The sequence below is a fragment of the Biomphalaria glabrata genome, chromosome 18 (genome assembly GCF_947242115.1).
Source record: "Biomphalaria glabrata chromosome 18, xgBioGlab47.1, whole genome shotgun sequence".
Classification (NCBI taxonomy): domain Eukaryota; kingdom Metazoa; phylum Mollusca; class Gastropoda; family Planorbidae; genus Biomphalaria; species Biomphalaria glabrata.
The window spans coordinates 21,933,229-22,005,317 of record NC_074728.1 but is presented as its reverse complement, the minus strand read 5'-3'; the positions used below and the strand labels follow the sequence as shown (position 1 = coordinate 22,005,317).

Here is a 72,089-nt window from a genome sequence, read left to right as displayed (position 1 = left end):
TTTCCAGCATTGGTTTCCTAGGTAGAGGTTTCTGTAAGTCTTGCCAAAATATCTTGCAAAAGATTTCCATCAGATTTCTAGCATCTGGCAAGGGATTTCTGTAAATCTGTGTTCTTTCTTCCTCTCGAATGCATCAGCTGAAAATAAAAAAGGGATAGTATGCAGACTAACAGACAAAAAAAGTTGTTCTAGATTATTAATATCTTATAAATTTAATTTGAAAAACTACTTGCCAAAATATATAGCAAGGAATTTCCAGCATTGGTCTCCATGGTAGAGGTTTCTGTAAGTCTTGCCAAAATTTCTTGCAAAAGATTTCCATCAGATTTCTAGCATCTGGCAAGGGATTTCTGTAAATCTGTGTTCTTTCTTCCACACGAATGCATCAGCGGAAAATAAAAAAGGGACAGTATGCAGACTAACAGGAACAAAAGGTTGTTCTAGATTATTAATATCTTATAAATTTAATTTGAAAAACTACTTGCCAAAATATATAGCAAAGGATTTCCAGCATTGCTCTAATGTAGAGGTTTCTGTTAAGTCTTGCCAAAATTTCTTGCAAGGGATTTCCATCAGATTTCTAGCATCTGGCAAGGGATTTCTGTAAATCTGTGTTCTTTCTTCCACACGAATGCATCAGCTGAAAATAAAAAAGGTACAGTATGCAGAGTAACAGGAACAAAAAGTTGTTCTAGATTATTAATATCTTATAAATTTAATTTGAAAAACTACTTGCCAAAATATATAGCAAGGGATTTCCAGCATTGGTTTCCTAGGTAGAGGTTTCTGTAAGTCTTGCCAAAATATCTTGCAAAAGATTTCCATCAGATTTCTAGCATCTGGCAAGGGATTTCTGTAAATCTGTGTTCTTTCTTCCACACGAATGCATCAGCTGAAAATAAAAAAGGTACAGTATGCAGAGTAACAGGAACAAAAAGTTGTTCTAGATTATTAATATCTTATAAATTTAATTTGAAAAACTACTTGCCAAAATATATAGCAAGGGATTTCCAGCATTGGTTTCCTAGGTAGAGGTTTCTGTAAGTCTTGCCAAAATATCTTGCAAAAGATTTCCATCAGATTTCTAGCATCTGGCAAGGGATTTCTGTAAATCTGTGTTCTTTCTTCCACACAAATGCATCAGCTGAAAATAAAAAAGGTACAGTATGCAGAATAACAGGAACAAAAAGTTGTTATAGTTTATTAATATCTTATAAATTGAATTTGAAAAACTACTTGCCAAAATATATAGCAAGATATTTCCAGCATTGGTCTCCAAGGTAGAGGTTTCTGTAAGTCTTGCCAAAATTTCTTGCAAAAGATTTCCATCAGATTTCTAGCATCTGGCAAGGGATTTCTGTAAATCTGTGTTCTTTCTTCCTCTCGAATGCATCAGCTGAAAATAAAAAAGGGATAGTATGCAGACTAACAGACAAAAAAAGTTGTTCTAGATTATTAATATCTTATAAATTTAATTTGAAAAACTACTTGCCAAAATATATAGCAAGGAATTTCCAGCATTGGTCTCCATGGTAGAGGTTTCTGTAAGTCTTGCCAAAATTTCTTGCAAAAGATTTCCATCAGATTTCTAGCATCTGGCAAGGGATTTCTGTAAATCTGTGTTCTTTCTTCCACACGAATGCATCAGCGGAAAATAAAAAAGGGACAGTATGCAGACTAACAGGAACAAAAGGTTGTTCTAGATTATTAATATCTTATAAATTTAATTTGAAAAACTACTTGCCAAAATATATAGCAAAGGATTTCCAGCATTGCTCTAATGTAGAGGTTTCTGTTAAGTCTTGCCAAAATTTCTTGCAAGGGATTTCCATCAGATTTCTAGCATCTGGCAAGGGATTTCTGTAAATCTGTGTTCTTTCTTCCACACGAATGCATCAGCTGAAAATAAAAAAGGTACAGTATGCAGAGTAACAGGAACAAAAAGTTGTTCTAGATTATTAATATCTTATAAATTTAATTTGAAAAACTACTTGCCAAAATATATAGCAAGGGATTTCCAGCATTGGTTTCCTAGGTAGAGGTTTCTGTAAGTCTTGCCAAAATATCTTGCAAAAGATTTCCATCAGATTTCTAGCATCTGGCAAGGGATTTCTGTAAATCTGTGTTCTTTCTTCCACACGAATGCATCAGCTGAAAATAAAAAAGGTACAGTATGCAGAGTAACAGGAACAAAAAGTTGTTCTAGATTATTAATATCTTATAAATTTAATTTGAAAAACTACTTGCCAAAATATATAGCAAGGGATTTCCAGCATTGGTTTCCTAGGTAGAGGTTTCTGTAAGTCTTGCCAAAATATCTTGCAAAAGATTTCCATCAGATTTCTAGCATCTGGCAAGGGATTTCTGTAAATCTGTGTTCTTTCTTCCACACAAATGCATCAGCTGAAAATAAAAAAGGTACAGTATGCAGAATAACAGGAACAAAAAGTTGTTATAGTTTATTAATATCTTATAAATTGAATTTGAAAAACTACTTGCCAAAATATATAGCAAGATATTTCCAGCATTGGTCTCCAAGGTAGAGGTTTCTGTAAGTCTTGCCAAAATTTCTTGCAAAAGATTTCCATCAGATTTCTAGCATCTGGCAAGGGATTTCTGTAAATCTGTGTTCTTTCTTCCTCTCGAATGCATCAGCTGAAAATAAAAAAGGGATAGTATGCAGACTAACAGACAAAAAAAGTTGTTCTAGATTATTAATATCTTATAAATTTAATTTGAAAAACTACTTGCCAAAATATATAGCAAGGAATTTCCAGCATTGGTCTCCATGGTAGAGGTTTCTGTAAGTCTTGCCAAAATTTCTTGCAAAAGATTTCCATCAGATTTCTAGCATCTGGCAAGGGATTTCTGTAAATCTGTGTTCTTTCTTCCACACGAATGCATCAGCGGAAAATAAAAAAGGGACAGTATGCAGACTAACAGGAACAAAAGGTTGTTCTAGATTATTAATATCTTATAAATTTAATTTGAAAAACTACTTGCCAAAATATATAGCAAAGGATTTCCAGCATTGCTCTAATGTAGAGGTTTCTGTTAAGTCTTGCCAAAATTTCTTGCAAGGGATTTCCATCATCAGATTTCTAGCATCTGGCAAGGGATTTCTGTAAATCTTGTGTTCTTTCTTCCATGCATCAGCTGAAAATAAAAAAGGGACAGTTATTCTAGATTAATATTATATAATTATTAAACTAATCCAAGCAACATTAGAAAATATTATTCAAGTTTTAGAATATGTAATTTAATTTAAAAAACTACTTTTGCATACATTCTCTAACATTCCACATAATGTTAACAACTGAGAAAGAAAATTAGCTTAATGTGGATTTACATCAGAATTTTTCAGTTTATAAAGTTGACTGTTATTGACTTTCAACGTCAATTGCTAAAAATAACCCAGAAAATCTTGCTGTTTACCTGCTAAATCTAATTCCTACGACAAAGATATTTTAATTAAGTTTTTTGTCTCTCAGCTTTAATTTCTGAAATAAGATAAAGTAAGAAATAATCATTGTATTTGTCCAAACAAATGGACTTACTTTGACTACAATTGTCCACCTCAGCATTACTACTAAAACAATAGTTGCCAACTAAAAAAACCAGAACACCAAACATATTGACACATACGCACAGATTGAGGTATATACAATGTTACAGTAATGTAACAAAATTAAGCTATTTTAAGTTATCTAATAATTTTGAAAAAATTACTTGCCAAAAATATCTAGTATGTGAATTCTACACCTACTCTATAGCTTCTGCACTTGATTCCAGAGACACCTAAGTATACAAAAGCTGTTTTAAAAAAAAAATACGTTATTCATTTAAAATCAGACTTGCCAATAGTACTTTCTATATATGCTGCATCTCTCTAACTTAGATTTTCACTGATTCCCATACACTTTTCAAAGGCAACTTCAAAGTTGTACATCAACTGAAAAAAAAATACAAGAAAACTGCGCAGTATGCAAAGCAACAAAATATTTATACTTTTATATATATTTTTTTATTTAAAAAAAAATCCTGTTTGCTGCACCTGTACATTAAAGCAGGAGTTGATAGAGGCATTCCTATTAATTCCAAGAACATTTCTAATTAACATCAATATTTGATATGCTTAACATTTGGTATACATTAAAAAGTATTAATGATAGCATTTGAAAACTAAGACTATAATACTATGTATAAATAGAAAAGAAAGTGAAATAAGTTGATATAGGTGTTGCAAACAATTGTAGTACATATAAATAAGTAACCATCAAGTGCTTCAAGCATCTAATGTTTGTATAAATATATAAAGAATACAATATAAATAAAGGTAATGTGTAATAAATTAAAGAGGCAATAAAGTCAATAGAAGAACCAAGTACGAGTTAATTTTGGCTTTGTGACACATCACAGTAAATGTATATTTCATTGCATTTGGTTATAAAGGAAACATCATGCAATAAATTTATATGCAAATAAACAATGCATTAAATAAGAGAAATTAAGTAAGAGTTTATATTTGATATGTTTCAACCACCTAATAATTCATATGCATTAGAATTTCAACCATCTAATATTTGATATGTAATTTAATATTTGATATGCTTAGTGGCCTGAAAATAATTACAAAAGAAATAATGCAATAAAAAGATCAAATATGGGTTGTTAGTAGCTTTCCTATTTTAGGAACATTTTAATTAACATTTGGTATACATTAAAAAGTATTAATGATAGCATATGATTACTAAGACTATAATACTATGTATAAATAGAAAAGAAAGTGAACTAAGTTTAGGAACATTTTTAATTAACATTTGGTATACATTAAAAAGTATAATGATAGCATTTGATTACTAAGACTATAATACTATGTATAAAAAGAAAAGAAAGTGAACTAAGTTGATATAGGTGTTGCAAACAATTGTAGTACATATAAATAAGTAACCATCAAGTGCTCCAAGCACCTAATGTTTGTATATAATTGATGTGTTTCAACCATCTAGTATTTCAAACATGCTTCAACCACCTAATATTTTATATGTGTTAGAATTTCAACCATTTAATATTTGATATGCTTGGTGGCCTGAAAATAATTACAAAAGAAATAATGCAATAAAAAGATCAAATAGGAGTTGTTAGTAGCTTTCCTATTTTAGGAACATTTTTAATTAACATTTGGTATACATTAAAAAGTATTAATGATAGCATTTGACTACTAAGACTATAATAGTATTTAATAATAGAAAAGAAAGTGAACTAAGTTGATATAGGTGTTGCAAATAATTGTAGTACATATAAATAAGTAACCATAAAGTGCTTCAAGCACCTAATTTTTGTATAAATATATAAATAATACAATATGAATAAAGGTAATGTGTAATAAATTAAAGAGGCAATAAAGTAGATAGAAGAACCAAGTACGAGTTAATTTTGGCTTTGTGACACATCACAGTAAATGTAAATATTTCATTGCATTTGGTTATAAAGGAAACATCATGCAATAAATTTATATGCAGATAAACAATGCATTAAATAAGAGAAATTAAGTAAGAGTGTATATTTGATGTGTTTCAATTTCAACCATCTAATATTTGATATGTGTTAGAATTCCAACCATTTAATATTTGATATGCTAGGTGACCTGAAAATAACAATTACAAAAGAAATAATGCAATAAAAAGATCAAAGTAGGAGTTGTTAGTGGCTTTCCTATTTTAGGAACATTTTTAATTAACATTTGGTATACATTAAAAAGTATTAATGATAGCATCTGACTACTAAGACTATAATACTATGTATAAATAGAAATGAAAGTGAACTAAGTTGATATAGGTGTTGCAAACAATTGTAGTACATATAAATAAGTAACCATCAAGTGCTTCAAGCACCTAATGTTTGTATAAATATAAAAAGGTATTTTGTAATTTAATAAAGTAAAAAAAAAAAAAGCAAAGTAAATAGAAGAACCAAGTACGAGTTAATTTTGGCTTTGTGACACATCACAGTAAATGTATATTTCATTGCATTTGGTTATAAAGGAAACATCATGCAATAAATTTATATGCAAATAAACAATGCATTAAATAAGAGAAATTAAGTAAGAGTGTATATTTGATGTGTTTCAATTTCAACCATCTAATATTTGATATGTGTTAGAATTCCAACCATTTAATATTTGATATGCTAGGTGACCTGAAAATAACAATTACAAAAGAAATAATGCAATAAAAAGATCAAAGTAGGAGTTGTTAGTGGCTTTCCTATTTTAGGAACATTTTTAATTAACATTTGGTATACATTAAAAAGTATTAATGATAGCATCTGACTACTAAGACTATAATACTATGTATAAATAGAAATGAAAGTGAACTAAGTTGATATAGGTGTTGCAAACAATTGTAGTACATATAAATAAGTAACCATCAAGTGCTTCAAGCACCTAATGTTTGTATACATATAAAAAGGTATTTTGTAATTTAATAAAGTAAAAAAAAAAAGCAAAGTAAATAGAAGAACCAAGTACGAGTTAATTTTGGCTTTGTGACACATCACAGTAAATGTATATTTCATTGCATTTGGTTATAAAGGAAACATCATGCAATAAATTTATATGCAAATAAACAATGCATTAAATAAGAGAAATTAAGTAAGAGTGTATATTTGATGTGTTTCAATTTCAACCATCTAATATTTGATATGTGTTAGAATTCCAACCATTTAATATTTGATATGCTAGGTGACCTGAAAATAACAATTACAAAAGAAATAATGCAATAAAAAGATCAAAGTAGGAGTTGTTAGTGGCTTTCCTATTTTAGGAACATTTTTAATTAACATTTGGTATACATTAAAAAGTATTAATGATAGCATTTGACAACTAAGACTAAAATACTATGTATAAATAGAAAAGAAAGTGAACTAAGTTGATATAGGTGTTGCAAACAATTGTAGTACATATAAATAAGTAACCATCAAGTGCTTCAAGCACCTAATGTTTGTATACATATAAAAAGGTATTTTGTAATTTAATAAAGTAAAAAAAAAAAAGCAAAGTAAATAGAAGAACCAAGTACGAGTTAATTTTGGCTTTGTGACACATCACAGTAAATGTATATTTCATTGCATTTGGTTATAAAGGAAACATCATGCAATAAATTTATATGCAAATAAACAATGCATTAAATAAGAGAAATTAAGTAAGAGTGTATATTTGATGTGTTTCAACCATCTAGTATTTCAAACACGCTTCAACCACCTAATATTTCATATGTGTTAGAATTTCAACCATCTAATATTTGATATGTCTTACAATTTCAACCATTTAATATTTGATATGCTTAGTGGCCTGAAAATAATTACAAAAGAAATATTGCAATAAAAAGATCAAAGTAGGAGTTAGTAGCTTTCCTATTTTAGGAACATTTTTAATTAACATTTGCTATACATTAAAAAGTATTAATGATAGCATTTGACAACTAAGACTAAAATACTATGTATAAATAGAAAAGAAAGTGAACTAAGTTGATATAGGTGTTGCAAACAATTGTAGTACATATAAATAAGTAACCATCAAGTGCTTCAAGCACCTAATGTTTGTATAAATATAAAAAGGTATTTTGTAATTTAATAAAGTAAAAAAAAAAAAGCAAAGTAAATAGAAGAACCAAGTACGAGTTAATTTTGGCTTTGTGACACATCACAGTAAATGTATATTTCATTGCATTTGGTTATAAAGGAAACATCATGCAATAAATTTATATGCAAATAAACAATGCATTAAATAAGAGAAATTAAGTAAGAGTGTATATTTCATGTGTTTCAACCATCTAGTATTTCAAACACAATTCAACCACCTAATATTTTATATGTGTTAGAATTTCAACCATCTAATATTTGATATGTAATTTAATATTTGATATGCTAGGTGACCTGAAAATAACAATTACAAAAGAAATAATGCAATAAAAAGATCAAAGTAGGAGTTGTTAGTGGCTTTCCTATTTTAGGAACATTTTTAATTAACATTTGGTATACATTAAAAAGTATTAATGATAGCATTTGACAACTAAGACTAAAATACTATGTATAAATAGAAAAGAAAGTGAACTAAGTTGATATAGGTGTTGCAAACAATTGTAGTACATATAAATAAGTAACCATCAAGTGCTTCAAGCACCTAATGTTTGTATACATATAAAAAGGTATTTTGTAATTTAATAAAGTAAAAAAAAAAAAGCAAAGTAAATAGAAGAACCAAGTACGAGTTAATTTTGGCTTTGTGACACATCACAGTAAATGTATATTTCATTGCATTTGGTTATAAAGGAAACATCATGCAATAAATTTATATGCAAATAAACAATGCATTAAATAAGAGAAATTAAGTAAGAGTGTATATTTGATGTGTTTCAACCATCTAGTATTTCAAACACGCTTCAACCACCTAATATTTCATATGTGTTAGAATTTCAACCATCTAATATTTGATATGTCTTACAATTTCAACCATTTAATATTTGATATGCTTAGTGGCCTGAAAATAATTACAAAAGAAATATTGCAATAAAAAGATCAAAGTAGGAGTTAGTAGCTTTCCTATTTTAGGAACATTTTTAATTAACATTTGCTATACATTAAAAAGTATTAATGATAGCATTTGACAACTAAGACTAAAATACTATGTATAAATAGAAAAGAAAGTGAACTAAGTTGATATAGGTGTTGCAAACAATTGTAGTACATATAAATAAGTAACCATCAAGTGCTTCAAGCACCTAATGTTTGTATACATATAAAAAGGTATTTTGTAATTTAATAAAGTAAAAAAAAAAAAGCAAAGTAAATAGAAGAACCAAGTACGAGTTAATTTTGGCTTTGTGACACATCACAGTAAATGTATATTTCATTGCATTTGGTTATAAAGGAAACATCATGCAATAAATTTATATGCAAATAAACAATGCATTAAATAAGAGAAATTAAGTAAGAGTGTATATTTGATGTGTTTCAACCATCTAGTATTTCAAACACGCTTCAACCACCTAATATTTCATATGTGTTAGAATTTCAACCATCTAATATTTGATATGTCTTACAATTTCAACCATTTAATATTTGATATGCTTAGTGGCCTGAAAATAATTACAAAAGAAATATTGCAATAAAAAGATCAAAGTAGGAGTTAGTAGCTTTCCTATTTTAGGAACATTTTTAATTAACATTTGCTATACATTAAAAAGTATTAATGATAGCATTTGACAACTAAGACTAAAATACTATGTATAAATAGAAAAGAAAGTGAACTAAGTTGATATAGGTGTTGCAAACAATTGTAGTACATATAAATAAGTAACCATCAAGTGCTTCAAGCACCTAATGTTTGTATAAATATAAAAAGGTATTTTGTAATTTAATAAAGTAAAAAAAAAAAAGCAAAGTAAATAGAAGAACCAAGTACGAGTTAATTTTGGCTTTGTGACACATCACAGTAAATGTATATTTCATTGCATTTGGTTATAAAGGAAACATCATGCAATAAATTTATATGCAAATAAACAATGCATTAAATAAGAGAAATTAAGTAAGAGTGTATATTTCATGTGTTTCAACCATCTAGTATTTCAAACACAATTCAACCACCTAATATTTTATATGTGTTAGAATTTCAACCATCTAATATTTGATATGTAATTTAATATTTGATATGCTTAGTGGCCTGAAAATAACAATTAAAAAGAAATAATGCAATAAAAAGATCAAATAGGAGTTGTTAGTAGCTTTCCTATTTTAGGAACATTTTTAATTAACATTTGGTATACATTAAAAAGTATTAATGCTAGCATATGATTATTAAGACAATAATACTAGCATTTGATTACTAAGACTAAAATACTATGTATAAATAGAAAAGAAAGTGAAATAAGTTGATATAGGTGTTGCAAACAATTGTAGTACATATAAATAAGTAACCATCAAGTGCTTCAAGCACCTAATGTTTGTATATATTTGATGTGTTTCAACCATCTAGTATTTCAAACACGCTTCAACCACCTAATATTTTATGTGTTAGAATTTCAACCATTTAATATTTGATATGCTTGGTGGCCTGAAAATAATTACAAAAGAAATAATGCAATAAAAAGATCAAATAGGAGTTGTTAGTAGCTTTCCTATTTTAGGAACATTTTTAATTAACATTTGGTATACATTAAAAAGTATTAATGATAGCATTTGACTACTAAGACTAAAATACTATGTATAAAAGAAAAGAAAGTGAACTAAGTTGATATAGCTGTTGCAAACAATTGTAGTACATATAAATAAGTAACCATCAAGTGCTTCAAGCACCTAATGTTTGTATATAAATATATAAAGAATAAAATATAACTAAAGGTAACGTGTAATAAAGTAAAGAGGCAATAAAGTTGATAGAGGAACCAAGCATGAGTTAAATGTCTATATTTCATGTGTATTTGTCTAAAACATCTCTAGAATTAGCTTTAAATGACCTTTAAAGCAAAATATGCATTGTCATAAGAATTAATATGAACAATCCATTGTAGGTGTTTAAAGCATCCAATATAAAACTTTTTGGTATAAATGTTAAAAGGCATTGATAAAAAGCAATTAATTACAAAGGAAAAAATGCAATAACAAGGAGATAAATGAAAACCCAAGACAAGTATGAAGTAAGAGTTAATCTGAGAACACAGACAAAATTTAAAAAATAAACAAAAATGCATTGCAATAGAGAAATGTTTAAATCTGCCCTAAAAGGATCAAATTGAATGTTAGTTTATGTACATACATCATTTCATTGTTTTTGAATGAAATGTTGAATTTCACTGAAACACACACACACATGTGCCAATGCCCAAGTGTGCATCTAAAAGTTAAACTTAGTTAAAGTTGTGAAATTGCATTCTAAGTTAAAAATTACATTTAGGCTAATTTTAAATTTGTAATTGTTACTTATTGTGTACTTACACTAGTCACTACTGTCAATACTCCTCAGCTTACAGAGCACATTCATTCATTGATCGGGACATTGATCGTTTTATTACTTTTTTTATGTCTACTAGCTAGATCTAGTACAAGTTCATGTGTCTGTCAGTGTAGTATTCCAACTCAGACACAAGGGAAGATCTTAGCGAGCTTCGAGGAACTTGGCCTTGACTTGTGACAAATGATCCTATGATTACTACGAACCTAAAGAATGTAAAGCAATATTCATTATATTCAATATCGAATATGTTTTTTATGCTGCATATATCATGATATATGATTAAATGCCATTATCATCATTATGAATTATGATTAATGTAAAATAAACTAGAAACCTGTTTCTGCGTATCTAGATCTAGATTCTAGTCTCGTAATCTAAATACCCCAACGTTTATAACTAGATCTGCATTTTCTATTTGTGTACAAAAATGAAAGAATAGATCTAGATTCTAGTAGATCTAGACATAGACTAGATCCTGACCTCAACTACTTTCAAAATAATCGCTTTGCACGGACTTTTCAATTATGTAGACAAGAGTTATGGAACTTTAATTTCCTTCCTACGCTATTTTTTCACTTCTCAAATTTGCTTTGCGACTTTCATTTATTTTAATTTTTCATAGATACAGAAGGACATATAGACCTAGGTATAGAATGAAAATCTATTAGTTGAATTTTAATTTAAAACTCTAATCCATTCGATGAAAATGTCTACTAGTATACTTAACTTTTACTTTATTATAAATTCTATTTCTAGCTTAAAAGGGAGATTTATTCAATTAATTAATTAATCAGTTATGAATGAATAATAATAAATAAGTAGACTTACCTCATTGATAAAGATAATCATAATGTCTACATTCGATTCTTAATAAGCATAGGGTTAGCTTTACGTATGTCTGAAATTTTTTCTTTATCTTGACTTCTAATATTTTACGACACAGTTTTTTGTTTAAAAAAAAATGCCTCGATGCAAAGAGCTCTAGCGCTGTGGGACCGTGAAAATGTAATAAGTTCGCGCGCACGAGAATTTTGAGATCACGTGACCTGTTGTAAGATCTGCTCACTTTGGCTATTTATATTGACATTATAATCAAAAAGATGTCTAGTAGTGTCAGTGTATCAGTACACATCAACATAGGCCTACACACTTACACACATTGGCGTATTTAATTTAAAGAAAGAAAGAAAATTAAAAAAAAAAAAACTAAAAATAAGTTGAAAGATGAAATAAAGAATGAACAACCGCCTATCGCTGTTGTCAGTCTGTTGCACACATTATTATTATTTTTATTATAGCTTTTATATAGCGCTACTTTCATGCTTATAGCATGCTCAGAGCGCTTTTGGTCCAATTTCATTTGTGGACCAGTGGAGGGGGCGGGGGTATCTAGGAGTTGGTTTTCCTTGCTGCCTTTAGGCGATCAGTAGTCGGGTGTAGAACCTCGAGCCCCCTTCTAGGTAGCCAAGCCAAGCTAAGTTCAAGCGCACTTGGCCTCTCGATCACGCTTCCCACATTAGACGACACACTACCGTAGGCCAATGGCGAAGCAAGCTATGTGCGGGTGTTGCGGGCCGCACGGGCCATCAGATGGTGGGAGCATCAAACTGAGGACACACTTTCTTAGTAAAACTACACATTGTAATTGTTTGAAATCTCTTAAAGTAACACACATTTACCCTTTTTTTTTTAAGCCTTGCATATTGTAACTTCATTGTTCAATGCACTGGTTATGAACAAGTTTATGATTGTGGTTTTTTAAATTTTAATTAGTATTAGTCCAATCTATATAGTGGACCAGTGGAGGGAGGGGTCTCTGGGAGAAGATTTTCCAACCACTCAGAAAACACAACAATGTTAGAGTTGGGATTTGAACTCAAGTCCCCTTGTAATGTGGCAAAGGCGTAGCCAAGCGGTTTTAGCCTCTCAGTCAGGGGTGGACTGGGTGTTGAAATCGGCCCGGGCATTTCTATACAATCCGCCCCACAATTTCTATATCATATGATAGGCATAAAATTCTAGGTCTACCTATCTTCAAGCTCATTTTATAAGTTCGATACTGTATTGATATGCATGCATACAGCGAACTATATAGTTATATTAGTTATTTTAGAAATAGGGCCTATAGGCCTTATGTTGCTTCTTAATCGCTAAGTATGTAGGCCCTAAGAGGATGAAGCCTACTGACTACGAATGAAGGTTATTTCGGGAAATGTGATAAATTAAAATAGAATTACACTGTAGTCTGTGAAAGATTTTTTTTTTAAACACGACGCTGAGAGGGCGTTTTTATAAGAGAATATTATAAAACCTTTAACAATTTGATATGTGCCATTGTGGCATCGATGCGGCCATTTCGGTGGCCCTACCGGTCCATATGGGTACCGGCCCACCGGGCGTTTGCCCATATAGCCAATCCGCCCCTCCTCTCAGTCACACATCACTTGCTTGGAGGGAACCTGAAGTTTGTCTGTGACTAGCAACGCTAATGACAAAAGGCTCGAGATTTAAATAAGCAAGAGGAGAAAATGTGGAGATATTATCTGTAGAGAATCTTAGACATCGTACGTTTATATACTGTTGTTTAAGTGTAGCAAACACGCGAAAGTTGTTCCAAACTTACTTTGATGAAAAAAAAACACTTTCGATCAACGATTACGAATTTACGACTCACTGATTTGGCGGTTTCGTCTATTGAACAAGACCTATTGGAAAAATCTGATTTCGATAAAATTATTGATAGTTTTTGTTGTTTTGTTTTTTTTGAAGGGCATCATGAGAAATTGCAGCACAGGACATCAGATACCCTACGTACGGCATTGCCGAAGGCCTAACATAATATTGCAACAATGTCACAATCTTCAATTATGTTCAGATCCAGTAGATTTAACTCTTTCTCTCCTAACTGACGATACCAGCGTTGATTCCACCAGAATGTGGTAAATAATTACGGAGAGAAAGAGTTAATGAGTTGATGGAAACGTTGTAAAGTTTAACACACACACACACACACACATGCTTTTTCTTTTTTTTTTTTACACACTCACTTATTAATGCTCGTAGATATAGCTCTAGATCTAATCTAGATTTTTTTTAGTCAAAACATAGTTAATGGCAAATAGATTATTTTCCTTTTTTTTTTCCAGTTATTAATGCCTCGAGTTTATAAAAGGAAAACTGACAAAGGTAAAGTGCCAGTCAATCATGAGAGATGCTGTAACTGCTGTTGAGTAGGGTATGACAGTTCGACAAGTTGGGAAAAAAAGTTAGCATTGCCCGATCAACATTGATTAACAATATTAAAAAAGGTTAAAGTTAACCAAACTAGATTGTGTCCTAACTATCAATACAGCCTGATATTTACTGCAGAACAGGAAAATTCTTTGGCACCTGGCTAGATGCTCAAATATGTTTTATGGCCTTACAAACAAAAATGTTCGTGTCCTTCTAGTTTTGTTTAATCTCTAAGAATGAAGATCATGCAAATCCGAATACAATAGATATACAATGAAAATATACATGTTTTCAAGTTACGTGTAGTTACTTCCTTCGGCCAATCTAAATGTATTTATGTCTATGCCTTTAACACTACAAATAATATGATATTTTTTTAATTGAAACAAGGTGTTGTTTTGTAAAGTAATTATAAGAAGTAAAGTTTATTTTTCAACCCTAAACTACACTGCCTCTTTATTTACAGTATATATAGGTGTGTATCATTGTGTATATTAAAAAGAAAGTTAAAAAAAAAGCACTTGATTGTTTCCATGGATACCCGTTATCCGTGTATGGAAGCCGTAAATTACATTGTTTAATTTTAATGTAACATAAATTTATTTACATTTGTAAACTTATACAATGTTTTAGATCTAGATTAGGTATTTATGGATAGCTGCATACATTTATCATTTTATGTACCTAGTTGAAGTTCTTAATATTGTTACTAGACTGAGACTCTATTAGAGTCTAGATCTAGAGTGTCAGTGAGTCTAGACTAGAGTACTCTATATAGACTGTCACCTTATAGACTATCTATAGAGTATAATGTATAGACTAATAGACTCTACGTCTAGACTAGTGTCTAGTAGTGACTACACTATATTTGACATGGTAACCATTATGTCTAATGAATTAGTGAATGTTAAAATTTTAAAATATTTAAACATTTGATATTGATATGTAATATGTTATTTTTATTTATATGTTTATTTTAATATAAGGCTGTAGTAGTAAACATATTACGGTGAAAAATATATATTTATTTTTTAGCATGAAAATGCCAAGCCTCAGACATGTAATAACAATGGGCAAAGTTATACTGCAACCTGTTCTGACCATGAAAAATATGATGTGGTAGCTCTAATAGAGGTATAATTTCTAATATAAAATGTGACATTTTGACTGATAATGCTTGTTATTATAGGTAAGATTGTATATAGTATTTTATGATTTTGGGTTTATTTTTATACTAATTGAAATAACTAAAAATTACATATAAGACTTATAACTATTCTGTATTATTTTGTAAGTCGTTTAAAATGGTTATATATTTCAGCATCATAACTATTCCAATACCAGCCCAAGAAATCTCAAGCATAAGCTTGATTGTGCTGAAGATAATGTTTTAACTCTGAGTAACAATTGAAAAAATTTAAGTGACTTATTAATACATATTATAAAGCCAGAGTTAATACTTTGAAAAAGGAATTGAAAGAAAAACATTTACTATCAAAGAAACCTAAAAAAAGAATTGAAATATATAAAGGTAAATATTTGCCTTTTATTTATGTTGTTTTTATATTGTATATATTTTATTTTGTTTTTTAAAATATAAACATAATCAAATTAACTAGAAATTTATATTAGATAATTTATATAGAAAGAAAAAATTTCACTTCAGTTTATCTATTTCATAGAATTTAATTTCTATTGCATTATTCTATACTGTTTCAGAACTTCCACTGCACTTGTTATCCAAACCAGAAGGAAGCATACAGTACAGTGATGAACAAATTTCCTTTGCCTTAACGCTGCACTATTATGGTCCTAAGGTTTATGAGTACCTGGCAACAAAATTTCATCTTCCCTCATCCAGAACATTAAGGAGGTAAATATGTTGGGCATGTAATGAATTGTATATCAGTAACCCATCATTTTAGCCAAAATATCTTGATCTATAATGTATGGATATCATTCTGCATTTACATCCATCCACTATAAGATATAATACATTGTATAATTTTACAATTATTTTTAATTTAAAACAGTGCTAAATTTTGATGTCTATATAAATGTACTTTTCCTATTTCCTCAGGAGATTATCAAAGGTAGATGTCTCTCCCGGAATCAACAGATGCATGGTTCAAGCATTGAAACAGTTGGTTCAAGATAAGCCAGAAATATATACCAATGTGGCTTGCATGATAGATGCAATGGCAATTAGGAAAATGCAATGGCAATTAGGAAACAAATGTGTTATGATGCACATAAGAAAAAAATGACAGGATTTGTCAATCTTGGTCAGCAAAATGATACAGAGGAAATGGAAGCAACAGAAGCCCTTGTTTTTGTCTCATAGTTGGTTTGAAGGGCAATTGGAAAGCTTCCATAGCCTATTATTTTACTTATAGCATCAGTGCAATAACACAAAAACAAATATTGTTAGACATACTTTCTGAACTGCACAATGTTGGAATGAAAGTTTCGAGCTTGACTTTGGATTGCCATCCTGTAAATTTCTTAACATGTGAGCTTTTGGGGTGTAAACTGAAAAAAATTTGATTCCCTTGAGACAGCTTTTACTGATCCATCTTCTGGAAATAAAACCAACATATTTTTTTATCCATGCCATATGATAAAGTTAATAAGAAATCTATTAGCCATGTCAGATAACATTATTTCTAATGAAGGAGTTATTAGTTGGAGACACATTGTCAATTTAAATACTCTACAAGACAATTGGGATCTAACTATTGCCAACAAACTGACTTCAAGGCATACACTGTTCAAAAATCAAAAAAATGAAAGTAGCACTAGCTGTACAAGTGATAAGTGCTTCTGTACCTGATGCCTTGCTATATTTACATGAATCTGGCCAAACTGTGGAAGAACAAGACTTTTCTGAAGTGCTGCCAACTGTTAAATTTATAAGAGCAGGACCAATAATAAAAATAATTTCATTATGATTTAAGTTGTCTATTAACTTAGTCTTCTTAGTGTACAAATACTAAATGTATATAGCTAAAGTTGATATAATTTGAAAAAATTATTTTTGATGTATAATAAGATTATCTTATCTATTTGGCTGGGTATTTGAACTTATTTATGATATACTTTGTAATATATTTAATGTTGTTTTTAGAAAACTAGAATGGTATTCATGATATCATAAAATGGCATTCATGATTTCTAAGTTTCAATTATAACTAACTTATAAATATTAGGTAACAAACTATGTGTTAATATAACTATTAATTTTTTTTTTTTTTTATTTAGACCATAGACTTACTTTTTCACCTATAAATGTCATTAATTGGCCAGATAAGCTCCATTTTCTAGAAGTTACAAAAACATATTTAATGTCCTTAAAAACTTATGGTCGCTTTCTTTACCAAACCAAAAAGTAAATATTTATTGGAAACATAAGATAAAATTTTATTTGTTTAACATATTTTTTAAATTATCACTTATTAATTTGAAATTTTTACTTTTTCTGTTTCTTTTAAAATTCTATCTTTTTTTTTTTCTTCAGACACACTGCAATAATTGTTTTTTTGATAAATATTGAAAGTGTAATTTGCCTAGTGCCACAAATTCTGATGGTTCAGCAATTTTTACTGACACACAAATTTTGCTGAGACCATCTGGAACTATTATTCAATGCAATTAGAAGAGCTGGTAAGTTAAATGAAAATACAAATTAACACTTTATTTTCTCTAAATTTTCATTGTTGCCACATACAGTAGTTTTAATTTGGATTTCATAGATTGCAATTATATCATATGTATTATGTTGTCTTGAATTATAAAAAAAACAAAACATTTTATTTTTTAAAGTGGCTGGAATACTAACCCAATGTTAGGCAATTTGAATCTACACTCAAGAAACTCATGGTTCGATGTGGTGTTCAACCTGGAAAGACAGGCAATGTTTCTTTATTGGACAGTTTAGAACTCACAATTCCACCTTTGGCAAATTCATCAGACATTGTTATGGAGGAAGATGTGTTTACTAATGACCAATTATTTCAATCTGAACATGAGAACAAGTTTACTAATGACCAATCATTTCTATCTGAACATGATTATTGTTCTCATTTGAATGTAAATCATAAATACACAATAGAGCAAATTGTTTGTAATATAGCCGGATGGATTGTTAGAAAAGCCATGCCTGTAATTGATTTCTCATTATGTAGAGAATCATTAGTGTGTGTTGACAAGCCTAGAAATTTTTGTTTTAATTATCATTTGTTAAATTTGAAAAATAAAGGTGGGCTAATCATTCCATCAAATGGTACTGTAACATTACTACTATCTGCTGAGAGAGCTATTAGACAATGGAATGGGTTGCCTGAATCAGCCAGAAAAACCAACGACTTAGCAGAGTTTAAGTTATTGATTAACATGCATGACTTAAATGACACATGAAATGCTCTAGATGTAACATCTGGCTATCACTATTACAAACTTCTTGATTTTCTCCGACTAATATCAGGTACCCATTATAGCTGGGTGGACTCAATCACATCCCAAATATCTTTCTTAACCAGGATTTGAACTCAGGACTCCTGATTCAAATTCCAAGCACTTTATCACTCAGCTACTGCACCTCTTTTTTATGATGGAAAGAACAAACATTATTTAAGACATTTTATGTGTGTCTTATAAAATAATTGTTTTAATTGCCTATTCTTCATTATGGGAGATAATTTCAATATAAAGACTAAAGCATTTGAATAGTTGATAATGTTAATTTATGCTCACAAAAGGCATGGAAGTGACAGAGAGAGTGTGTGCGAGTTAATACAATGGTGATCAAGTTTGTTGTATTGTATTAAAAAATAGTTAAATTACTTTTAGGTACCAGTAGTATGAATGCTATGTAATGTTAAAATGTAGTTTGTTATTACAAATGGTTGTGTTATATAAAAAAATGAATTTACTTTGTAATATTAGAGATGATTTTAGGTCTCTCTGAGTAGCAAATAAGTTGCACTCTTTCTTCCAGTATGGATTTTACCATCACAAAAGAGATACAAGACACCGATAGCAAAGACAAACAGACACAAACACTCTTTTGTTCCCCTGGCAATCAAATCATTAAATAAGAACAATCTGATATAAACTTTGTCACATGTAAATTATGAGTGAGTCTGGTGTGAATGTACACTTTGGTTTCTTATAGTTATAATGTTTTTTGTTTGGTGTAATGCACAAATTGTAAGACAAATTTCCTTACGGATAATAAAGATTATTATTATTATTATTATTATAATTCTTTATTTTTTATTTCATAATACTAGTAATAATAATAAATAATATTAATATTAATTGTCATTGAGGAAATGCATTTAACGGTTTAATTTAATAATTTACACTAAGAATTAGCGCGGGACCTATGAAAGTGCGACCACATAGGTTGTAGTGGGCTAAAGGCCGGCCCTGGATGCATTCATCCACCTACTTTTTATCAAGGAAAACAAAATGTGTTTATTTGAATACTTGTGCTTTAAAAGAAAAAACATTTATGTAATAAAAAAATACACTGGCCACAGGAAACATTACAAATATCTCATTTAAAATTATATAACCTGGTAACAAAAACACAGATAGATAACTTTCTCAAAACCATAGTGATGCCCCAAAATCAGAGTGATGTCCCATTAGCAGTAGAACCTAATAACACCATTCTATGTGGGAAATACATCCATGAAGAAAAGAAATCCAGGGTAAATTTTTTTTTTAAATATGAAAGAGAATCCTTTTTAATATTATATGACATCATATGGAGGCCCGGGGGGGGGCTTGACCTGCATTTTGAGTAATATTTAATGGTTAGTTTTGTACAAAAATAAAAAATCATTTGGGGGCCCCTCTCAGTTGGGGACCCGGAGGAATTTTCAAATCCCCCCCCCCAGCTATGCCACTGTTATATCTTAGTTATCCAATCACTCCCATTTCTCTCATCCCAATAGGTTTTAAATTTTAAAACTAAGAAAATTTTTAAAATGTCAAAGTTTGATAGTTTCAGGCAAACATGGTAGCGACCATGGTAGTTTGGCTGGGCATCGGCTCTGTGGTCGTCATGCAAGCGTATGGGGAAGGGGTGGGAGAGACACCTTAGATCAGACCCACACATGCCAAGTACTAGAAAGATCAGTGCTGGCGGATGGGTCACGAAGACCAATGTTCCTGCTCAGCGAAGGCAGGGGTAATAGCTGTAATGACAGAGTGATCGCCAGCAAACCATACCGAGACCAATTGTTATAGAAGGCCTGAACCCTTACCTGCAACGTCACAACCTGTCTGTGCAGGACTGTACGACATGGTAACGAGCTATTGGACTAAGCTGTGACATTGCAGATCAGTGTTTAAACCTATAACGAATGGTCTCCGTCATACCCAGAATAAGTGCTGAATGCCGAGACAATGACTTGGGCTATTCCTCACTTAATGATTTTGTTCTGTTTCTTGGTGTTATGTCATTCACAGTACAGTAAACAGATCAGCCTACACATTCATCAAACCACAGACATGCACAGACTGGTGAATTGTGATTATATGAGATAGTAAATGTGTATATGGACAGTGGGTTTACATCGATCACCACATATAGACACAAGGTGTGCATCGCTCAATCGCTACGAAAAAAAAACTACAATACAACTATTCGCTCAAATTAAAAATTTTATTGATTGATAAATCAGGAGACAAAATAAATATTGAAAACAACAAAACAATTAAAAAGAAAACAAAAGAAATGAATTCTTACAAGAAATGATTAAAAAACAGCAGATTCATGTGCGGACTACAAAAGTTGCCATCATTATTTCCCCTTGCTGAACACATATTGTAAGTAATTACTTTGCTTATTTCCCTTTTACTGAATACAACACATTTTTCTTCAAGAGTTGTGCATGGCTTACTTCCCCTACATTTAAAATTTGTATCACCTAGACTGTAGAAGATAGTGCTTTTACATGCTAAAATACAGCTTAAAATGACCATACTACCTTGTCCATAATTATTATTACTTTTACACAGCGTATCCTTCATGTTATAGCAAGCCCAGGACACTATGGTGATATCCTTATTGTGGGCTTGTGGGAGAAGGGTGTATCTGGGAAAAGGTAACCGTGCTGCGTTACACACTTGACTCAGGGAATACAACTCAAGGATTCAAACTGGTACCACTTGATAGGTTAGCCAGGCTGATTAAGCCCCTCATCCCAAAACAGAAATTGTCAAACTTGAAAAATGTTAAAAAAAAAAAAAGAAATGAAGATGTAGCCTCTTGAGTGGTGTCACATGGCAGTGAGAGTATATGGTCTAGTCAAAGCAACATTCACAAGTCCAGTGGAATACAATATCTATATGCATGGGGATGAGCTTCACAGTGTGACAGTCTAGAATGAGACACACAGCACTACAAGTAGGAACTAACCAGTTAGCTGTAGGTTGTTATTTTTTTGTTTTTGTTTTACAGATTAATGAATGAACAAAAAAATATATAAACAACTAGAAACCAAAAGAAAATCTGATGCAATATGACAACAAAATGATTGCTTATACATGATGTAATACTGCTGTAAGGTACAACTTTTGCTGGTTGTTTTTTTTTTCACTAAGTTTTAAATAATCTGAATATCAGAACAACAAATCTTGCATACCGTTAAGTTTTTTTTTTTTATTTGTTTTTTTCAAACAAGACACTATTTTCATTAACCTTTATCTTTAAACCATTAATTAAACAGAACTACTAAAGAACTCTGGGATAAAAGTGGTCAGATAGTGACCACATCACTGAACTCAAAAAGATCAGTTACTTACAGCTTCCATTAGAACTAAAACAAAACAAACCATTCTCTTTCCAAACTAATAAAAGTTTCTCTATTTACATTGTTAAGAATCTAGATATCAAAATGCAATCTACAAAATAAAAGCAACATTAACATGGTATTTGATGGTTTATGTGTTAAACAAAATAAAGGTGAACAAGTTTTATCATAAATATTTGTCAAACATAAAAAAACAAGAAGAAATAAAACCATAACATTTTGGTTTGTGTGTTACTATCAACATCAATAATGAAATGAAAACTTTGGTAGACTTATGCCTGTGAACTAAACCGAATAACGACATTGTTTTAAATACAAATGGCACCAAAGAATGTTTAACATGTTTTGAAAACAAGAATAAAACCAGAAACAAGTTACATCATGTAAGAGATAAGATATGGACCTTGTACAAGGTTATAAATTTTAACTACATACACTAAAAATCTACTCTACAGTAAAGCAACATAAGAACATGTCAGAATAATGACACAAATATAAACTAGACAGTGCAAAAGAGAAGCAGACAAATGAAATTAAGGGCCAAACATAGACAAAAGAGAGACGCAATGACAAAGAGCTTAACTGAGACAGAGCCATATAGACACAAGAAAAATATTAAAAAAAACTTTAAAAAAAAAATGCTTATATCATATCATATATCGTCATATCAATTAGTTAGGAACAGTCTTTTAATTAAATTCGTAATATATCTAGACTAACACTAATAAATCTGTGCGATTTGAAATATTTTTACCAAGTGTTTTTGTTTAGCATAACTTTATGCTTTTAGCTTTCTCAATACCCTATGATCCTATCCCTTGTCTGGACCAGTTGGGAAAGATGTGTGGATAGGAAGAAGGGGGTATCTGGGTGAGTGTTACCTTGATCGTTGTTAAATGTATTTCTTTTTTTAAAGTTGAATAACCTAAATTTAAACTTGAGGGCTCACTGTCTCATCAATCTAACACACTAACTGATGTGCCAGCAAAGTGCTAATGAAAAAAGAAAGTTTTATAGTTATCTATTTTAGTTTCAAACTATTTCTTTCTAAAAAAAATATAAAATTGACTAATTCAACTAGCACCACCACACCAGTCAAGTACAATTTCTTTCCCTTGCTAAAAAGAGAATAATTAATTACTTATAGTTAATCAACTAATTGAGTTGTTGTTCTTTAGTCCTGTTATGTCAGGTAAAAGAAATAATTGTGAGAAATTTCAGCTTGATCCGAGATTGGGTGTGAGAAAAATAACGCGCACACATTTTTTTACCAGACAGACAGTGAGTTGATAAAAGCTTTGTGAAAAAGAGAGCTAAACAGAGGAAAAGTGAAACAGAGAAAAAAAAAAGAAAGCTGTAGAGAATATAAAGAAAAATATTAACATTAAGAAAACTAAAAAAATTCATACTCTAGCGCAGAGTCCTACCATATGTGTATGTCTAGGAGACCTACCACAGCTGTAAGATCTAGAGGACCTACCATATGTGTATGTCTAGGAGACCTACCCCAGCTGTAAGATCTAGAGGACCTACCATATGTGTATGTCTAGGAGACCTACCCCAGCTGTAAGATCTAGAGGACCTACCATATGTGCAAGATTAATTAAATTCAATTAAATCCTATGATATGTACAAAATTTATTAAATTCGATATAAGTCCTATCATATGTGCAAGGATTGAATCATTCCATATCTGTTATGATGAGCCCCAGAGGTCAAAACATTATGTTGGAAAATTAAAAAGAAATTTGATTTCCTTTGGTCAATGCATGCGCCATTTAATGTTGGTAGAACATATTTAGGCATATTTATTCTTATGTTACAGGCTATGTGTATCTCTCAAAAACCATACCATTCACATACACTAATGTCAATATCTGAATAATCTCATCTTAACAAATGTTTGAAAAAAAAAAAAAGGAAAATTTAGCTTCAAAAGAAGGAAGTTAGGAGTTCAAAATGAGATTGCATTAAGATGTAAGCATGCAATGATGTACCATGTAGTTTTATAGGACTCTTTGTTTCCTAATTAATCAGTTTACAGGTACTGGAGATAAACGGTCAAATCTCATCTTTAGGGATTAATAGTCTTATTTACACATATTCTTCTAAACTATCAAGGCACCCAAAGTGATCTAAAATATCCACAGTCTTTGATGAGATCTAAAATAAACTGAAGACACTGCCTTTTAATTTATAATACTACTCAATTTTGAGTTCTAGTCTATGTAGAAAGAGAAACATTAAATTATTTAATGCCGAGGGCGAGGCTTGTCTAGCAATGCCATCATGATTAGTTAGTTAGTTAGTCTATCTCTATGCACAATCTAATAGCATCTCCATATGGATAACTTCGACAGATCTATGTGTACATATATCTTTTTGTTTTCATATATAAACAATTTTTATATAACATCCGATTGCAGTTTCAAAGCTAATCAAGAAAACTTTATGTTATCCTCTTAGTACCTTTTGGATTTACAATACAACTTGGATCTTTGATCTAATCTTATAAAATACAGACGGTGCTTCAAAAAAGGAGATGATTACAGTTGATTTTGTTTTAATGACTGCCAGTGACAGATCTTTATGGAGACAGCTTACTGCCCAATGCGCCGAACGGCGCGGGAGGACCTAAGTCTAAGTAAGTCTGTTTTAATGACTAGGTTTCAATAGAAAATTAGGTGAAATCTTGTAGAGGTGAATTCTCTAAGTGGCCTATAACATAATTACAAAATAAAAATTATAAAAATGCTTGGACATAAAGTAAGAAAGAAATAATAAGGCGAAGCTAGAATAGGTCAACAAACACTAATAAAAAGCAGCAGGTTATTTAATTTAAAAGAAAAGTTAAAAAAAAAAAAATCAACACAGCAAATAAGTTGGGACGAGTACTTGGGACAAGGACAAATAAGGACAAACATACTTATAGAAGGACATTAAGGACTTGCATTCAACTTGCGTTAAACTTAAAGTGCAAAAGAGTACACACATATAATTAATAACCTCATAATTATAACACAGGTTTCATCTCTTTAGAAAATTATTTTTTTTTACACACATAAATTTGTTTCTGTTTTGGTTAAACTTTGTCGCAGATTTTATTCTATTTAGCCCAGTTGCGTACGTCCTTTTGTACGCAGTTAGATTTGACAAGATTAAACAAGAAGAAAAAAAATATGAACAGAGTGTGACTATGTACAGGTACAATCAATAAAATATATTATATATATGTATATATATTATGTAAATTTAAAAAAAAAAATACAACATTAATATACAAGAAATAAAAATAGAATAGGTATCACATACAATTTAAAAATATATATTTATATATACATTACAGTGACAGAATGATAACACATTTCCCACCATTTCCATTGCTTTGACGTAAAAAAACAACTTTTTAACTAACAACTGTAACAGAAAAAATAACTTATTACAGGTAATAACAAAACAATAGTGACTAACTGCTAGTTAAATTTGAGATTACATTCTTTTATATGCTTGTATCATGTTTACATCCAATGACACATCACTTTCAAGAGAAGTCTATAACCATCTTGCTAAGGAAAGTAGCACTTTTGGATGCCTCCAAGCAAAGAGTGTTGCAGAATAAATCGCTCCGTCTGCCCAAAAACCAGTGTCTATCAAGCTGTGGTTCTGTCGACCCTCCTGTATGGATCCGAGACATGGGTGCTATACAGAAAGCAACTAAGGCTTTCACCAAAGATGTCTGCGCTCCACCATGGGCATACACTGGCAAGACCACACTACTAATAATTATGTACTTATGAATGCTGGTATGCACAGTATAGAGGGACTGCTAGTTTGACAGCTACGCTGGGCAGGGCACATATCCTGTATGGGAGAGGACTGTTCGCCAAAGGCAGTGCTTTTTGGTGAGCTGACCAAAAGGAAATCTACAGCTGAGAACTAATGTAGATGGCAGAAAGGGAACATAAACTGACCACCAGCAGACAATGGTTAAGTCTACGCTGGCTGTGTGTGAAAAATGTAGATCACAGCTAGGACAGCTCAGCCACAAGAAATACTGCACTTCTGAATCTTTAGACCCAAAGACTAGCCTTATTATTATTATCATCATGCTTTAAGAATATATTATATTCTTACATAAAATAAAAATGAGGATGACTTAAAAATAGAACCTAATGCAACCAAGAAGAATAACAACAGAAGGGCATTAATCACAGAATTCCCCCAACCTTTCTGAGACTTGAACTTCAGCAGGCCACGGGAACCCTGTCAAATCATTTAAAATCTGAGACAACTAGTTGTGTCTATATTAACATTTTATTCATTCAGAATCAAAAGGGATGTGTTGAGCAAGCAACCTGCAGACGCAGGAGTTGAGAGGTGGGGAGGGGCCAATGACCTGAACAGAACAAAATAAATGCGAGCAAATGTGTAACTGAGTATCGCGGAAAAAATTAAACAATGAGATTAATGAAATAAAACTTGACACACTTATTTATTCAAGGAAAGGGGGAGGAATCGCAATAATCTGGGGGAAAGGTGGAGGGGGGAGGTGGAGAAAGCATTTTTTTTTTTTTTAAAAAGTTAAAATCAATCTACCCAGCATGAGTCATTTTAAAACAATGGCATCCTCTTACCCCATGTCTGAACATGTTAACAAAAAATTGGGGTCATCTTTTCTTTACGTTCCAATAATTTCACAGCGAAGGCCATAGCTTATTCAACAGAGCAGATCACTTTGTTTTTTGTTTTAATAGCAAATTTCTTTTGCTTCTTTAAAAATTATTTCTTTCAACTAAAATATATAAAAATAACAAAACAATTGCCTAACAACATTTACTTGCCTAAATGCGTTAAATACAAAATATTAGAAGCAGCTGGTTACAAAAATTATGGGATGCTTTCCTTAAATATAAATAAAATAATAAACAATTGCTGGGGTTACTATAACCTTCTTGATAATGAAAAAAAAAATTAATTCTTCTCGCTGTTTTAAAATTGTATTAAAACAAGTAAATATGAACCTTTTCATAGAAACAAAATTTAAGTTTTTTAAAAAACAAAATTCATTCTCTGAACGCAGTAATTCGTTTCGTGTGAATTAAACATGAAATTAACTAATTTCACAATAACTTAGAATCAGATCATTTTTATAAAAGAAACAAATCTCAAAAGCTTTTTCAAAGCGAGATTAGAAAAAGCTCAACAAACAATAACTAACAAATAAAAATTTTAAAAATTTGCAGAATCAAACTTAGGTCAGACCTAAGCAGTAGATCAAAGTAGCTTTTCAAAGCGCAAGGCTATCTAGATGTACAAGTTTAGTCCTGGCCAATAGAAAGAACCTTTTTTTTCCCCCTTTTTTTTCCCCCTAGATTAAAGAGCTTGTGGATAAGGTTCCTTGAAATGTACACAAAATGAGGCATGTTAAACAACAGTGTAAATTAACAATACGATTAAATGTGTTGATTCTTTAATCTAATGGAATATTCTTCCAAACAATGTATCCTCTCTTCCCCCCCCCCCCCCCCCCCACATGAGAGTTCGAACCAAGAGATAAGAGAGGTCACCCTAAAATAATAAGATAATAAGATACATACATGTACGGAGTACATCCAAATAAAATTAACAAATTTAATCTTCAGTGTCCGAAACCAGTTTCTCTCCTCCCCCCTCCGCCTCTGACACACCCCTCCTCTTGCTTGCTGTGCCGAGGACACAAGACAACACACGCTTCCAGGCTGCCGCAACATCTTATGAAAGAATCTGGCACTAAATGCAGAAAATTTATGGTGGGAGAAGGGTGTGCAGGCGGAATCTGTCTCGGATCTGTGGGCGTACATCTTGCCTCTGTTGGAAAAATGTAGACAAAATTATTTAAACATTTAAGTATGGAACCCTACATAAACCAATACAGAAGTCTAAATAGAAACAAATTTTCATAAGAGTCTGTTTGGGGTTAAATGTTTGTTTGTTAAATGTTTTACATGTTTCTGATGTTCCCTCAGAGTTTAAGATTTTCTTCCTAGTCCAAGCCTTCCGCAGGATGACGGGGGTGGGAGCGGGGAGGGATTGAACCCAGGACCACCGATAGGTCAGAACGACAGTCCAGCACTGAAACCGCACAATCAGGCAGCCATCCAGTCAAGAGCAAAGACCTTTAAGACCAAGGGGTCTTGGGTTTGAATCCTGGTCTGAGATTTTGAAGTTCAGGGCACCCCTGAGTTTTCCCAATTAAGGGTATTAGACATATGTTGGCCAAGTGATGTTCATTGGTCATTGTGCAGGCCAGGTTTCAAAGGGGTAAATTAATAATCTACCTTTTACTTAGTTCTTAGTCGCAATTAATAGGAAAACATTATGAGCATTAGCAATATATGGGGAGGGTTAGACATGTGCTCATTCATTCCAAATGATAAGAAGTGACAACTGTTTTGTTAACTTTTCCAGATCTCGCATAAATGTACCGATTAAAAATTTAAAACAAAGTTTAGCTATGTGTTCCTCTTATTTCTTCTTTTTTTTTTTTAATAGTGAAAAACCGCAGGCATTTAGAGCTTTTCATTTTGTTTTGTTTTTCAAATGAAGTCAGCCAGTCTCAGTGTTTCGGACCAACTTTAAAAAAAGGAGTAGTCTCTCTTTGTTAGGGATTCCAATGCTAAATGTCACTATGGCAAATAGGAGCTAATTAGATAAAGCAGTGATGACCTAAACACGGCCCAAAGGCCACATGACGAGGTTCCTTCTGACCCAATGATACGTCAGCACAAAGTGTAGAAAATCGGCCATAAAAAAAAAAAAAAAAAAATTATCTTTCTCTCCATTAGGGCCCCAACTTTTTCTCAGATTGATTGGTACCCTGACCTTTAACATTTGTGTGTTTACAAGATGGGACTCTAAATGTACAATATACAAGGAAAAGTGAATGGATCTTTACTTGTTTGTGGAACTTGATAATAAGCCAATATATTTGTTTTATAAAGAAAGAACAAGATATAAACATATACAACATATAAACGGCATTCTTAAACAAATATGATGGTATTCTTGGTTTGAGCTGTGAATAAACGATTGTTAAACTAAACAAGAACGCGTGAGGGAGAAATAGCGTTAACAATTATTTAAGGGGACTAAACTCAACAAATTTAGGCCTATCTGTAAATACTGAAGTATTAGTTTCCTAGTTGCTATTAAACAAAATAATGAATTACCAGTAATTGTCTAATTGGTTACTTTTTGTTTTTATTGATTCATGTCTTGTCTATGTCAATAAGCAATTGTGCGAAGTTTCAACTTGATCCAAGAATGGATGTGGGGAGAAATAACGTGTACACACTTTTTACCAGACAGACAGAGTGAGTTGATATAAGCTTTGTAAAAGATTTCTGTTTCAATTTTTTTAACAATTAGCTGCAAGGTCTAAACTCATTTCCAAAATTTTCAGTTGCAATAGCAGCAATATATCCCTAGAGTCCACATCTACTACATAAGAAAGAGAAAAAAGACTGACCTTGACCCTCAACTCCTCCAAGAAAGGAAGGATCTTCAACAATTCTTTGTCATCTCGGTTAACGAACCAGCTCTCAATAGGAATTCCATTGTCCAGCTGAGCATCAGAAAAAAAACAAGAAAAAAGTGAGTACTGGAAAGTAGAATACTTCAAGAATTTTTTAAAAATTTATTTTGTTAAATAACAACATACAAAAATGAAACATTTTCTGAAACGAAAATATGCGTGTCCTATGAAGGTTAAAAAATAACATTTTCAAGCTAATAAAAAACATTCTTTCTGCTTTTTCTGACCTAAGCCCAAAATCAATTTTTTTAAAATTTACTATCAATGGTTATTTCTTCAACAGAAAAATTTTGACTTCTCAAGTTTGGTTAAAGAAATTTGTAGTCCCTTCAAGTGGTATGAATTCGATGTGCTATTTTTGCCATTCATAAATGCTCTTTTCTATTTGTTAATGTGCAAACTAAAAGTTCAACTTAAAATCTAGCACATATCTAAGGTAGAAACGGTAAGATTCGTTTTTAGTTGTAAGTTTAAGTGAGTAACTGACCTGGTAACCAAATGCCTGCGGAGAGTTGTCTATGATGACAGTTTTGGCTAGATCTCGCCCTAGAATGGATAAGTCTTTGATGTAGTAGCCATTCACACATACACAGTGTTCACGGAACAACCGATGCCTGGGAACAGAGATGGAATCCAAGAGTCAATTCATGCCTCATATAATTATTCCATAACACAGAATAGATCATGATGGTTCCAGGTTCAATCCCTGCCTGGAGGAGGTGTGGGATGGGAGATAATTATCTTTATGGCTGGAGAAACAACTGAAACTTGTCAGGTCAATGTTCTCTGCAATGTCATCCCCAAAGTGAAAGCAGATTTTTGTACAAAACCAATTTCATTTCACACTTCTTTTTAATGAAAAGATCATTTTAATATACATAATATATATATATGATGATTTTGTGTGACTACCGGCACCTATTTTTAATACAAAAAAAGCATGTACATACTCCAATAACCATTGAAACAAAGGGATATTACAAATACCGGACTATCAATAGAAATAGTATGACTAAAAACTAACTAGGTAAAACATTTAAAAAGTGTATGTGAAATGAAGAGACTATTGAGCAAAAAAAAAGAAGAAAAAAATTTTGTGACTGACTTTATCAATTATTTGAGTCTCAATAATAGATTAATTTATTAAGAGACTCATGAAAACAAAAAAAAGTGTTATTTCCCTTAATGTAACAATGACTGAAAACTAACAAAAAAACATTGAAATTTTTTTTATGAAATATGGCCTCCGTCGGTCGTACAACTGGATAGAATGTACCCCATTGAGACTTTTGGATATATGAGGAATAACTAGGGTATCATGTGGCCAGCACAATGACCAACTGTTTTTCCTTCCTCAACATATGTCAGGTACCTAACACAGTTGAGTGGACTCAGTGGTGTGGGGGCATCCTAATATCAGTCTTCACAGAGAAACAAACCCAACACCCCCCAGTTCAGATGCAATACGCTTTACCACTCAGCGACCAGTCCCACTAATAACAAACTATTAAGAAAACAACAAATGTTCAAACTCACTTGATCAACTTCTTCTCAGGGTCTAGAAGATTCATCAATTTGTCCGCATAAACTTTCTTTGAGGCAGTGAAAAGGATCACCTCAAAGTGCTGGGACACTGCTTCCAGGAACTCGCGGAAAAATGGCCGCGTCCTGACGAACACCTGCAGAATAGAAACAATTTATTTCATTCAAAGTATCATGACTCTGATCTATGAACATAATATACAAATATTGTGCATGTTGTTTGTTGAATGTGAATAGTTAAATAATTTATTTTTTTGGTATTGACCTACAAAGTTTGCCACATCCAACACAGATAAAATCATGGTCTTGCAAGTATAACAGACAATTATAACATTTTATACATATCCATGTTTTCTAATGGGGGGGTGCAGTGGCTGAGTGGTTAAGTGCTTGGCTACCAAACCTGGGGTCCAGGGTTCAAATCTTGGTGAAGAATGGGTACCAGAAATTAATTGGTGAAAGTAAAGCCAGTTTGTCATTGTGACACATGACACCCAGCTCATTAACCATTGGCCAAAGAAACAGATGACCTTAACAATTATCTGCCTCATGGATCACAAGGTCTGAAAGAGAAACTTTACTAGCTTCGATGTTTTCTATTAACAAAATATCACTACTCTTTATAACCTCATTCAGCCACACTATCAGATTTCTAACTTATCCTGTTCAAAACTTTTTTTTTATTCAATGGAAATATTTTTAAAGTTGTTATTTTACTAAAGCAATGGTACAGCAGTCTTAAAAAATGTGGAAGAAATCAAGGATATTTTGTTCTTATCTACACATCAGCACAATTTCTAGTTTTAAGGACAGAGTTCTTCCTCTTTAGATAACCTCTGCTTTGTTTGGTTTTTTAAAAAGGATTTTTTATATTTTGCTTTTTTATTGTTATGTCTAGATCTATTACAAATTTAATCACATGACTAATTGATACAACTATGATTAATATAAGCTTTGTTTTCTTTTTTTAAGTATTTTTTTTTATTTTCTTATTATTTGCACTTAAAGATGTTAGTGTTTTTATGTTTTAGATAAAAACATCTCCATGGCACATTTGGATTAAAAACAAAAATACAACAACTTGCTCTAAAAAAAAATAAATTCAGATAAACCAAAATAGTCTTTTACAAATCTGTAACATTAAGCTAATAGGAACTTTGTTTAAAAACTTTTAGAATATGATGGCCATTGTGCAGTTTAGTTGAAGCCTATGGGAGATAACTCACTTTGTAAGAGACTTCTTGAAACAGAACCGGGAAAGAGAAAGCAGCGTCTTCCAACTCGGTCAGACTACAATGAACTAGAGTTTCATCCTGAGGAAAATAAGACAAGCAGCATGTCAGAGACAAATAATTTTATATAAAGCAACTCAGAAATTACTTTTTAACACAGTACATTCACAAACAAAATTGTTGATATGTAGCGTAAACGTTATATATCAGTAGGCTATATGCAATAGTCTACTAGTTATACTAACACTAGATTGCCTTTTAGGTTTGTACAGTAAAGGGTAATATTATGACTTAAACTGAAAACATGTATGTCTTAATGGAAAAAAGGTGATAAGCTTTCCTTAACTTTTTCTCTCCTAATTGATGATGCAAACGTTGATTCGACCCACATTAAACTAAACTGATAATGGATTTATAAACTTTAATTTGTGTTGTGTAAAAAGAGCATGCCTTCTTCTACAATTCAATACCAAATATAAACTTTTCTGATAAAAAACAAACAGATTGTTTCATCAATTTTCAGCATTAAAAATGTAAGAATAGAATCAATACAATCGTAAGTCACCACCATGTATAAATAGCTTATTATTTTCCTTTAGTTTTATTTCAACTAGAGTTGTAAAAATTTTATTGTGGGCATCATAGCTGAATGGTTAATAGCTAGGCTTCCAAACCAAGGGAGTCTCAAGTTCAAATTTCAGCAAAGACCCTACTCTAATGAGGCGGCTGAAAGCTATGTTAGTTACATTACACCCTCATTAACTGTCAAGACACAGAAACAAATGAGCTTTACATCATCTCCCCTAATAGGTCTGAAAGGAGTACTCTTTTGTGTTTGGCCTGGTCCTTTAAATGAATTTGCTTACATATACAATTTGGAAAATCTAGGTAGACTAAAGAAACCTTTGATAATGAATTAGAAGTTAAGTCATAGATCTATTAAACTTATTTTTATTCTCATACACCAGTGTTTCCCAAATGTATTCTTTAACTGAACACTTCACACATTCTGAGTATTCAGATGAACACCTATACTTATTTTAATTGGAGAGACTAATTCATGTGGTGGCCTACTAGTTAATCATTCCACCTACTTAGGCCTTGTTGAATGCTAGTGTTCTGCGGAACACAGTTTGGGAAACAGTGTCATAGACAATCCAGTGAGCATTTTGTAAATATTTTGTTTAATGTTTTTGTCCATAAAAGTGTGATATCAGAACAAAAAAAGTGGGACATTAGCTACTTTCAAACCTAGGCACAGCTGAAACAAAATGAAGACACAAATAGAAGGACTATTTAAATGTGGACGCAGTCCTAGAGATTATTCGACATGTGGGGGGGGGGGGGGGGACCTCCTTACCAGATCTAGAACTAATGAGAATTCTGGAGAGCTCCTGGTTTTCAGGGGCAGCGCTGGCACTCGTGCTCTCAGCTCATCTGTCAGAGGAGGCAAACTCCTGATGATAGTGTACCTGGAGGAGGTAAACAAGGATTCGAAAAACTGTTAACACTCTAGGTGAACGCAGCCATCTTCAACTATGTGCTACTTAGAGAACCAATCGTAAGGGGGCTAAAAAGAATCATGCAATATCAGACAATGCTTAAAATAAAATGAATTGTAAAAGGGACATAACGAGGACAGAAAAAAAAGGTTTTGACAAAGGCAGATAACTAACTCTATTTAGTGGCTCATTACCCAATGGTTCTAACATACTGTCTAAAACATAGTGTCTAAAACATAGTGTTTAAAACATAGTGTCTAAAACATACTGTCTAAAACATAGTGTCTAAAACATAGTGTCTAAAACATAGTGTTTAAAACATAGTGTTTAAAACATAGTGTCTAAAACATACTGTCTAAAACATAGTGTCTAAAACATACTGTCTAAAACAAACCAAGCTGCTCCAACAGTATTATGTTTCTAAATGAACTAGTTGATTTAAAGGGGTTCTTAACATCCAAATACAGTACAATATCAAATATAAAATACCTTACTTTATTTTAAAAAGAGATTTAAAATTTACAGTTAATTATATCCCCTCTAAAATAATTTCATTTCACACGAAAATTAAAATGTCTAGCTAATGATTTGTAGCAGTCTCAACAGGGGTAGTAATATATTTTGCAGAAATGTTGCCAAAGAGATCTTAACTACCGATGAATTTGTAATAAACAGAGTATGTGGCTTACAAGACAGACCTCTGTGATTCAAGTTTTTTTTTTATTAGTAAAAAAATGTTTCCTTTTTTCTCTTAATAACATTAGGTACAGAAAAATAACACAGGACAGTAAAGGGAGACAACTTTTCAGTATATTAAAACTAATACAAAGAAAAACAAAAAATACTTCTAAAAAAAAAAAAAAAAAAAAGCTTATATTAAGTGCAGTTGTATCAGTGTGAATAAATTGTATAATTATAGGCATGATTGACCTAGACATATAAATCTGCATATAGAAATTTTGTTTAGCTTTTAGTTTTGTCAATGCGCTATGATCCTATCATTTGTCTAGACCAGTTGTGAAGGGGACAGAAGAAGGGGTATCTTGGTGAATTTTTACATGTTCATTTTTTAAATTCATTTTGAAAAAAAAAGTTTATTCAAGATTCCTCAATGTAAGTAATTCAACTTATACCAACAGATCTGTCAAGTGCAATTTCTTTCCCATGTTCAAGATAAGAAACAAAATAATTAATTACGAATAGTTAATTAAGTAATTGGTTATATTTTTTTTTTACTAATGTGTTGTAAGGTAAAAGAAATGATTGTGCCAAATTTCAGCTTGATCCCAGATTAGGTGTGCGAGAAATAACGTGCACAAACTTTTTACCAGACAGAGTGAGTTGGTATAAGCTTTGTAAAAATGAAAGTTTCAATACTAACGGATCTTGTAATTCAGTATCCCATTCATATCCTTCTTCTGTTCCGTCTCCTTCCTCCTCAGTGCTGAAGCTGCCGCAGTCTGTTTGAGCCTCCATGGCCACCTCCCCAGGGCAGCAGCCGGAACTGTGGTAGGCAGCGGCGCTGTTCACAGCAAGGTGGGGGTGGTGATACGGGTGGTGCATGCCATCGGTTCCACACGAAGTGACGCCGCTCGTGGTCCCCATCTGGAGGTGGTTGCTGGCACCGCAGACGTTGGTTGAGGCGGCAGTGGCTGGACCACTGTTATTGCTGCTGTTGTTGTTGTTGTCTTCAGACAACATGAGCTCCTTGCAGTCGACGTTGACGTCCATTGTCGGATCTTCATTCTCTTTGCCTGGTCAATGGAAACACAAAAGTGTACAAGCATATGAAGCACAATATCAGTGGCGTAGCTAGGTTGGGGGAAGGGGTCCAAATTTAAGAATAAACCCGGGCCCCCACTTCAGGGGGGTACCCAAATGAGTGTCAGAAATATTTTTTTTAAATTAAATATTATGCCATTATCTCCTTTACTCTTAAGTAAATAATCCTTTTACCTTGATCTATGCCAAAGGCAGATGAGTGAACAATGCAAAGGAGATGAACTTTGAATGCACTAATTAGATAGGGCAGATTTTTAACGTTCCCTTCCCACCTTCAGGCTTTTCCAATATACAAAGACTAAAACTAAATTTCAAAAAGAGGGCAGATCATCAGGCTATAAAAACTTAAACAATAGCATAGCAACCCCACATAAATGAATGCACCCCCCCCATCAAAAAAAAAATTTAAAACATAGGGAATAATGTTAAAAACCCTATTCAACAAAACCTACTAGACATAGTGCTCTCTATGACTGTGTCGATCATCACATCGTCCAGTTCTAACACCCGAGCAATGGCCTCCAAGTCTGTGACTGTTGTACTACACTCTGCGTCTGGGATTTAAAAAATAAGATTTAAGATTAGCACTTTTGAATTTGACGTAAAAAAAATGTATTTAAAAAAAAACTATTTTTAACAGCAAATATGCTAATGAAGTGCATCACTTGTAGCTAGAAAACAAAGGAATTTAACTGATAGTCAAGTTTTTCCTTTCAGACATTGTGAACTATAAGGCAGATGATATAAATGTCATCTGTTTCTGAGGCCCACGGTTAATGAGAGTGTCATGTGGCCAGCACAACGACCAAAGCCTTTACTTTTTCCCAACTAATGTCTGGTATCCAATAGAGCTGGGTGGACTCAAGGCGCTCAAAGATCCTGAAATTTAACTCCCAGTTTCCACCAGAATTCTAACGCAGTGCCCCTGGTTTGGAAACCAAGCGCTTTAGAGCAAACCAATCTGGAATTAAATCTATGTGGTCCCAACTAAAAGAGCTAAAACTTAAAGCAAAAGTATTCTTTATTTCCATTTTCTGTTGTTCACACATGTTGTAAGCTTTTGTAAGGGGAGACAATAATGTTCTGGGTCAGTAATAGGATTGAATATTTTTTAAACATTCTTTATGACTATTCATAAATAATTTAAAAAAAAAAAAAAAAGCTAGTATATAGAGCAACTTTCAAGCTTATAGCATGCTCAGAGCGCCAGTGTCCAGAATCTTTTGTGAGGGTATATGGGAGAAAGCTTCTGTGCTGCCTTTAGGCGCTCAGCAAGCACAAGTCGGGATTTTTCCACATATCTGGTTTGTGCAATTTAAACTTACATTTTCTGAATCCAAATGGTCTTTCTTCCTTCTATTCAGACTCTTGTGTGTCACTAGGTCAAGATCTAGAATCATGGCATATAACCCTTATACTATTTACCCCAGTAAACAAGAGATGAACAAGCCATTTTAAATGTAAGCTAGACTCATCCTACCTGTATGTGGGTGAAAGGGGGGGTAGATAGGTGAGAACAATGTCCCCAGGACTGTGGTCCTGGCCGGACTAATACTAGCCAGTGGGGCAGGATCTCCTTGTTTGTTCTTTGCCTTGCGACCTGGTGGGGTAACAATTAAATAGTGAGTGAAAAAAAATATTATTTTAACTTGATGAAACTTTAAAAAAAAACAGAGCCTAAATATTATAAATTTGTTTGTTAATTGAATAGTAATGGGGAAGAGGAAAAAACAACATGACATGACAACTTCATAAAATATTCCTAACAAGCTCACAAGATCTGGAAGCATACACAGAGTTCAGGTTCAATTAAATTTCAAATCAGTATTGAGCCTTTAAACCCTTGGCTTCCGACTCAGGGTCCTGGGTTCAAATCCTGGTGAAGACAGTGATTTTTAATTTCGGGATTTTTAAACACACAGCTCTGAGGGGTGCGTACATTAGTTAGGAAAAGTAAAGGTGGTTAACCCTGAACCACAGAAACAGATGACCTTAACATCATCTGCCCTATAGATCGCATGGTCTGAAAGGGGAAATTTTTATTGATTTACATCATCAGAAATTAAAACTTTCAAATGATTTGTTTTAAACAAATACATTGTCTTGTCATTGGAAGAACCATTATTTTATTCAGAAAATGGCAATGAGTCTTTAGATATCTATTGAATTCTTTTCTAAGACAATACTTTGAAATGTAATAATATATGTAGGTACAGATATAAAATCCTATCTAGTCATTAAGTAAATACCTTTTCGCCTGGTGGTAGTGGTGCCAGGATGTGGTGAAGATGTAATAAGATCAATATCACCATTCATCTGTAAGCCACAATTGTTGTTTCCGTTGACCATTTTGACCACTGGAGTAGTGGTCCTCTCTCTGCGTAACTTCTTGCTGGGAGTCAGTGGTGGCTTGGGCTAAAGGAAGAGACCATAATGACAGGAATGTTAGGCTGTGATTATTAAAATTGCCTGCATCTGTGCGTTTTTTTTTGTTTTATTTTTGTAATAAGTTTCAGACCTTCCTTCGTAAATGAAGATAATTACATCTCAGCCCGAACCTCCAGTGGGACAACAGGAGATGACAGCGTGAAGAGTTCATGCTTAGAACTAATGTGATGATAAGCTGAAGCTCATGCCTCATGACCAGCAGGAGCATGCCTCATGGCCAGGTTATTTCTGATAATCTATCATATAAAGCAGGGTGCTAGAGGCCAAAAGTAATTGGCAACTAAGTTGTTAAAAGAAGTTTTAAGTCCTAATGGAAAGTAACATTTTAGATCTAAGAGAGAGAACTTTATTTATCCCTATTCCCAAAGTAAAGATGATCTCATTGGTGGAGTTACGGAAATCATGCAAATATCACAAAACCTTTGAAATAATATTTTTGCCTTTCAATATATGTTTTTGCATTGTTAGTTAAGAAAGAAGATAATCTCCTTCTGGCAGTAATTTGAACCTTGATGTGAATATGACTGATGACTTCACAGTCATCCTAATGATATAAAGCTGACAAAGATAACATTTAGAAGGTACAGCCCTAGGCTTCAGAGGATAAGTCCTACTGGATTAGAATTACATCAAATTTATGATAAATGCTGTCTGGGAGACATAAACATAAGGAAATGTTCGGATATTATGTAACGACTGGAAGACAGGGGGTATAAAAATGTGTGTTCTATGTGATCTTTAGCGATACCTAATATATGAACATTCCCTGTCATTACTTTTTTATTTACACCTAGGGTCTTCACCAACTGCCCATCCAAACATTCTCAAAACAAATCATTCAAAGCATTACCACGGGTTGTTTCTCCCGGCACTTAGCGTTGTTCATTAGCCTTTTCTTCCTCCCGATTGAAGAGGCTAGGTGGTTTTCTGTCTTGCACCCAAAGTTAGAGGCGACCATTTCTTCTGTCTTGATGCGGAGCTGCATGATTTAATTCTAATTGACTGAAAAAAATGAGAACAAATAAAAGTTCAAAGACATGAGTAGAGTCAAAAAGCAAAGATAATGAAACAAACTTAAAGTTAATGTGACAATTTTATTACTTTTGTATTTCAATTTAATGTGGCAATTCTTAACTTATATATTACAGGCGTTACTTTAAAAAAGAAGATAATTTCATCCTACTCATTTCATTTATCAATCTAGTCATGCAAGTTAATCACTTAAATGACTTAAACTCTGCTAGGTCGTTGGTTGTCCTGGCTGATTCAGGTAACCCAATCCATTCTCTAATAGCTCTAGGGAAGAAGGAGCACTTGTATGAATTTGTTCTAGCGTTTGGAATTAGAAATGTGACTGTAACCTTGAGTTTTTCTGAGTATTTCATTAGGTTTTGTTTTTCTATTTGTAAGTTATGGTTGAGTGTTTTATGTATTATAGCTACTTTTTATTCTTCTGTTCTGAAGTGTCTAGAAGTTGAGGGATTTCACTAATGGTGTTACTCTAATCAAATTGGAATATTCATTTGTTATAAATCTCTATTTTGTATTGGTTATAGTTTCGTTGTGTTTTCTTATTTTTTACAATTTTTATTCTTCAGCTTAGAGAAGATACAACATAACAGACAATTATAATTCTCTATTGGAATACTTGACATGAAGCTTGTATAGAACATACTGGCAACAAGCCAGGCAATATTTGTGATACCTGAATAAAAATGGTAAATTCTATTTACAGTATGGTCAAGCTGTACTGTATGCTTAGGGATTCAATTATAAAAGATTAACTCAATTACCATTCAATGCAGGCAAAAAATACACATTTTATAATAAAATTGAAGTCATTTTAAATTGAATTGAGATAATAATATTAACAATAATCAAACATCCTAAGTGGCAAGCTGATAAATTATTTTTAGGTTAAAAAATATAATCAACACAACCTAAAAAAAGAAATCAACTATTTTTGGTGATGTTTTCATGAAATAATATATTAAATTCTTGACACAGCCATCCATAATAAAGATACATTGGCATCACATTTTTTAGTCTTCAATATGAAAAAAAAAAGTTGTTCCTGTACAAATGACAAAGTTGAAAAAAAAACAACAACGCAGTTTTGTGATTGTCCCCTCCCCTAGTGCTATTTGAATCTTTGCAGCTTTACTGAATGAATGAAAAAAAAAAGGTGTGTTGGGGGGGGGGGCGACATTATGTAGGTCGATCTACTTGACAACAATTAGTGGGCAGCCAGTTTAATGACTTAAGCAATTTCAGCAGGGTCAAAATGACCTGGCACTGTATGAAGTTATGTTGCTTCCAGCTTCCAAGGACGAGGGATTTCTCTTTCTTTTTAACGAAAAAAAATGGCGAGCTAAAATAAATTGTATAATTAGCTAGATAGAAGTAGAACGGTGTAAAGCAGGAAATAATTTTTAAAATGCCTGCCTCATTTCCGTTTTGCCAATATGGCAGAAGTTTAGTCATATCCAGTTGGGGGTGTCTGGAAATTTAGGCACCGGATATTTAGGCACCGGATATTTAGGCACCCAGAAATTTACACACCCGGAAATTTAGACACCGGATAATTATGCACTTTTTTTCACAAGGCGGAAAATTAGGCACTCTTTAATGACAACCTTAATTATTAACATAATTTAAAAGTTTTAACATATATTTTATCCTTAGGCTGTGGGCTACTGGTGACGTTATCAAAAAAAAAAAAAAAAGCAAGTATAACGATTCTAGCTACATTTTCATGATACAAAAGAAAAGAAGACAAAACGGGAAAAACTTAAATATCCGGTGCCTAGATTTCCTAGATTCCCGGTTGGAAAGGACTACAACTTTTGGCGAGGCCATAGAAAGAAACAAACATTTTCACTATAACTTCCATTTTAGCTTTGTTTGAATACCTCTTGTCGTCTGCTGGAAATATTAAGTACAAGAAGTGCCCTCTTAAGTATTTAATGAAATTACTACTAAGAGATCTAAAAATGACATAATTATTGTGTGTTCAAGAAGGGTGGAGTTATATACCCAGTGTGTGGTCTTTTACCTTGTATATGGTCGTTTATCCCATATATATATATAGGCATTCATTAAGTTTGTGGTCATTTACCACATCTGCTGTTTACACTGTTCTTATTTACTTCATCTGTTGTCATTTACCCTGATTGGCCAACAACTGCGGTAAATTGATTTTTTTCCCCATATTAATTTTTATAAATGGCAGGGTCGGATTTACCACAGTGCTTAATGGGCGGCTGCCTATAGGGCCTCCACAAACTCAGCCCAAGACCCGTGCACATTACTAACGCTGCTTTATCGATGACGATATGGGAAGTTTTGAAAACAAGTTGAAACAGCTACACGACCTTTGACCCTTCTTTTTTTTCCCCTCTTCTAGAGCAGCGCAGAGAAGAGGAGGCGGGAGGGGAGGGGGAGAGAAGGTTGGATCATCAGCACTATTTTTGTCTTCAGCTCGACATCCCCCCGCCCCCAAACCATCGCCCCACTCACCAACATTGCCCCGCATTTTTTCACGTTCGTCCTGAGCATTGTGAAGAAGGAAACATGGAAGGGGGGAGAGAGAGGTGAGCACCTAAAGCAACGAGGTGAGCCAGCTCGCTCGATGTCAAGGCTCCGCGCCACACGAGTGAGACAAGCCCGCCTCAACGCGCGCAAAATCAAAATTTGGGGGCGGCCATTGTCGAGGCAGCTTTATGCGCGTAACTGTATTTTTAAACTCTGTTTAAAGGAGTAGTCTAATGAAAACCTACAATGTATTTGCGTAAAAGTCTGAACTCAACTCTGAACAAAAGTTTCTATCAGTATTCAGCCTCATGCCAAAGCTAGACCTAGCATCCCTTCCGCTTTCGTTTCAACATCACCGCCACAATCCGGGACTACTTTCATTCACAAAACCTTGAGAAAACAAAAGCTCGCGCTCCAAGCGGTAAACTCCCGCCTCCTCGTCAACCCTCATTCTCTCGCCCCCCCCCCTCCCCGTGATGATCGATGTCAGATAGGGTGACACACCCACGCGACCAGGCTTTATCACAACAATGCAGGCTTGAGAACAGCGGTACTCACTCCCAGGAGCTGCCGTATAGCGACAGCTAGTGTCCAAACTATTCACATCACAGGGGGACAGGTCGAAGGGAAAAAACTCGTCTGATAAAAAAAAAAAAACTATCCCTAACGTAGCGTAACATAATTCAGTCAATCTGTTCTAGAAATGAATCTTTCTGCTTTAAGAAATGAAATGTTATGACTTCAGAAATGTATTGTTCTCCCTTAAAAATGTTTCTTGGTTACGAAATGAATATTTTTGATAATAGAAATTAAGGCAATCAAGTAAAATAAGTTTGGTATACATGATTAACAAACATGACCTGCAATTGAATGTAACTGCCCCGACAGGACCTGCAAGTGAATGTAACTGTCCCAACAGGACCTGCAAGTGAATGTAACTGTCCCAACAGGACCTGCAAGTGCATGTTACTGTCCCAACAGGACCTGCAAGTGAATGTAACTGTCCCAACAGTTACCTGCAAGTGAATGTAACTGTCCCAACAGGACCTGCAAGTGAATGTAACTGTCCCAACAGGACCTTCAAGTGAATGTAACTGTCCCAACAGGACCTGAAAAAGAAACTAACTGTCCCAACAGGACCTGCAAGTGAATGTAACTGTCCCAACAGGACCTGAAAGTGAATTAAACTGCTCGTCCATTTCTCTGTAAATGAAAACAAAACTTTATCAGCTTTACACTACAACGTCACGTGCTTGGGTCTCACGTAAGCCCCCACGTCACACCAACCCAAAACTCGACGCTGGCTTAAAAATGGGTAGCAATGGTAGATGGTCCCACGAGAAGTGTTGCTGAGGGAAAGAGAGCAATTTTTTTATTCTTTTTTTTTTTAACGGAGCCTTCTTCTACGACCACGTACGTAGCATGTACACAAAAAACGCATTGGTGGAGGGTGGTAGTAACTCTGCCTCGGTGTCCATCAGCTTCCAGCGTGCCGGCGCGTGTATATATTTGCCGAGAGATGGCCAGAGATTAACAAACGATTAGCAAGACGCAGGTTTACATAAGAAACTAACAAGAACGAAAAAGACACACTAATACGATCTACCTTTCTTAAGCTAAGCGTTGGGTTTGGTCAGATTGATACCCATCACATTTAACTGGTCAAATATTTAACTGTTTGACATGTATATTGCTCAAGCTTGGGAAGGGGGGGGGGGCTTAGAGGACACCACTTCATTTGGACCTCATTCACCAACCGTAAACAAACAACATTTAGCCACGTGGTGCTCTATCTCTTCTATATAATTTACGATCTCATGTTTAATTCATGATGGTTGTCATGTGACATTTTTTTCATTGTTTTATCAATAAGATCACGTGACTAAATGTTGGTATCTGACTTAAGATGGGGGCGTTAGGGCGGTTGGTCGTTGTGCTGGCCACGTGGCACCCTCGTTAACCGTCTGTCGTAGAAGCAGGCGAGCTTTACATTATCTAACTCGATAGATCGTAGGGTCTAAAAGATGTACCCAACACCGCTAGATTATTCAAAGATTCGTATTACGCGCGTATCAAGCAGTTCATAAAATCGGAGCACAGCCGAAGATACAGCCTTGATACGTGTTGCAAATTTAGCGATACAGTCTTGATGCAGGTGGCAACGTTGTGGACATTCTTGATACAGCATTACAGATAATGTCTAAACGCGAAGCAACGCATGTGATACAGACTTGATAAAATTTAAAGATAATCTTGACATCTAGACGAGTTGTTGCAAAGGTATTAAAGAAAGAAATAAACACTATAAAAATTTCTTAAAAAAAAAAACAAAGCTAACATAGGGGAAAGAACTGCACATTTACAGCTGTCTATCAATACTGTATGTTTTATTTCCTTTTTTGTAAATATCAAACAAAATTGATTAATTAGCACTAATTAATTAATTGGCTATAGAATTGGATTCTGCCGAGCTATCCAACTTCTTAAAAAAATAACAAAGCTAACATAGGGGAAAGAACTGCACATTTACAGCTGTCTATCAATACTGTATGTTTTATTTCCTTTTTTGTAAATATCAAACAAAATTGATTAATTAGCACTAATTAATTGATTGGCTATAGAATTGGATTCTGCCGAGCTATCCAACTTCTTAAAAAAATAACATAGTTCATCCACACGTCCATTTAGTCTGTACACCGTATACACCAAGAGTGTTGCTATTTATGGATGTTTGAATATCGCGTTTTCTAGGTCAACGTGTGATAATACAAACAAAAAACCTTGAATCAGTCAGTGTATTCATAACAGTACACTAACACCCGCCGTCCGCGTAGCGCAGGGGATAGCGCGCTGGACTTCTAATCCAGAGGTCGCGGGTTCGAATCCCGCCGTGGATGTTACTTTTTTTTTTTTAAATACTTTTTACCTTTTTTTTTTTTAATTTTATGAAACTGATGAACTGAATCAATAAGAAGAAAAAAAAATCAACGAATTAGTCAATTAATTACTGGTAATGCATTATTTCGTTTGATACAAACAAGGGAACTTAATCCTTCAGCATTCACAGAAATGGTTTCGTCCCCTGCGATAACTGAACACTATATTTCTCCCACACGCATTCTCGGATCAAGTTGAAACTTTAAACAATTATTTATGGTAAATAACAAAGTCTGAATGAATTTTAAAAATGAACTAGCTATGGGTAATTAAATTATTTTGTTTGATGGCGAAAAAGATAAATAACTTCTACATGTTTAAGCGCAGACTTATTTCCCTTATTTTTAAAAAGAAAAAAGGTTATATTTTGCTTGTAAACATAACGTAACGCTTTATTGTTTATATGGACCAAGTGTTAAAGTGTTGCAGCCCAGCTAATTATATTTTATTTTATTAGCTGGTTATTGAGATAGTAAAGTTCCCCTTTCAGACCTTGCGATCTATAGGGCAGATGATGTAAAGGCCATCTGTTTCTTTGGCCAACGAGGGTGTCAGTGGTCAGCACAACGACCAACCGCCTTCATTTTCCCTCAACTAATGTTGGCTACCAATTAGAGCTTGGTGGACTCAGACACGCCCAAAAAGACCCCGAAATTTAAAGATGTCCAGTCTTCACCATGATTCGAACCAGGGAACTTTAGTTGGGAACTCATGCGCTTTACCGCTCAGCCACCGCACGTCCATTTTAATTAAGATATTGCCCTGTTCAAAGTGATTTAGTCATATCTTTCTAGACGCATCTTTATTGAAGATCTATATTAGCAAATAAAAGTTATTCAGTTTTGTTTAAAAAAAAAAAGAAGAAGTTTGTGAAGATTCTTTCAAGATCTACATTAGGAATAGTATAGGCTTACACCGTCTTAGCTGCACTAGATATTTGGACCTGCAAACCAACGATCGAGTATCCACAAGTACATCCTACTAGCCCGAACCTCTCACGTGACGATCTATCGCTACCGCTACTTATTTCATATAAAACGAGGCTCGAAATACAATAGCAAGAGATCCACTGGTCTAGACTTGTTTGTTTTAAACTGTCCACTGAATTCGGCCTAAGCAAAATTCAAATCACGGCCACTAACTTGACAGAGTACGTGAAATGTCAAAGCCTTTAAAATAACGGTAATGTTAAAGGCAGCGGGTAACCCCTCCCCCCAAGAAAGGGAAAGTTTTCGCAAGGAAAAAAATTAAAAGGGGTGGGGGTAACTGAGATGTGTGCTTAAAGGGGGGGGTGGCAGTATGACCAGCGTCGGACCGCTTTAAAGGTCTAATCATTAGCTGTGTTTACCTCTAGCAACCAATCACCTTACCCCCCCCCCTCACGCCACACACGCACACAACCATTCCCATCGATCTCGGTCCATTTGACGAGCGGCAAGCAACACACACACACACACTAGTCAGACACACACTCACACGCGCCCGCTAACCACTCACCCACACACACCCTGTTTGTTTGTTTTTTTCTGGACGTGGCCGGCGGGAAACATGTTCGGTAGAGAGTTGATGGCTAAATGACAAAAGGCGGGAATTTCCACTTTAGAGGAAGCAGAAGAGAAGCAAACGACAAGATCATAAGCGAAATTGGGGGGGGGGGGGTGGCATTATCAAACACAACCGTCGGTGGGAGGGGGGGGGGCGTGTAGATGTAGACCAAGACTCTAACGGCTAACGTGTTTAGATAAATCGAAACTTACAAAGAAAAAATATTTCATTAATTGGCAAGTATTGCTTAACATTTAAAAACCACCACGAATATATAATTCTCTACGTCGCCCAACATCTATTATAATACTATCTAGACTGTAGATCTAGATCTAGATCTAAATATATGTAAGCCTAAAAACAAATGTTTTTATTTTAAAAAAATGGATTTAGGTCGATAAGCTATTTTGATAGCTCCATTCATACTATTTTTACATTTACAAAAAAAAAAATCTCTTTGACTATATCGACAGTGATACGCAAATTAAGATCCGCGGGCCATATATGGCTAGTATTAATCATTGTTTGAAATAGTTAAGCGCTTTAGATTTATTTAAAAATAAAAGCATCCACGGCGGGATTCGAACCCGCGACCTCTGGATTAGAAGTCCAGCGCGCTATCCCCTGCGCTACGCGGACGGTTGCTCATATGGCAATGTAATGGTTACATTGACGGACATTCCTTCAAGACTAACAAAAAAAAAAATTATTACGTCCTAGGCGTGTCCCTGGGTCAATCTTGTCATGCATGTTAATCTGCCAAGTCATTTGGTTTTCCTGGCTGACTCAGACAACCCGATTCTATGCTCTAATAGCACTAGTGAAGAAGGAGTTTTTGTACCAATTTGTCCTAGCACATGGAACAAGGAATGTGCCATGATGGTACCGATACTATACTCAATCAACAAGATACTATAATAGATGCCCTACACTCTCTAATAAAAAAAAAAATTGTTAAGTCATGTGGATTATACCGGGGGGGGGGGTATGTGGGAAAAAAGAAAAGACCAAAAAAAAGTTGTACGGCTTATTTTACTGAATGATAGTCTCCCCTTACAGACCTTGTGCTCTATGGGGTAGATGATGTAAACATTATCTGTCTCTGTGGCCCACGGTTAACGAGGCTGTCATGTGGCCAGCACAACAACCAACCGCATTTGCTGCTCCCTAACTAATGCTAGGTACCCATTAGAGGCGGCGCCCAAGGATGCCGGAATAAAAATTTTCAGTCTTCACCAGGATTCGAACCCGGGGCCTACGGTTCGGAAGCCAAGCGCTTCACCACTCAGCCACCGCGATCCGAATGGTATTACATGCACACAGCAGTTGAAGCCAGGTAATGACCGCGGTCTATGTCACGTGACGTCCGCCTAGTCCACTACACGCGTAAGTCGCCGTCCTCCCGCCCCCTCAAACACGAAGAGCTCACCCACGCCCCCCCCCTTTCCATTAAACACACACGCGTCCTGGTCTATACCTCCCCCCGTACTTCCCATAGTGCTAGAGCGACTGGCCTTCCGGTGCTGCGAGATTTCAGGACACCCAGCGACATTCACCAAGAGAATGCCGAAGGCATGGCACTTGGGCTGGGACTGGGAGGCACTTGAGGTGGGTGCCAACGTTGTTCACGTGGGAGGGGGAAAAGTGACCATGTAGAAGCAGTCGCCTATATATATATATAACTTTTTCACATGTAAATTATGAGTGAGTCTGGTGTGAAAGTACACTTTGGTTTCTTATAGTTATAATGTTTTTTGTTTGGTGTAATGCACAAATTGTAAGACAAATTTCCTTACGGATAATAAAGATTATTATTATATATATATATATATATATATATATATATATATATATATATATATATATATATATATATATATATATATATATATACATATTTTTTTTTTGCTAAGTATATCTATATGGCCTTTGAATGTCTTTGACCGCATCACAAACCAAGAGATTAGAGACTGCAGCGATTGAACCCCATGACGACTTGCTAACTATCGTAAAGAAAGAAAAAGCAAACTAAAAATCTATGGCCATATTACAAGATCTTCGGGGCTGGCAAAGACCTTCATTCAGTGAACCGTACCAGGAAAAAGAAGAGGAGGCAGAAATAGAAAGCGATGGGAGGATAACATAAAAGAACGGACGGGAAGAGGTTCTAAAGCAAAGGACAGAGAGGAATGGAGAAAGACGGTCGACGAATCTTGCATGGTGCCCCAACGGTCAAACAGACTAAGGGATAGGTCAAGGTAAACTCTATGGCATCATTCTCTGAGGAGCAATAAAGGAAAAGATAGGGATGGGGGAATCAGTACGCTCCCTATCATGCACACCACGCTCTCTCTTTCTTCCACCCAGCACACTCCCCTTTACCCAAAGGTATTACCAATTGTGACCGGTCTCTGGCCTGGTCGATATCTGAATTCAATGACAAGGGAGGCAGGGAGCGAACTCTGGTTTCGTCAATAGCCCCAGTACCAATCAGGATCACACACTCGCCAACTTCACCTAAACACACACACACACGCTAACTCGCGTCCAACACACAGTGGCGCAAACTATCGATAATCAACCGTAGCGTCAGGCAGTTTGCAGGAGGCTCGGTAAACACAAGATGGACGAAAGCCTAGCGGTCAGTTAGGGCATTGTATATCACTGCTTAACGAGCGCTGATGAATTATATCATTTAAAAAAAAAAAACTGGGCATCGAAAGAAATCAGGTGCGGGCTTTCAACCTTCGGCCCTCGGGCAACTTCCGAGCGATCCCGTACTGAACATTGCTCGAAATATTACATTTTTAAAAGCAAGCTGTCTCCTGAGCCGTAATTGGCTAAGAACCGCTAGTTTAAAAAAAAAAACATTCCGAGGCAACTTGCCAAGGGAAATTATTTCCAAGAAAATGGATAACGGAAGTTCTAAAAAAACAAAAAAAAAAAACAATCTGTACTTAAAACGCGTGTTCAATAATGGTAGGCTCCCATTAAAAAAAAACAAACTTTGCCAGTGGAGACATTATGCATTCGTGACGAATAGGAGGTCCTGTCAAGGTAAAAGGGTGGAGTCAGAAACGGAGCTTTCGCGTTGTCCTAAGTAGTGTAGGCATCTGCCACCATGGTTTAAATAGACGTTCAAATAAAATACAACCCAATTGCAAGGCAGTAACGTACCCAACTTAAAAGTCTTATACAGATGTGTGTGTACTCTAGCACTGCGCCAAATAGGCGCTCAAATACAACTCAAGCTGAGTCGGGGTTGGAACTCGAGTCCCCTTAATCTGTAGCCAAGAGGTTGTACCACTCAGCCACGCGCCCCACTCTTTGTTAAGACTTTCTTTAACATTAAGAGAGAAAAAGAAGGAAAAGGTATCATGGAGAAATGCGGTAACGATGTAGTTGAACTTAAAGCAAAACGTTGAGAAAATGAAAAAAAGCGGAAGATTGGGAGATTTTGAAATAAATAGACGAAACATACAATGTCCAAACATTACAAGCACAATTTATTTCCCATGTTCGAGATACCTCCCCCCCCCCAAAAAAAAAATGAATTACCAAAGTCAATTAACTAATTGGTTAATATTTTTTTTTATTGACTCGTGTTGTCAGATAAAAGAAATAATTGTGGCGAAATTTCAGCTTGATCTGAGATTGGGTGTGGAAGAAATAACATGTACAAGCTTTTTTACCAGACAGACAGAGATGATGTAAGCTTTGTAAGTACTTTATGCTACAAGCAAAAGAGCTTATAAATTTGACACATGATTCTATAGTGCTAAAAAGTACGCGAAATAATTAAAAGGTCTATTAAAATAACTAGCTTGTCAACACTTCCGTTTTCTCTACAACATTTCCATGGAAACGCTTTCTATTTTTAGATTGACTCCATATTTGAAAATCTCATAATGTGTATTAGTCCTAATATGGGGGAAACATGGATCATGCCTAACATCTACAAGGAAATTTTAAAAAAATAAGAATGTAGAAGTACATGTAATTGCTTTAATGTGGAGAATGAAGAATTAAAAAATAATATTCGACTCTTATAATTGGTCTACACTAATGGGCATAATTCTGTTTTAAACATACAAGCTGAAAAAAAAAACACAACTAAACTTGGATGGAAGATAAATAATACGTAAAAAATGATAAAGCAACGCAGATTAGACCCGAAATCCCAGAATCCAATGTTAAAAAGCCTATTTCCCCCTAATTCAAGCGTAGGCCCAAACAAAAGCACGCACATACATACAAACACATATACAAACCATACTAATATGTAATGGTAAAAAAAAAAAAAAATCTGAGAGGGAAATAAATTTAAATAAGAAACAAACGATTTCATTGGTGGAGACAAGTTTCAATTCAGCTCGCGCTCGGAGAAAAAAAAATAATCCCGCTAAATACGGCGATCGATGAGCCGGCGAGACGTCAACTCTCGCTTCCGCAAGTTATGGGGCAAGATGCTTGAGGGAGATCTATGGCCCAACACTGGCCACGGGTCAGAAAGGTATATATTTTTTTTTTCCAAAGCGCATTAGGTCTTTCAAAAATGTGCGTGCTGATCTAATTCATCTTTGATTTTCAGTCCCGTTGTTAAGAGAACCTGGGCAAACGATGATCTAGCTGCAGAAATATTTTTTTAACACTTAGAGTTAATACACATCAATGCAAAACGTATCGCTACGCCTGGTCGTGTTTTTTTTTTAAAGCTCTGGACTGTCTGTAGTGTTAAGAGTCAGTGTTAATATTTGGGTCCTTTTTGTTTATAGGATACCTCAGTTTTCGTTTCACAATAAGTTGTCGAGCTTTCTACAGCTACATTAGCGAAAGCACAGTTTCTTATAGTAATGAATGAAAATAATTTACTTTGGGGGGGGGGGGGGTCGCGGCGTAGTGAGGAATGGTAAAAAAAAAAAAGGGGGGGGGGGGTCGCCGAACAAAAATGGTTGAGAACCGCTGCTCTAGAACATCTAACAAAAAACATGAAATGTGGATGGAAAGAAGTAGATATTGACAACTGGTCACCATTCAGTCGTGACCTCGGAAGATGTCGCTTCAGTTCGAATCCCGACCAGAGTTGTGTTTGCTGAGCGCCGAAAGGCAGCACGTTAACCTTCTTCTAGATATATTTCCGCCCACACACACACACACACACACACATTGGACCACCGCGCCTGTGATCATGCTATAAATAGCATGACCAAAATACCAAGAAAACACATCGCTTAGGGAAAAGGGAAAATACCGAAAGATCCTGACAAGAATTACTCTGAAACGTCCATTTCCTGAAAGGGGCGGGGCGGGGTCTGCCACTAACTCAATGAAGAAAAGTAATAGAGGGGAGAGAGGGGAGTTTATAAATCCCTGCATTATGCAATGAGGAACTGAAAGAAAAAAGCAAATCAAAGCGAAAGAACATTTTTAAAAGAACCGAAACAAAAGAGTGCCAAAAACAATTTAGGGTGTAGTTAATAATATATCTTATATGATACAGACGTTACTTCAAAAAAGAAGATGATTACGCCCTACGAGTCATGCATTTAGTCATGCATATTAACCAATGACCTAAATTCTGCAAAGTCACTGGTTTTCCTGGCTAGCTCAGGCAACCCATTCCATGCTTTAATAGCCCTAGGGAAGAAGGAGCATTTGTACAAATTTGTCCTAGCATATGGAACGAGGAATGTGCCTTTATCTTTGTGTCTTTCTGAGTATTTTATTAATTATTTTTTTTTATCTGAAGATTATGGTTCAGTGTTTTATGTATCTTTGAAGTCTTCTATCCTGAAGGCTTTCTAAATTTAGTGACTTTACTAAAGGTGTTACTCTTGTCAAGTGTGAATATTCGTTTGTTATGAATCTCACTGCTCTATAAGATAATATCTTCCGAGATACAGGTAGATAAATGATAAGTTACAAGATAAAATTAGGAGTAATTAGGGCCATTATATAGTATAAACTTCGGCACATACAAACTCACACGACTGAAGAGCCCCCGACGAAATGGTGGAAGCTTGATTTAAGCGAGGACACAGTATGATGAAACATTTGCGTCAGTTCTATAAATAGCTACGGCGCCCCCTGACAGATCGGCTATAATAAGAAACAGCTTCGCAACTTTAAACCAGCAAAAGGAAAAAAAATCAATATAGATCTTGGCGGTTGTTTATTTGTTTATTTTAATCGATTCGTCTATCCATTCAGTAGCTGAAAGTTTTGTATCAAATGTTCCTTTGTTGCTATTATTTTTTAAAAATGGGGGAGGGGGGCAGGCTGAGACAACGAGGGACATAAAATGAGTCATGAAAACCCTCTATTACAGGCAGTCACAGACTAGGAACACACACTTAACAATGTGTATTATATAGCACGCTTGACACACAAAGCTTCGGTAGTAACCAAAAATTAACACGGTGGCCGCTATGTATTAAAGGTTATTAGATCTGTGTAGCTTATTATTATCAGTGTTAAATCGGTGTACCTTATTATTACCGTATGAGTTAAATATATGTAACGTATTATAATCGTGTGAGTAGAAAGGACTTCTTGAAAAGTGGCATTAGATCCAGAAACCACTGATACAGCTATCATTCCCACCGTTGGAGGCACGTAGATCGAACGTTTCCAGAAGCGAAACTTGACTTACAGTGGCGGAGGCCACCAATGCATAGACTTACACTTAAATTTAGGTCCCCCCGCGTCGTTCGGCGCATTGGGCGGCAAGCTGTCTCCATAAAGATCTGTCATTGGCAATGTCTGAAGCCTCCTCCCATCTGGTGTCCACTGTTCTGTGGTCCTCCATGAAGGTGTGGCACCAAGTTATCCACGTGCCTATAAGAGTCGGTTTCTTTGCGTTGACTGGCTTGCCGTGTATCGGGCATTGGACGTCCAGTTGGGTTTGATCCAACGCCGTCATCGGGGGTTGGCCACCCTCGCCGCATGCATAGCTTTCTTTATGTGTCAAGTTTGCCGTTTCTGTAGCAATGGTGGTTTTACAGGGTTAGGGTCGCTAGCCCCACGCCAAACCCTTCTCTTTCTCCAAAGTATAGACAATCTATAATAACACAGGCCGGGAGATTGTCCCGTAGGCTCATACTTTGCACGGTTCAGGCCAAACTTCGAGTCACGGTGCCCCAGCACAGTGGGGAGAAAGAGGAAAATGTGTCTCTTATTTGACTATCCCAGACTTGCTGAATTCAGTCTCGACAGGTCTAGAAAGTCACATGCTCTTTACATGCTCTTTCACTGGTATGGAGACACAAGAGCATTGCGCACAACAGCTTATTTTTTGTCCAGGGTTTGTGACAGAGAGGATTTGAGCCTCTCAAGCCCCCACTCTCGTGGACAGGGCCGGCCTTACAGTATGCGGGGCCCTATGCGAAACGGATTGCGCGGGGCCTAGTCTGGTTAGAGATAAGAATAATAAGTGAACATTAAGATTTTTTGTTAGAAAATATTTTTTTTTTTTGCATGACAATTTCGTCTATTTTTCAGGACATTTTATTGAGTTTTTGAGGATATTTTAATAAATTCAGGAGATTTTCATGACTTTTTTTCGTATTTCCTTTTCAGATTTCCAGGAGCTCCGGGCCGCGGGAACCCTGTTTTAAGTTGAAATGGTTTAATTTAATAATTTATACACCTAGAATTAGCGCGGGTCCTATGAAAGTGCGGGGCCCACTGAGGCCACATAGGTTGAGGTGCCCTAAGGCCGGCCCTGCTCGTGGAGTTAAGTGACGGTCTCACAAAACGAGGAGACAACTAAACTTGATTTGAGCAGACCAAGTTAAATGTCACTACCCCCCCCCCCCCCACGATGACCAAGCACGACCGTTATAGCCTGTAATAAGAAATAAAGGAACACTGAAGAGTAACCTAAAACAAGGCTTTATTAAACTAGAACGACACATGAACTGACGAAAGAGACTTGGACAGTAGCACACTAGATCAATGTTGTGAACACATTCTCACGACGTTAACAAACATAAACAAATAGTAACTATTTCACCACATTCACCCCGCCTAGAATTAAAATAGCAAGTATAGTAATATAGTAGGCCAATAGCATAAATAAAAAGAGAATGCCAGTGCATGTAATATAATAGATCAATAAACAGTGTCGAAATATTAATTTCTCTTGTAAACATTAATAAATGATGATACAAAGAAACCTAAAAACCAGTATCTGTTGTATGACTTATAAACAATTACTAGTTTCTGTTTTCCTTCAAATGGGATCATCAGTTTTTCGTGCTGGCTGATGAAATCTAGCCCTAAGATTACATCAGATACTAGTCCATCTAGTATTGAGAGCTTAACACTTTCATATTGTTCATCTTTGTACTTTATTTTAGCGAAAATATGGCCGTGAGTAGTGCGAGAAAGATGTGTAGAGGCCATGTAGATTCTGTTTCTGGACGTTTCTAATTTCCATTTGTACCTTTTAGCAATTGAAGAAGATATATAGCTTTCACTGCTCCCCGTATCTACGAGAGCCTTCAATGGTACTCCATTGACGAGTATTGAAATAGTAGATTTAGTAAGACCGGACGCTGGTGTCGATGCCCAGGAAGATCCAACGGTTGTAGTCCGAGACGTCTCATCATCTGCTTTCACTATGGCTGAGGTTATAGATTTGAGTGTCCGTCTGGTCGATCTACAGACTTTCTGGAAATGGCCCCTCTTACCGCACAGGTTGCATGTAGCGTCACGGGCCGGACATCTAAAGCGTTGATGTGGGCTGTTTCCACAAAAGAAACATCTTTTACTAGTCGCCGCACTCACCTCGTGTTCTACTTTTGTCGTTGGAGAAAGGCTCTCCTCGTCGGCGCTAGCTCCACAGGGAGTTTCAGAGTGGATGTTATACGCCATGGCATGGTTATGGGCATATTCAAGTTGTCTTGCCTCTTCATATGCGCACTGTAGAGTTAGAGTAGATTTCTCTAAGAGTCGCAGCCTTATGCTGTTTGAAGCCAGTCCAGTAATGAAGGCGTCTCTTACGAAGATATCTCTGTGTTCTTCAGCGGTGACAGCTTTGAAGTCACAGTCTTTGGCCATACTTTTAAGCTTAAGTAGGAAGGAGTCAACGGTTTGTCCGTTCTCTTGTCGACAAAGAGTTATCATGTGCCGTGCAAAAATTTCGCTTTTAGGCTTCACGTAGACATTTTGTAGAACTTTGATTGATTCATCGAACGTGGTACACTCACTTATGTACTGAAATACGCTCGAAGAAACGTAGTTTTCCAGTAATTTCTTTTTGTCAATCTCGCAATGAGAGACTGAGGAGATGAAATTCTCAAATGTTCTGAGCCAGTGCAGCCACTTCTCGGCAGCCGATGGCGAGCTAGGCTCTATGTCCAGCTCTTTTGGCCTAAATAGACGTTCCATTTGTATTACTACTTTTACTTACAGACTGAGAATAGTGTTGAACGAAAATCCAAAAAAGATACGTGAGGCACATAGATCCATGGAATTGAAAAGTTCTAGTTTAATAAATTGTAATAAGAAATAAAGGAACACTGAAGAGTAACCTAAAACAAGGCTTTATTAAACTAGAACGACACATGAACTGACGAAAGAGACTTGGACAGTAGCACACTAGATCAATGTTGTGAACACATTCTCACGACGTTAACAAACATAAACAAATAGTAACTATTTTACCACATAGCCAATAACAAGAGTCCCGCGACAACGCCGGAGTTGTCAACCTTAGGCATCGTTCCTTATCTCGAACTAAACAAAGCTGTAGGTCAAGGCGACCACCTCTGCAGGACACAAGTGAGCTGGCGCGTGCCAAAGTTTCATCCTCGCCATACACTGTGGGGGAATTGTGGCGAATATCCAAGTGAATTGTGGTGGCCGCCCACGACCCTGAAATAAATAGACCTCTACTACTTGGCAGAATTCTTGAACTTTATTCACACATAACCAATCAAAGTTAAGTTTCAGTTGCTCTTTGCAATGGTTCTTAGAGGGTAGAGTCAAAGATTCTTGGAAGCTGGGAAAGACCCAAGCAGATGTACATTATTACATCCCTATGACCGATGGACGCTCGGATTAGAAGCGAGGCCAAGGGCCGAGCACACCGGGAAAACTCCCCCATGTTCCCTCTCAGCATCACATCAACCGTGCAGGTTTCCGCCATGAAAAATGTCCCCCTGAGGAAAAGTGTATGTATGGATAGTGACACACCCGCCAGTGCAATGGACTTGGTCCTTAGGCACCCCAACGGGAATTCTTTTTTTTTTTCTTCCATGTTGGCCTAAAAGTCTCGCCTAACGACCGTTTCCCCCCGAGTTCCATGTGAGGTGGAGAAGCAGACACCGGGTTGTATTTACTTCAAGATAGATCAAATTCAAGATAGATGTAATTCGGGTAGGCTTCAGTCCTAAGATGGTGTTTCGTTCACCCACTCGGAACATAGCAAGTCAATGGGGACACTTCTGTTAAGAGACTTAGGCTAGTGTTTATTTTATCAAAACTAAAGCCCTGTATATAGACCCAATGTAGACATATTTGTAACCTAATACAGCTACGAATATCAACTGGACACTAATCGTGCTAAATACTGGTCCGAATATCAACTGGTCACTAATCGTACTTGTCAACAACTCGGCCAGTCACAACTGGTTCACCCCAAAAGGTCACTAAGATCAGCCAGTATACACACACTTGTATCGGCGCCTTCGACATAGGGGTCACGGAGGTCATGCGTGTAGTCACCGATCCTGTTATAGGCGCTGACCGGTGCCCCGTTACTATCTTTGCACCTACGGCCAAGTAGCTTATACACCGAAGCATTTAACTAGAGATAAATCAATCTCTAAAACATTACATTCGATTCACCATAATTTGCTGCTGTTTTTTTTCTTACAAATATTTAATTACGGTGTTTGTAGTTTGTAAATTTCGTTTGTTTGTCTGTTAACTTTGGATTTACAAGTATCGAACTTCAGATCAAGATTATTGTCCAAACCTGCAGTTAGGTTTCGAACTGAGGATGCTCATCACAAGTCCAAAACGCAAACCACACTACCAGACAGCCATCCAGGTTGTGACAAACTCGAGGGATATGTGTATTACGCAAATTTACAAGAAGGTTGCACAATGGCTCAAACACACACACACACAGGGCGTTGACAGAATCGTCAAAGTCAAACATGAGTATTGATTAAATCTTTCTTGTCCCTAATTACTTTTTGCGTTACACATCGCAGTGTGACCCGGCCCTAACAATCAACCTAAAATCGTCTGCTAGTCTTACACTGTGATCAAGAGTTCTCTCGCCTTCCACACGTTTGAATTATTATTATTAACGAATTGACAGCAGCCTCGGCATTGCCCCCCGTGTGTACTCGATTTGAGAGTACACGGCCAGCCCACGAAGCCACTTTTAACGAGGCCAGCACCTAATAACCTATCCCACGGCAAGCGAGTGATCATATCATATCCGCATAGCTACTTACACACTGGAGTCATTAACGCATTCTGAACGAAAGTAAGAAAGCATTTTTAAAAACAATATCTACAAACAACAATGCAGAACGAAGAATAGGCCACAGATCTACCTAAATATTTATTTTAAACAAAAGATAAGATAAAAGGACACACACACAGACAACTGATACAATGTCAATGCCTTGCTCAATGAAGACAGCTTGGCTAACCAAAACAACTGTTTCCCGACCGTCCAGTTGTTGTTAGCTCTGAAGAAGCCAATGGATCTAGCTTAGTAAATAAACGAGGGGGAAGGGGGGATGAAATAGGTCACCTTGATTTTTCGAAAAGGATCAAGGGCAAAGAACTCTTATCGGTGCACAACTTTCGATTTAAAAAAAAAATCGTTGCTGGGGGAATAATTTAAAAAAAAAAAAGAAAAGAATCGCCACAAATTTAAGGTAGCATGTTCCAACCGTGCGTAATAGAACTCGTACAAACTACGCTCGACTTCTTCGGAGCAGACGAGGTAAAGTGGTTGAGGAGGGGGGGGGTGAAAGTAGGTCAGGATTGCAAGTGGGCGTGGCCCAGTTTCGTCCTGGGAGAAGAATACAAAAGTAAGTGTGAACAGAGCGCCTTCGATGTCTTACAAGTAGGGGGCTGCAATAGCACGAGTGGTTTACTGGCGACTGTTACACAGGAAGTGCTAAGGGAAGACCCGTTTCGCCCCAGATCAAGGGCCTAAACAAACACAAGGACTGAAGAATGTAGTCCCGGCCTATAGAATAGAACAGTGGTTCCCAAACTTTGTAATTAACGGAACACTTCGCACATTCTGAGTATTAAGCGAATCACTTCTGCTTATTTTTTTTTACTAGAGAGTTTAATTCACGTGACGGCTGACTAATTACTAATTAATTATTCCAGCAGTTCGTGAACGCACATATTTAGGCCTAGAGGAACACTAGGGTTCTGCGGAACACAGTTTGGGAAACACTGGACTGGAAGCAACCAAGGGAAGAGAGAGAAAAAAAAGTTCGCTATACTGTGTTACTGGCATGAATTAAGGTTCTCTAATGTGGTGTATAAGTGGGTAGCAGAAAGTGTTACAATTCGATCTATACATTATCATGATGCCTTGAGATGAGCTAAGTTACTAGAGACTATAAACAGATCTATAATATTTAGAATGAACTTAGAGACTTGATCTATTTAAACAAAGACACTGATAAAGTATTAATAAAAAGAAAAAAAAAACAAGTATATAATAGACCTATGATTAATTAATCATTTAAATAGTTTGAAGAATGATGTCATGTACACATAGCTGAATACAAAATTAAATGCATTAATGTGAGAAGATTCTTAAACACTGCCAGCAAAGTTTTTATAATCATTCAAGCTTACTTAGCAAGTGGTGGGGGGGGGGGGGGGGGGGGTAACAACTTCAACTGGAATCATTCATTTCTCAACAACAAACAACAAGCAGGATTTTCAAACAAAATAATAGACATTTCTTGGATCTGGAGGGGTTGTGGCTGAGTGGTGAAGCGATTGGCTTCCAAACAGAGGTGAAGACTAGGATTTTAAAATTCAGGATCTTTAGGGCGCCTCAGAGTCTACCCAGCTCTAATGGTCACCTGACATTAGTCGATGAGCTGAACACAACACACACTCATTAACCATGGGCCACAAAAAGAGATGACCTTTACATCATCTGCCCTATAGATCGCACTCGCAGGGTCTGAAAGGGGAACTTTACATTTTTCTTTTCTTGGATATCTACATAATTCACTGTGATTAATAATATAGCTCTGAGAACCAGACTATGATTTTCATTGCAAAAAAATTATATTATAAACTATTGAAAACAATGCACATAAAAATTAAGATAAATGTCTTGGCAATTACCTAAAAAAAATGTGTGAAATAGGTTCTGTTGAGTTAACACATTTAAACTTCATGATAAAACTTTGTAATGGACAAATCAACAAACCAAAGTTGGAAATTCCATTTCTATTTTTATATGAGATTTAGAGACACATAAGGGAGTAGCAGAGACCCTAGACTGGCCTAGAGATTCAAATAAGTGAAAAGGGAATGTCACCCTCCTTTTGAGATCCCAAAGTTAACACATGACCAATCAGTCACCAATCCAAGTCTATTTAAAGACACATCAACTGATATCATCATTTTAAATAGTTAATATAATGTGTAAACCAATCTAATTTATAATCTTAATAATTTAAAGCTAATCTTATCTTAGAAATACACCTTTTAGACCTAGATTAGATTATATGATTTAGTATTAGGACTATGAAACTACCATTTTATGAATGGAATTTCTATTGACTCTAATAATAGAGTCTATGTAATTTTATCACATTAGCTTTAACGGAATCTTATTATAACATTGTTTCTTTTTAATGGTGGTCCTATTCATGCTATGATAATAACACCATCCATCACAATATATCCATCAATGATATTGATTCCTTCTCTCTTCCACTACAATAATTTACACCCGCTATTACATAATCACCGAAAATAACTAGACTAGACTGCCACTATCACTATCACTAGATCACTAGACTCATAACTTAAGATCTTATGAGCTAGAATCTAGATCTAAATCTAAGTATTCCAAGTCTAAGTCTTTGCTTTAACAACCTGTTGTGCAAAATTAAGTCAATGGATCAGAGCCTAAAATAATAATATTCAGTGAATTAAAAAGAAAACAAACTAGATCTAGATTCTAGGTCTAGAAGAAATGGATTCATAGATCAGTAATCTAGATCTACTACCATTGTTACTTGTATTTTCATCGTAGGTAATGGGAACAGAAACTCAAGAATAGAAACGTTAAGAGGTTATTTAGGTCATGGCCTGTGACGTCATGTAGACCACAGTCCTGTTATTTCGCCAACAAACCGCAGTAATTTGGACTACTGAGCCGCTAGGGTGGGCTTTACAACTTCACGGTAGTTCAGCCCACCTTTAACACAAGTGAACCATGTCGGCTAACACAATTAAGAATATTTAATGTCGATCGGGAATGGAAAATCGAGTAGGGCAGTGTCCATTTGTTTTTAGTGAAGGAAAATCTTTAACTCGTCCGTGATTACTCCGCGATCGGGCCGATAGGATCGTTCGTGTGGAGGTGGCACTGGGCCAAAAAAATAATGCACTGATGTGACAAGCGCTTAGAATGTGTGTAATGGCTTAAGGTATTACTGGTAAAGTTGGTAACTAATAGTAAGATACATTTTACCTTAATGGTGGCTCACTTTTGTAACATGAAAATCCACGAATGTAAACAGAGAATACACGTTTGACACTCACCTGACAATCTGTGTTTACTCCGACTCCATTTCGCGCGTATGCAAATGAAACCCGGATGGTGGCAGTGCGCATGCGTGTTGCTCCCGTTCAACGTAAACAAACGAGGTTCACTTTGGGTAATTCCCCTGCAGTGTCAAAGTGACACATTGAGTTCATCTGACTATGAGTAGACGTGTACATGGCGCCATCGTCACAATAGATGCAGATCCATGTCACTTATTAACTATCAGCAAAACTATGAGTCTATATTTGAAATGTAAACATCAGTTATGAAATTTCAATCTTAAGTAAATAGCATTAATCCTACAATTATTATTTTAAGAAGAAAAAGTATTATTTTTAGCCTTTGACTCATTCTAGATCGACTAGTCTAGATTTATACTATTCTAGCTCAGTGCTAGGTCTGCTATACTGAAGATGGACTCACATGGGCCTAAGTAGGTCCACTCCTTCCAATATAGATTTAGATCTGGTCATATTTTTGTTTATATTGAACTAATTTTTTTTTTAAATAAAATATTTAAAGTTACATGGTCAACAATTATTTTAATAATAATAATAATCTTTATTGTCCGTATTGAAATTTGTCCTACAATTTGTGCATTACACCAAACAAAAAAAACATTATAACTATAAGAAACCAAAATCATATGTACATTCACACCAGACTCGCTCATAATTTACATATGACAAAGTTTATATCAGATTATTCCTATTTAATGATTTGATTACCTAAATAAAATGCAGCACTATAATAAATATATGCATATATAAATGTAAGATAATATAGATGTAATAAAAATAAATAGATTAATCGACTATTATCTAATCTTATAAAATACAGATGTTACTTCAAAAAAAAAAGATGATGATTAGTTATGCATGTTAACCAGATGACATAAATTCTGATGTCATTGGTTTTCCTGGCTGGCCCAGGCAACCCATTCCATGCTTTAACAGCACTCGGCAAGAAGAAGCATTTGTACAAATTAGTCGTAGCATATGGACTAGTGGATGTGCTTTTATCTTTCTGTCTCTATGAGTATTAATTAGATTTTTTATTTGAATATTATGGTTCAGTGTTTTATGTATAATTGCTACTTTACTTTTAAGTCTTCTATCCTGAAGGCTTTCTAAGTTAGTGATTTTACTGAAGGTGTTACTCTAGTTAAGTGTTTCCAAAAGTGGGGTACGCGTACCCCAGGGGTACGGAAGACTTTGGGGGGGGGGGGGGGGGAGTACGCGCTGCACATCATTAACTATGCGGATTTTTTAAAATACCCATTGTTTATGTTCTGTTTATAAATTAAAGGGGGGGGGGGGACGAGGAGTTCTCAGCATCACAAAAATTATAAAAGGGGTTTGGGAAACACTGCTCTAGTCAAATGTGAAAATTCGTTTGTTATGAATCTCATTGCTCTATTTTGTGTCTGTTCCCTGTTTCTTAATGTTTTCTTGAGTTGAGGGGTTGAGGATGCATATTCTATTATTGGCCTGATTTCTGTATCTTGTGTTGTTTTTATTGTTCTACAAAGGAGCCCTTAATAGAGTAATAGATGGCTGCCTGGTCGTGCGGTTTGCGCGCTGGACTGTCGTTTGGATTTATCGAGGGTCCCGGCCTCAAACCCTGCCCGCTACCATCCCCCGTCGTCCTGCGGGAGGTTTGGACTAGGAAGTAAACTATCTTCAACCCTGAAGAAACATCCGAAACATGTAGAACAAACCAAAACGAACTAACACTTTGTTACAAATTAAGTGTATCAAATTTATATCATCTCTTCCAGTGGTTCCCAAACTTTTTTGTCTTGCCATGTTTTCTGAATTTCGGTAGACCCCCTGCTCAACTTGCAAATTTTTGCAAATTCATCAACATTTTTTTAAAACAAATTTCTAACTGTAATGAGTTGAAAAGTGAAAAATGTATTTAAAAAAATAAACAACTACAGATATTATGTTTCATATACGAATTTGTTGTTCTATGAAGTAGTCTTTCCAACATTAAATATTAATTAATTAATTTGGGGTTTATATGGACCACTTTGGGAATCACTGATCTAGCCCTAGTTTAAAACTAGTTACTGAAGTGAGTAGGCCTATAATGGTGCTAAAACTTGTCAATGGGAATCATTTCATCGAAAAGCCTTTTTGTAGATTTACCTATACATATTGGGTGACTCGATTTTGGTTTTGTCACATTCAAACCAATGGAGGGCCGGGATCCACCATCATATTCTTGAACCCTGGCCCACTGGTACCCTGTTACGCCACTGTGCTACTATGAGGGATTACTCTTAGATCCCTTAAGAACAAGTTCTAAACCGAAATTAGGCGAGTGTTTAAAACTCCAATGCCAATATGTGTTTAGTGTAAGCCTAATTATTGGTGTTAATATTACTCCCCTTCACCTCACACAAGCTCCACCTAAAGATTTTCTATTAGGTCTTCTTTATTTTTTTATATTTTTTTTTAGTACTATTCCCTAATCACACCACGATGCTAGAGCATTGTGAGGAGGTCGCCGAAAGTCACATGCTACAAAAAAATATAGCATATAGTAAAATTTCCCTCTCAGACCTTGCGATCTGTGGGAAAGACGATGTAAAGGTTATCTGTTTCTGTGGCCTACGGTTAATGAGTGTGTCATGTGGCCAGCACAACGACGTTGAACGACCAACCGACTTTACTTTTCTCCAACTATGTCAGTTACCCATTAGACCTGGATGGACTCATAAGCGCCCTAATCCCAAAATTTAAAAAAAAAGTCTTCACTAGGATCCGAACCCGGTATTCTCCGGGTCGGAAGCCAAGCGCTTTACAACTTGACCGCCTCGCCTCCAATAAAATGTCTACCTTTCTAAAGTTTATGTTCGATACGGTCCTCAAGTCATTTTACTTTTCTAATTAATTGTAATGGTCATCGTTGATCATCCTACATTTAGACACGGTTAAAATAATAGCCTAATGATAAGCCTAATAATAGCTTTTATATAGCGCTACTTTCATGCCTATAGCATGCTCATAGCAGGTTACCTATCTATAGATAGATAGATAGATAGATAGATAGATAGATAGATAGATAGATAGATAGATAGATAGATAGATAGATAGATAGATAGATAGATAGATAGATAGATAGATAGATAGATAGATAATAGATAGATAGATAGATAGATAGATAGATAGATAGATAGATAGATAGATAGATAGATAGATAGATAGATAGATAGATAGATAGATAGATTGCTTAGATTAGATTAAATAGATAAATTGATTGATTGATACACAGACTGATTGATTGCATAGATTAGATTATATCAGGATAGATTAATAGATAGATAGGTAGATAGATATTGTACAGTTAAATTATTTATGTTTGTCAAATTGGACATACTACCAGAGAATTAAAAAATTAAGGTAGCCTCAGCGTAAATAAGTTGAAAATACTCCAGGTTGTGAGAATATATATGTATATATGTTTGAATATATATATGTATGTATGTATATATGTATGTATAGGTAGATAGATAGATAGATTGATAGATAGATAGATAGATAGATTGGACATACTACCAGAGAATTAAAAAATTAAGGTAGCCTCAGCGTAAATAAGTTGAAAATACTGCAGGTTGTGAGAATATATATGTATATATGTTTGAATATATATATGTTTGAATATATATATGTATGTATGTATATATGTATGTATAGGTAGATAGATAGATAGATTGATAGATAGATAGATAGATAGATAGATAGATAGATAGATAGATAGATAGATAGATAGATAGATAGATAGATAGATAGATAGATAGATAGATAGATAGATAGATAGATAGACAGATTTGATGATTGAGAGATAGATTGCTTAGATTAGATTAAATAGATAAATTGATTGATTGATACACAGACTGATTGATTGCATAGATTAGATTATATCAGGATAGATTATATCAGGATAGATTAATAGATAGATAGGTAGATAGATATTGTACAGTTAAATTATTTATGTTTGTCAAATTGGACATACTACCAGAGAATTAAAAAATTAAGGTAGCCGATTTTAAAATAAATTAAGCATCAGTAATAAAAATTGCATAATTATTTTGATAATGTCCCCCCTCTACAGATGTATTAACTAATGCTGCATTTAAAAGAAGTCTCTTTTTAAATTGGACTAATAAATCTTTTAACTATATAATAATAATAATAATAATAATAATAATCTTTATTATCCGTAAGGAAATTTGTCTTACAATTTGTGCATTACACCAAACAAAAAACATTATAACTATAAGAAACCAAAGTGTACATTCACACCAGACTCACTCATAATTTACATGTGACAAAGTTTATACCAGATTGTTCTTATTTAATGATTTGATTGCCAGGGGAACAAAAGAGTGTTTGTGTCTGTTTGTCTTTGCTATCGGTGTCTTGTATCTCTTTTGTGATGGTAAAATCACAAAATTCTGACACAAAGGGTGATTCTTTATTTCGAGCTTTTTTATAGATGTTTGTCTCAAACAACTGCCCAAATGGGGTTTGTTTTTTGCCAATGATTTTACCAGCAGCATTTAGGATTCTATTAAGTTTATTTTTATTTTTAATGCTCAGATTGCCATACCAGGCAGTGATATTGAAACTTAAAATATTGCAGATGTGAGCTTGATAAACATAGCCAAGGCCTTTTCGCTAACATTAAACGAGGACAGTTTTCTTAGTAATCGTAATCTTTGCTGCCCTATTTTGCTGATATAATCAGTATTTGCAGTAAAATTTAGTTTATTGTCTAGGATAGTACCAAGGTATTTAAAGGTTTGCACTATTTCAATTTTCTTTCCAGCTACAGAAACAATATGTATATTGAAATCCAAGAAAGATAACCTATGTAAAACATTTTTCCAATAGCTGACAAATTACGTTTTCAGTTGCGTCCCTTAAATTCTTAAATTATTTTTTTTTTTTTTTTCTTTCGCAGGAGCGATTTCTAGGAATGTTTTTTTTTTATTATTATTCATTTTTGTGTATTTTAACTCTATTATATTGTGTAAAGTGTATTAAACAATTCATAGATTTATATATCAACCAATCATCGGCGTAAATTTCATTCAAAAAGGGAATGACTGCTATGAGATCAAAGGCGAAAGACACACGGGCATGATGGGTTCGGGGCTTAAAGGTCCATTGTGCGGCGATTCTCAAGCTTTTAGGAGCGTCCCCATTTCGAATATTGGGAATGAAAAAGGAGGTTGGTGAAGGGAATTTTTTTTTCTTCTAATGACAAAAAAATATTTTGTAATTGATAGTAAAAGAATGAACCGACCTCTCTCTTGATAGCCTACGAAGAACAGCTGCTGATCTGGAAAATGGAGCGATTCTGTTACGCGACGAAAATCGAAGGACTCAGTGACGTAGCTAGGGTTTAGGGGTCGGGGGGGGCTGACCTCTTTCATGGCCTCTGCATTTTCGACATTTAACATCATGACATGAGATAATGGCGTAATATTTAATATTTAATGGAAAATCAAATTTCGAACACTCATTTGGGCCCCCCCTTCGGGTAGGGCGTGGGGGATTTTCAACTTTGGACCCCCTTCTCCTCCCCACTCTAGCTACGCCACTGAGGACAGATGATGATTATGATGATGAGTAGATCTTATCTTATATAATACAGACGTTACTTCAAAAAAGAAGATGCGTCATGCATTCAGTCATGCATATTAACCAATGACTTAAATTCTGCCAAGTCACTGGTTCTCCTGGCTAGCTCAGGCAATCCATTCCATGCTCTAATGGCACTAGGAAAGAAGGAGTATTTGTACAAATTTGTCCTAGCATATGGGACGAGGAATGTGCCTTTATCTTTGTGTCTTTCTGTGTATTTATTAAATTTTGTTTTTGTATTTGACGATTATGGTTCAGTGTTTTATGTATAATTGCTACTTTACTTTCGAGTCTTCTGTCCTGAAGGCTTTCTAAATTTAGTGATTTTACCAAAGGTGTTATTCTTCTTCTTATTATTATTGACATTTTAAGACATTAAAACCAGATATTATGTTAAAAACAAATTAAGTGACAGTCGCTTTATCTTCAAAGAAGGACCTTTCTTCTTCATGCTGTTTTCGCGAGAGGCGTCTGCAAGAGATAGGAACAAACCATTATATTGAAGAAAACCCTTTAATGTGTTTTTACCAATGCGATTCTAGCATCTACCCGTTTCTTTCCCTTACAGACTTACACGCTCCACTGCTATCCCTCCAAACTTTCAGTACACCTCAGTAGTGGCCCTTGCGACTCCTTAATTTCACTTTAATTTGATCTGTGCTCTTCTAGATAAGAGAAATAGCGAGCTGAACACGTACGAATAGGCCTATAGGAATGTTTGAACTTCAGACCAATCTATGGGGAACTAATATAGCTCATTTAGACACCCTAGTAGGCTTAGGGGGGCTCGACCGCTAATTTTTGGCCTGGGGGGGGGGCAGGAATTTCCAAACCTCAGAAGTCTCTATGGGAAACTAACATAGCTCATTTAGACACCCTAGTAGGCTTAGGGGGGCTCGATCGCTAATTTTTGGCCTTGGGGGGGGGGGGGGCAGGAATTTCCAAACCTCAGAAGTCTCTATGGGGAACTAACATAGCTTATTTAGACACCCTAGTAGGCTTAGGGGGGCTCGATCGCTAATTTTTGGCCTGGGGGGCAGGAATTTCCAAACCTCAGAAGTCTCTATGGGGAGCTAACATAGCTCATTCAGACACCCTAGTTGGCTGGGGGGGGGGGGGCTCGATCGCTAATTTTTGGCCTGGGGGAGCAGGAATTTCCAAACCTCAGAAGTCTCTATGGGGAACTAACATAGTTCATTTAGACACCCTAGTAGGCTTAGGGGGGCTCGATCGCTAATTTTTGGCCTGGGGGGCAGGAATTTCCAAACCTCAGAAGTCTCTATGGGAAACTAACATAGCTCATTTAGACACCCTAGTAGGCTTAGGGGGGCTCGATCGCTAATTTTTGGCCTGGGGGGGGGGCAGGAATTTCCAAACCTCAGAAGTCTCTATGGGAAACTAACATAGCTCATTTAGACACCCTAGTAGGCTTAGGGGGGCTCGATCGCTAATTTTTGGCCTGGGGGGGGGCAGGAATTTCCAAACCTCAGAAGTCTCTATGGGGAACTAACATAGCTTATTTAGACACCCTAGTAGGCTTAGGGGGGCTCGATCGCTAATTTTTGGCCTGGGGGGCAGGAATTTCCAAACCTCAGAAGTCTCTATGGGGAACTAACATAGCTCATTCAGACACCCTAGTTGGCGATTATTAATTGGTCTAGGGCGACTTCACCAGCAAGGCTTGGAACCGCCGGTCTAAGGCTTGTCTGAAAGTAAATGTAACAATTATCCATTACCATATTCAAGAGCTTTTTAGAGTATTTCGAGACCCGGTCAAGACTGCAGCCAAGATAAAATATCTTAACAATGGTTCTTCTAATCAGGTAATCGATACCCAACAGACAATGGCTCTGTCTGTGTAAGTTGTGGTAATATATATAGGTCATAGCTGGGTTTGTGCAATCACTTGAAATACGCACACTGCCCTTGTTTCCAAATTTTCGGATATAATATCGTTTCTAAAGTTTAAACTGTACAGCCAAAGGCAACAGAAAATCTTTCTACAAAACGAAACATTTTTAATTTATGAATTGAAATCATGACAATATTGAACACACACTGGAATAATGACTAGATCTACAATCACAATCTAATTTCATTAATAGATTTACCAAAGTAGACATACAATCTTGTATTCATACACAATTTATACTTGTTTAAGCAGCATATTTAATAATTTCTTTTCCAAACAGCATTCTCGACCTCAAAATATTGATCCCAAAATGAATTCACATTTAATTAGATGTTAATATAGCTTACCAGATTCAGCAGATGTTGCCTCATGTGAACATGCACTCTCTTAGTCTGACGCAACGCCACCCGGAGACGAAATGCTATCAATTGGAATTCGGACAGAGAATCAAATGGAGCAAAGTGGTCGAATATTTTTATTTAATTTTCGAGCTTATATCAACTCAAACCGTCTGTCTGATCAAAATCTTTGGCACGTTATTTCTCCAACTTCCTATTTTATCGTATCTTATTTTATATGAGACAGACGTTACTTCAAAAACGAAGATGAATACGTCCCACGCGGATCGAGTTCAAACTTTACGTATATATTAATTCTGTACACGCTATTTCTCCCACATCCCATCTTATCTTATCTTATATAATACAGACGTTACTTCAAAAAAGAAGATGATTACGTCCTACGCGTCATGCATTTAGTCATGCATATTAACCAATGACTTAAATTCTGCCAAGTCACTGGTTTTCCTGGCTAGCTCAGGCAACCCATTCCACGCTCTAATAGCACTAGGGAAGAAGGAGTATTTGTACAAATTTGTCCTAGCATATGGGACGAGGAATGTGCCTTTATCTTTGTGTCTTTCAGAGTATTTTATTAAATTTTGTTTTTGTATTTGAAGATTATGGTTCAGTGTTTTATGTATTATTGCTACTTTACTTTTGAGCCTTCTGTCCTGAAGGCTTTCTAAATTTAGTGATTTTACTAAAGGTGTTACTCTAGTCAAATGTGAATATTCGTTTGTTATGAATCGCACTGCTCTATTTTGTGTCTGTTCTAGTTTCTTAATGTTTTCTTGAGTTGAGGGGTCCCAAACAGAGGATGCATATTCTATTATTGGCCTAACCAAGGTTAAATAACATTTTAGTTTTATGTTCTTATTTGATTTATAGAAATTTCTTTTAATAAATCCTAATGCTTTGTTTGATTTTTTTGTAGTTTCATCAATATGTGGATTCCATGACAGTTTTTCATTTATTATAACACCTAGGTATTTTGCGTTTTTAGTCTGTGTTACTGGTTTGCCATGAATAAGATAAGTGGAATTAATTTGTTTTAGTTTTTTTGTTACTCATCCCATTATCGAATCAAGTTAAAACTTTGCTCAAGTATTCATTGTTCCAAACAAAACATAATCAGTCAAAATATTAATCAATTAAATAGTTGTAATTAATTAATTTTGTTTGGTAGAAAAAAAAAGAAGATAGATCGTACAAGATATACATATTGAAGTAAATGTTGTTACCCGTAGATAAGCTTTTTTTTATATTACTTATATGCACTGAATCAAACGTTATGACATAATTACTTTTTTAAGAAAAAGGTACGATCTTTACATTGGAATGTCTTTACATTTAGTTTACTCATTTTTTGTCACACACTAAATTTGTCTTATTGGCTGGAGAGGAGCCCATCTAGATGTTCTTGAACCCGGAGTACTTGTGTGATATTTACTTGTGTAGCAGGCAGTGGTTACGTCCTATAGTCCTCGCAGTACTAGTGTGATATTTACTTGTGTAGCAGGCAGTGGTTACGTCCTATAGTCCTCGCAGTAATGGTGTGATATTTACTTGTGTAGCAGGCAGTGGTTACGTCCTATAGTCCTTGCAGTTCTGGTGTGATATTTACTTGTGTAGCAGGCAGTGGTTACGTCCTATAGTCATCGCAGTAATGGTGTGATATTTACTTGTGTAGCAGGCAGTGGTTACGTCCTATAGTCATCGCAGTACTGGTGTGATATTTACTTGTGTAGCAGGCAGTGGTTACGTCCTATAGTCATCGCAGTAATGGTGTGATATTCACTTATGTAGCAGGCTGTGGTTATGTCGTATACATCTGGCCATCACCTAAATTAAAATTTAACTTAACACTAATAGTCCAATATTTAAACTACATGCTTACATATTACTTCCTAATGTGTCTTAAAACCAATAGATATTAATTAATAATATCGTTTTATCCCGTGCTTTAAGAATATGCGCTTATAATACTGTCTTTAATTCAGTCACAAGAAGCACTGGCACTTGATTTCCAACATCAATTCGGTCCAACACCTAGCCGTGTTTATGCCATCTCCCATTTAGCTCGAGCCTGTCACACAAGTCCTTGGTTGGATCCCCATACTAAATGAAATAGAGATGTTAAATGTTTTCTTGGAGGTTCAGCGAGTGCCTATTTAAATTATTCCGATAGCGGATTCCAGCACTGGTTGATTTTGAAACCAATACGATGCCAATGCCCATACATTCTCATCGTATGACCTCAAAACCATCCATTCGAAGTTTGTTTGTTTCTTTGTCTTCTTGCGCTGGTTGATTTTGAAACCAATACGTTGCAATGCCCACTCATTCACATCGTATGACCTTAAAACTATCCATTCGAATAACTTATTTTTTTTAAAAAAAAGGTACGATCTTTACATTGGAATGTCTTTGCATTTAGATTACTCATTTTTGTCACACACTAAATTTGTCTTATTGGCTGGAGGGGGGGGGGGGAACACCAAGATGTTCTTTAACCTGGGCCCACGGGTACCTTGCTACGCCACTGATTGTAGATCTAGTCATTATTCCAGTGTGTGTTCAATATTGTCATGATTTCAATTCAAAAATTAAAAATGTTTTGTTGTGTAGAAAGATTTTCTGTTATTTCTGAGCTAAAATTAGTTTTTCCTGCTATAGGGTTTGGAATTCCGGAACGCCAGACCGAGACCAATAGTTATAGAAGGCCTGAACACTAACCTGCAACGTCACAGGTTGTAGGTCAATGTTGAGGCCTTCTACTACTAAGTGTCTTGACCAGACACCGTTCTGGGTTTACAGAATCGTATCCATCCACTTCTTCTTCTTCTTCATCGTTCTCATTGTTATGTTGGAGTGTTCATATGACTAGACCAATACATGAGATGAACTGCGCAGTGGTTTCCAAATCAGGGAGCTCTCCATATAGTTTTCTTTCTATTGGGGTGATTGGGGGCTAATGTCTTATACGGGCCTCTTGGTAAAGAGAGCAGTTTTGGAGGACGTGGTCGGCATTTTCTGGTGATACTCCACATGGGCAGATTTCACTGGTTCCAATTTTGAGCTTCCGGTACATGTGTTATCCATCCACTGACCCACACACTTTTATTGTATCTAGCCCCCATTCGTCGTTAAAAGTTTGGACACCACTGAGTCATGGCATAGCACAGCAATTTATCAAGTTTGGGTGGGGCTGCGGTGGTT

The 72,089-nt window shown here is 35.1% G+C and overlaps 1 protein-coding gene and 2 non-coding genes across 5 annotated transcripts; 1 reads left to right on the top strand and 2 right to left on the bottom strand.

The window, feature by feature from the left end:
- Positions 1 to 20,902: 20,902 nt before the first annotated feature.
- Positions 20,903 to 61,088, bottom strand: LOC106053290 (CTD small phosphatase-like protein 2-B). 3 transcript variants are annotated; one of them, XM_056016917.1, is made up of 12 exons: positions 60,954 to 61,088; positions 39,001 to 39,152; positions 37,952 to 38,117; positions 37,183 to 37,302; positions 36,155 to 36,256; positions 35,302 to 35,674; positions 33,779 to 33,890; positions 32,413 to 32,499; positions 31,181 to 31,323; positions 30,132 to 30,258; positions 29,579 to 29,674; positions 20,903 to 27,918 (listed from the first exon to the last, which is right to left on the bottom strand). In XM_056016917.1, exons 2-12 carry the CDS (start codon positions 39,133 to 39,135, stop codon positions 27,856 to 27,858), a joined length of 1,524 nt encoding a protein of 507 aa, XP_055872892.1. In that variant the 5' UTR covers positions 39,136 to 39,152; positions 60,954 to 61,088; the 3' UTR covers positions 20,903 to 27,855. The 3 variants fall into 3 exon arrangements, with proteins under 3 accessions (XP_055872892.1, XP_055872893.1, XP_055872894.1); XM_056016918.1 differs by having other exon boundaries at positions 60,883 to 60,974; XM_056016919.1 differs by lacking the exon at positions 60,954 to 61,088 and adding an exon at positions 57,641 to 58,024.
- Positions 44,509 to 44,581, top strand: Trnar-ucu (transfer RNA arginine (anticodon UCU)). The gene has a single exon. It is a non-coding gene; the product is annotated as a tRNA-Arg (tRNA).
- Trnar-ucu (transfer RNA arginine (anticodon UCU)) lies at positions 46,733 to 46,805 on the bottom strand. Its single transcript has one exon. It is a non-coding gene; the product is annotated as a tRNA-Arg (tRNA).
- Positions 61,089 to 72,089: the final 11,001 nt, after the last annotated feature.

Bases quoted from the DNA above. Each gene is read 5' to 3' on its own strand.
- LOC106053290 (XM_056016917.1), bottom strand. From the start codon at position 39,135: ATGCAGCTCCGCATCAAGACAGAAGAAATGGTCGCCTCTAACTTTGGG. The intron at 29,675-30,131 runs GTCAGTTACTCA...TCTGATGCTCAG, and splicing joins CGCAGGCATTTGGTTACCAG to CTGGACAATGGAATTCCTAT. The intron at 27,919-29,578 runs GTCAGTCTTTTT...TTTTTCCAACAG, and splicing joins TGGAGGAGTTGAGGGTCAAG to AGGCAAGATGTACGCCCACA.